At 41.7% G+C, this 72,089-nt stretch overlaps 1 gene segment (V, D, J or C); it reads left to right on the plus strand.

Annotated features, from left to right (window-relative positions):
- The first annotated feature begins 18,945 nt into the window (after positions 1–18,945).
- LOC144698571 (Ig heavy chain C region, secreted form-like) lies at positions 18,946–31,094 on the plus strand. The segment is given in 4 exon segments: positions 18,946–18,964; positions 24,549–24,890; positions 25,797–26,108; positions 29,836–31,094. Coding segments are annotated over 4 exon segments (990 nt in total).
- The last annotated feature ends 40,995 nt before the right edge of the window (positions 31,095–72,089 follow it).

Consider the following 72,089-nt stretch of genomic DNA (forward strand, 5'->3'; position numbering starts at 1 on the left):
ACTGGGACAGGATCTGTTATATTTCTTAATGATACATGGTCCAGATTAAGGTAAATAGAAACAGGGTCTCTTTCAGTGATTACCAATACAAGGTCTAGATTGATATAAATTGAGACAGGGTCTATTCCAGTCATCATCGAGACCAGGTCTGTGCTAATATAGACTTAGTCTGCATCTACCTCAGTGATTACTGATACAATGTATTGATTAATGTCAACAGAGGCAGGGTCTGTTACAGTGATTACTGTTAAAATATATGGATTCTTATAAACTGAGATAGGGTCTTTTACAGTGATTAAAGATACAAGGTCTGTATTAATATAAAATGAGACATGGTCTATTCCAATGATTACTGACACAAGGTTTGAATTAAAACAAAGTGAGCCAAGGGCTGTTAGATTTATTACTGATGCATGGGATAGGTTAAAAGAAACTGATACAGAGTCTATTACAGTGATTACCAATACAAGGCCTGTATTGATATAAACTGAGTCATGGTCTACTTCAGTGCTAACTAATACAATGCATTGATTAATATCAACAGAGACAGGGTCTGTTACAGTGATTACTGTTACAATGTTTGGATTGATATAAACCTGGAGAGGGTCTTACACAGCGACTAATGATAAAATGTCTGTATTAATTTAAACGGAGACGGGGTCTCTTTTAGTGGTTACCGATACAAGGCATGGATTATCATCAACTGAGGTAGGGTCTATTACAGTAATTACTGATACAGGGCCTAGATTAATATAAACTAAGGGAAGGCCTATTTCAATGATTACTGTTACAATGTATGAATTAATGTAGATGGATAAAGGGTCTATTTCAGTGATTACTATACATGGCCTCTATTAATATAAACTGAGGCAGGGTCCGTTACAGTGATTACTGATACAAGGCATGGGTTAATATAATATGAGAAAGAGTCTATTACAGTGTTTACTGATAAAAGGTCTGGGTTGGTGTAAATTGAGACAGGGTGTATTACAGCGACAACTGATACAGGGTCTGAATTGATATAATCTGATACTGGGTGTAGTACAGTGATTTCTCATAAAGGGCATAGGTTAGTATAAACAGAGACAGGGTCGAATACATTGAACACTGATACAAGGTCTGTGTTAATATAAGGTGAGGCAGAATCTCTTTCAGCGATTGCTGATTCAATGTGTGGATTAATATCAAGTGAGGCAAGGTCTCTTTCAGTGGTTACTGATGCAACATGTGGATTAATACCAACTGAGTCAGGGTATATTACAGTGATTACTGATACAGGGTCTAGATTAATATAAACTGAGACAAGGTCTATTACAGTGATTAGTGACATAAGGTCTGGACTGGTGTTCACTGAGACAGCATGTATCACAGTGACTACTGCTGCAGGGTCTGCATTGATATAATCTGAGACTCGGTCCAGTACAATGATCACTGATATAGGTCCTGGATTAATATAAACTGAGACTGGGTCTAGTACAATAATTCCTGACACAGGTGCTGGATTGATATAAACTGAGGCAGGGCCTATTACAGTGATTACTGATACATTGTATGGATTAAGATAAATGGGAAAGGGTCTATTAATGTGATTACTGACATGAGGCCTGCATTAATATAAACTGAGAATGGGTCAATTACATTAATTACTGACACAGGGCCTAGATTAATATCAATTAAGGCAGGCTCTATTACAATAATTACCGATACATGGTCCCAATTAATATAAACTGATACAGAGTCTATTACAATGATCACTGATACAGGGTCCAGGTTAATATAAACTGAGACAGGGCCTATTGAAGTGATTACCAATACAATATCTGCATTAATATAAACTGCAACAGGGTCTATTCAAGTGATTACCGATACAAGGCATGGATTAATATAAACTGAGACAGGCTCTATTACAGCAATTACCAATACAATATCACATCTCTGTTGGTGGGAGCTTCCTGTGCACAAATAGCCTCCTGTAGTTCCAACGTGACAGAAGGGATTATAATTCGAAATAAAGTACATCAATAAGGTTAATGAGATATGTGATTTGGGACATCCTGAGATGGTGAAATGTGCTCTATAAACAAAAAGATTTTACTAAAAGTGAACATTTCAAAACGCACCTGGTGATGTGTTAGAAAGTCTGAGATGAATGTGATTATAGTCCATTTCTCTGTTCATTATTCAGACATGTTTACCTGAAAGGGGTTAGTCCTTCCACCAATAGATATTCAGCCGAATATCAGGCTGCTCAGAAATGCTTAATTGATTTAAGCAGCAGAACTTACAGAAACATGTTTTCTTAAATTTAATGGCTTCTTTTGTTTAAAATAAATAACATCTGTACCAATTGGTTTTCTGAAAATTGTGTTCATTTCTTATACCATCTGTGAATATTCTTAAAATAAACTTGTTTTGAGCTGAACATAATCAATAAGTGACTGTTGATCTGATTCTGCTGCCGTGGACACCACTTTGAAACCAGTGAGGAGTTTATGTAAATAAACACAGAAATAGAAATCTCAGAATAGAATATTGAGCGACAGAAATACAATAGATGTTTCCCCACCAACAGAACATAGAAATAACAACAGAGAGAAATGCAAATCACACAAAGGATTCCAATAATGATTGATATTTGGAACATTTCTCTAAGTTATGGGATAACTATGTAAAGGTGATATCTGTGTTCAAAAGTGGCGAAGCCTCCTTTGATCCGGTATATAGAAGCATTGAAAATGTGTTTGCGGAGTTTCCTGCATTCTAGCCCGCTCTGTATCCCTTTCTCCCCTATCGCGGCCGTGTCTGGCCTCTCATTAATGTGGCAGCGTCTTTAACTCATAACATGAATTCAGTATCTGACCAAAGTTTAACCTCAGCCCTATTCATTGACTTTTAACCAAATAGATGGCTGTTCACATGTAGAACTTAACTCTAAAATGTGTCTGGTGCACTCAACAACATGGGAGTATTTAACGGGACAGTCTAAAGGGAGCAGTTCTCTGCAAATTAACATTCCTATGCCTTCCTGTGAATAGTGTATGGGACATTGTAGAGGGATCTTTTACTGCATCTGATACTGCTGTACCATTCTTGGGAGCATTCGATCGAATCATATAGAGGGACCTGTGTCTATCCAGCGCTATACATGTCCTTGGGAGTGTTTGGTGGGATAGTTTAGAGAGAGCTTTCCTCTGTGCCTCGCCCCGGAATTTACCAACATAGAGGCAGCTTTACTCTGCGTCTGAACTGTCCCCTGTCTATCCTTAGGAGTGTTTCATGGTGTTTCGGACTCAGTGCATGAAATGGTGTTCCAGACCGAATCCCTCATCACATATCAAAATATATTTGGATGTTCACTTGAAGTACTATAGCCTCAAGCGCCCTGGAGCAAAAGCTGGGAAGTGGGATTAGACTCGATGGGTCATTTCCGGCCATTATGGACAGGGGGTGCGGAATGGCCTATTTCTGTGCCGCACATATCTATGATTTTCAGATCCTATGAAGTAAGTTGAGGTCTCAGAAAGTGTACAGAGGAGGGTAACCAGTTTGTTAAGAAAGATAACGGTCCTTAGTAACAACAATAAATTAGACAAATTGGGAGCATTCTGCTTGTGATAAAGAAGATTAAGCAGAAACCTAATGGTTATTTCAAAGGTGATGAGAGGTTTTGAGAGAATTAGCAGAGAAAACCAATTCCTTCTGTTCATTGTGTCAATATCCAGTGATCATAGCTTAATATTGGCAGATTTGTAAACGGGCGATGAGGAGAAATATTTCGCTAGCAACTGGTGCCCTTTATATTACACCAGATCCTGCCTCAATTATTACTCTTTGAATTCAAGTCACGGTTTTAGTTTTGCTGAAACCTGTGAAATTTATGGATACATAATCTGGTATTTGTATTTTTATTACACTAGGCTCTGACACAGTTATTTCTGTGCTAATCAAGCCTCTGTTTCAGGCCAGCCCCCGAATCAATTATTACTACATTAGAACGTTTCTCTATTTATATTATATAACGCTCTGGTTCAGTTATTAGTGAAGCCTACCCCGTGTCTGTATATATCGCACTCGACCACGTCTCAGTTATTACTATACTGGAGCATGTATGTGTTAATATTACACTGGATCCTGTCTTTGTTGTTACTGCACTGGAACCTGTCTCTATTTATAATGTTTTACACTATTGTTTCTGTTAAAATTGCACTGGAAAATATATGTCGTTATATTTTACAGTGGCTCCTACTCAGTTATTACTGCCCTATACCATGTTTCTGTTCAGCTAACACTTTACCCGCGCCAGTAAACATTGAATTATGTCCAGGAAACGTATTGGAAACTGGTGAGGAAATAGTGAAGTTAACAAGACAATGGAAACAGAAACAAATTATTATTTTTAATTGAATTTCATTGAGAGTGGAAAGTGTTACATTCCATTCCAAGTGACAGAATTACAGGTTTACTATCCTCACGCCAGGTATAGGTACAGTTACATTTTCACCATCACTTGCACAGAACATCACACACCCCAGTGACGCATAAATAATCACTTGTCAACAAACAGAGAGAATGGTGGGTCGATTTCCTTTATTCTCCATGTGATTTAATCCACTTTCGAACTGAATTCTGAGGGAAGCTAAACTCACTTTGGAATCTGAATAGGCACTTTCCACACAAGAACTCGAAAAAGACGTCAGCATCATGAAATGTTAACGGTAATAGATGATCTGAAATTGCTAGATGGATGGTTCGAAATGTAGATAGATAGACTGACAGACAAAGAGACAGATACGCAGCTAGATGGGTCGACAGATAGAGAGACTGAGATACACAACATCTAGCGTAATATAGACAGTTTAATGCGAAATAACCTTTTCAGTGGCTCGTTTGATACAAACAGGGAGACGGTCTTGTCTAATGTGAATAGATGTATGCATCAGTGCACTTACTCCAACAGGGCCTAGTGTAAAACACAAATTGAGACTAGGCCTTTTGCACTATTATCTGAGGCAGAGTCATGTGTAATTTAAAGGAAAGCATGACCCAGTCATTACGTATCAACAGCCTTCATGGTCTTAAATACCTCGAACAAAGCCCCTCTTAACATCCTCTATTCTAAGGAAAACGATTCAAGATCTCCAAGGTCTTGTAACATTCGCGTCAACCTCCTGTTCATCTTCTCTGCGACGTTCAAATGCTTTATAAAACATAGTTCCCGGAATAATTATGTACAATACTCATGGAAACACAGGAGGGAGTACTTCTGGAAATGTTGTTTTTAATCATTCACTAGGCTGGAATATTTTTCTCTCTCTATTCATCCAGGAGTTGTGAGCGTCTCTGACACGGCCAGCATTCCCCCCATGCTCCGCTGTCCTGGAACTGAATAGCTTGCTAAACACTTTCAGAGTCGGAGGATAGTTAAGAGTCAACCACGAGCTGTGGGCCTGGAGTCAGATTTAGGCCTGACTGGGGAAGGATGCAGATTTACTTCACCGAATGTTCATTAGTGAACCAGATGCGTTTACAGCAATGATAATTGTAACGATCCAGTTCCATTTCCATTTTTTTTATTCAGTCATAGGATTTGGGCTTTTCCAGCTGAACCAACATTCAATAGCCAAACACAATTGCCCTTGAGAAGGTGGTAATGAGCAAACCTCTTGTACCGCTGCAGTCCACGTGCTGCAGGGACACCCACAGTGCTTCTCGGAAGGGAGTTGTATGATTTGGACCCAAGAATCGGGAAGAAAGAGGGACTTTCCAGTTGATGTTGTTCCTGTGCTTCTGCTGCCCTTGTTGCCCGGAGAATTGGGGAGTATTCCACCACACTCCTGACATCTGCCTTGTAGATTGTGGACAGGCATGTGCAGTATTCCCAGCTTCTGAACGGCTCTTGTCTCAATTGAATTTAAACTCCGCCAGCTGCTGTGGTGGGATTTGAATCCATGTCCCCAGAAGATGAACCTGGGCCTCTGGCTGGCTGGGTTAGTGATGAGCACTTGGCACGTCATAACATTCAAGGCTATGGACCAAGTGCTTGTAAATGGGATTAGGTAGGCAGGTCAGGTGTTTCTCACGTGTCAGTGCAGACTCGATGGGCCGAAGGGCCTCTTCTGCGCTGTGAATCTGTGGCAGCGCCACGGCCAGGTCGTGCCTGATTTAGGGTCCAGTGTAATGTAACCAGAGATAGGGCCTGGTATAACTTAAATGGTAAGCTGCACGAGTTCTTTAATAACTGAAACAGGGCCTGGTTTAAAATAATCTTAAACATGGCCCATTACATTAAAAACTGAGACAAGTCCTATGAAATATAAACATAAACAGTTTAGTGCAGCAATAACTGTGAAAGGGCCTTATGTAACACAGCAGATATTACATGAGCTCAACTTTTAACAAAGCTTTTGGGAATTTAAATTTAGTTAATTTTATACACCTGGATTATTAAAATACATCCAATATCAGTAATGGGAAAAGCGCATCTCTCAGACTCATCAAAACACACCTGATATATAAATGTCCGTTTCGGAAATACATTCCCCCCTTAAATGTTTCTTTTTTCCCGATAGGATTCCAGATAAACTTTTAATTTCCCTCTAAAAATTCTCCGTTTGCAGTCATTTTTATTAAACGGCTACGAGAATCAGCAACCTGAGCACAGTCAGAAAAGCCAAACGGCATCAACCGAGGCACAGGCAAAGATACAGACAGCCTATTAACTCTATAAAATTCTCCACACAATCATCTGAGGACATCTACCACAAGTTAGAAACACTGAACACAGACTAGTGGAACACCCGCCTGACATAGTCCTGCTCAATGTTAATACCTTCCAACCAATATCCTCACGCCTGATTGACCCACAAGTGATGGCGGGACATTAGTCGGGAAGGAGTGCCCCTGGCGGGTGCTCAAGATTGACTCCAGGAGTAATGAATACTCCTGGCAGCAGAGTAAGCGACGGTGGAACATTTCCTTTCTAATTCGAGTTATTTTCTAACCTCAACTAATGAATCAGCGCGTCTCCATGTTGAACACAATTGTAGTGAAACACTGAGACCAGAAAAGGGAATGGAACTTCAATGCCCATCAGCAAGAATGGCTCGATACCAATACTGACTGAACTGGCCAAGCCATGAAGGACATATCTACCAGACCGGCCCCCCCGGAAGGTGTTGAGAGAACACAAGGGGAAAACTTACTAGAGACCGCGCTCATTTCTCAGCCTGGCACAGATAGATCTCTCCACGTCAGTATTGGTGGGAGTGTCCACCGCACGTTCCTTTTGGATACAAAGACCCATCTTCAGGCTGAGAGTTCTACCCATCGCGCTGTGTGGCATAATCATTGTGCTAAATGCGATAGATTTGGAGAATATTTGGCAGTTTAAAACTGTGCATCAGTGAGGCCATTAGCTTGAGCAACATTCTTATCCCCCCACAATATGCACGTCATGGGATGTATAACCCTCACTCTACCATTAGGATGAAGCCAGGGGATCAACGATTATTCAACGATGAATTCAGAAGAGTAGGCCAGATGCAGCAACAAGAGCATCTAAAAATGGGATGTCAGCCTGATCAAGCTGTAAAATGGTGAAAGAATGCTGAATAAACTCAATGCGGCCCATTGACCCTCAATCATTCTACTCTCAGCCATCAGCAACCTGATGGAAGGTGTCATTGACAGAGCAATCAAACAGCAGCTCAACACCAACAAGCTGCTCAACAATGCTCAGTTTAGGCTTCACAAGGACCTTTCAGTTCCCGACTACATCACGGTGTTGATTTGAACAAAGGCACACAGCTGAACTTCTAATATGAGAGTGAATGCCCTTGACATCAAGGTAGCAGTTGACAGATTGTGGCACCAAGGATCCTTAGCGACATTGAAGTCAATGGGAATCAGGGGGGAAACTCATTGTGTCATACCTAGCACAAATTAAAATGATTGCTGTTCCTGGAGGCCAGAAGCCCCACGCCAGAGCATCGCTCTCGGAGTTCCTCAGGAAAGTGTCCTTGGCCCAGCCATCTTCAGTTGCTTCATCAATGACCTTATTTCCATAATCATGCCAGAAGTAGCGATGTTCACGAATGTTGGCACAATTTTCAGCACCATTCACGATTCCGCATATACTGAAGCAGTTCATGTCTCCATGCAGAGGAAAAAAAAACATTTGGACAATATTAAACCTTTGGCTGATGAGTGGAAATTGACATAACGTGTTACAAATGTCAGGCAGTGACCATCTCCATCAAGAGAGATCCTAACCATCTCCAGTTGTTATTCATTGACATTACCATCGCGGAATCCAACACCAGCAACATTGTGAGGTCACAGCATTAAATTAAGTTAACTGAACCAGCAACATATATAAATAATCTAGAAAAGGTCAGAGGCAGCACATTATATGGCCAGTGACGGCCCTCATGACTCCCCACAATCTGTCCACAATGTCCATGCAAACTTTAGGGAAGTAATTGAATATCTCAGCTTGCCTGAATCAGGGCAGTTCCAACAACACACTTCCAGAGCAGGCCCGAGGAACCACATGGTCTTCTCCTAATACTATTTCTTATATTCGGAAGAAGGAAGACACCATGTAGGAAAAATCATCGCGCCTGATTGGCAATCCCATCCGCCGTTTATAAACCCATTCTCTCCAGCACCACTGCACAAATACAGCAGTGTGCGCCATCTACGAAATGCACTGTGGCAACTCGCCAACTATCCTTTGACAGCGCCGTGCAAGCCCCTGACTGCTAGCACCTAGAGGACCAAGTGTGACAGACCCATGGACAGACCTATAAGCTCCCCTCAGGGCCAACTACCACATTGGCTTGGAAATATATCGTTATTTCTTCGCTGTCGCTGGGTCAAAACCCTGAAACTCCCTATCTAACAGCAGTGAATGATAGGGTCATAAAAATCTACAATACGGAATTCATCCCAGCGAACAAGCAGTAACCAGCCTTGTCCAACTTTCCAGCTCTTGGTCTGTACCCTTTTGGGTTGTTTCACTTCAAGTTTCTACAACCCTTTCACATCATGAGTTTCAGATTCCTATCATCCTTTGGTAAAAACATTTGCCATGACCTATTTATTCTTGGTTGAAGGGGTCGACAGTATTATATCCAGATTTGCTGATGATACCAAACTGGAAAGGGAAACAGGTTCTGAGGAGGATACAAAAAGGCCACAATGATATTTAGGTAAGTTAAGTGATTTTGCTGAAATTTGGCGCATGGAATATAAGGTTGGAAAAATAGGAGGTTGCCTAATTTTGGAGGATAAGTCGAAATTCAACATGTTATTTAAATTGAGAGGCTGCAGAATTCTTCAGTGCAGAGAGATCTGCGTGTCTTTGTACACGGATCACAGAAACCATTCGGGCACAGCAAGGAGTTAGGGAGGCAAATGGAATAATCCCTTTTATTGCAAGGAGCATGGAATTTCAAAGCAGGGAATTCTTTCTATAATTGTATTTGCCATTGGTGAGACACTACCTGTAGTATTGAGTACAGTTATGGTCCCTGTTTTCAGAAATATACGTGCATCAGAATCAATTCAGAGAATGTTCACTACGCTGATGCCTGGGAGGAAGGTGTTGCCTTATGAGAAAGATTTCAGCAGATTGCACCAGTACTTATTGAAGAGCAGAGGAATGCGAGGTAATATGATTGAAACCTCAAAGGTTCTGAGGGGATTTTACAGAGTAAATGCTGAGAACATGCTGCCACTACGCAGGGGAATCTGCAACTAGGGGGCACGGTTTCAAAATCGGTCTTCTTCCATTTAAGGCGGAGATGAGGAGGAATTTCTTCTCTCAGAGAGTCATTAGTCTTTGGACTTCACTTCTCCAGAACGCAATGGAGGCTAGTCATTAAATATATTCATGGCTGAGTTAGACAGACATTGGATCAACATGCGATTCATGGGTTATGGGAGGCAGGCAAGAAACTGGTGTTGAGGCCAAAATCAGAACAGCTTTGATGTTCCTGAATGGCAGAGCAGGCTCGAAGGGCTGAATGGACTAATCCTCCTCCTATTTCTTCTGATTCTCCTTATCATTCACTCTCAACCAAGGAGAAATGGGGCTTTGTATCCACATTCTCCAGACGCTTCATAGTTTATACACTTCAGCCTTGTCATCCCTTAGTTTCCTTTGTTCAAAAGTAAACAAACCTAACCAATCCTCCCAAATAGCAAACCTCCTGCAGCCGAGGCAATGTCATCGTAAATCTCCGCTGTAACGTTGCTAGGCCAAACAAAACTTTCCTATAGTTCCTGTACCAAGGCTGCACCGAACACTCTAACTCGGGCCTAACTGGTGTTTTGCACAGTTCCAGGAGAACGTCTCATCTCGTATATTCTATGCCTCGGAGAATAAAGACAAGAATCCCATCTGTTTCTTGATCACCTTATCTACCTGTCCAGACACCTTTAGGAATATCTGCATTCTATAGTCCCACTTTACTTCTCAGTGTCAAATCATTCGTGAATCTGTGGAATTCACTACCTCAGAGTGCAGTGGATGCCGGGATGTTGAATAAATTTAAGGAGGAGATAGATAGATTTTTACTTAGTAATGGGTTGAAAGGTTATGGGGAGAGGGTGGGAAATTGGAGTTGAGGCCGAAATGAGATCAGCAATGATCTAAATGAATGGCGGGGCAGGCTCGAGGAGCTGAATTGCCAACTGCTGCTCCTAGTTCTTATGTTCTTATGTTCCTATTTACTGTTTATTCCTTTATCTTGTTAGCCTTCCTTAAATGGTCTACCTCGCAAGCATCTTTATGCCATTCTTATGTCTACCTGACTGGTCGATATCCTGCAGTATACAGCTTTCTGGTTCATTCTTAATCACACAGCCAATTTGCGTATCATCTAAAGCCTTCTTAATCATGCTCTTTTCAAGTGCAAGTAACTGATATATGCAAGAAAAGGCAAGTGTCCTATTACTAAGGCCTGGGGGATACCACTCCCATTTAAAGAAACACCCCGTGTCATTTACCGCTTGCTTCTGCATTGAACCAATTTTGGATTTACCTCGCCGCTTTGCCTTGGATCACATTGGCTTTTAAATTCGGAACCGCTCTGCCATGTAGAACCTGGTCATTTTAAAATCCACATAGACTACATCGAATGCACTGTATCCATCGGCACTCCTTATTATCCCTTCAAACCATTTAACCACAATAGTCAGACTCGTCCTTCCTTTAACAAATTCTTGCTGTCCAGCTTTGCTTAGTCAGTGTCATTCTAAATGTAGATGCACCCTGTCTCTTAGAATGTTCTCTTCCCAATACTATTCCCGGCTCCAAGATTATATTCAATGTCCTGTAATTACTCAGGCTATACCTTTATCCGTTTGAACAAGGGTACAACGTTAGCTGTCCTCTCGCCCTGTCTCAGTGCCTGAAGTTGCCTAGGATTATAAAGTGATGGTGATTCCTATGCCGAGGATACCATTCCTGCGGGCCTTGGGATTCATGCAGTTTCAAAGGTATTAAACCGCTTGATACTTTCAAGATGGTGGCAATTCGCCATTTCTCAAGGACAATTGGGAATGGGTAGAGATGTTTGACTTAACAACTATTCCAAATCAGTCGATAAGCGCTGGTTTGGTATAATTTAGGCAAACCAACTTCCACTGTCACCTGGTGGCCAATCGTTGCCATTACTGCTATCGTGAAACTGTCGACGTTCGTACTGTTGTTGATAGAAACGTATCAACAAACAAATTTGCACTTATATTCCACTCAACGCATTTTTAATGTGTTTTCTATGGACACACTCACGGACAGAAATAGAGGCATATATATATATGTTCAGGCTCGGTCACGCAACCAGTAGCCACGGAAAACGTGAATGTAAAGGCCCTCAGGAGAAACATTAAAACACGGTGTACAATAGCCACAACAGAGATTTCCACTAGTCAGTATAAACTGCAGTGCACTCTGGCTCACCTTTCCTTCTGCCCCTCAATCCAGTTCAAATTTCCGAGATTGTCATAAGATTCGACCAGTACTTTCAACAAAACTGTTACATTACACCAGAGAAATGCGAAATTGTACACAGCTTCTGATGGCTCTGACCAAGACTAAACGTATTTTTCCAACAAAAAAAACCCCATCCTCCCACCCAGTCAAATATATGTTCTTTAATTATTATGAGACATACCTCTCCCTTCACCCATCTGTCTATTTACTTAACACAGAAGAAATTACAGTACCACAATAACTGACATTGGCAATAGATTAATTTAAACAGAGTGTCCAGTTCATTCATAACAGAAAAGGGGCCTTATTTAATATAAACAGCGATAAGGACTCCTGCACTCTGAGCAGTTTAGTGCATGAATACCTATGGCAGACCCTGTAAAATAAAAACAGGGAGATGGCCTCATGTAATTTAAACTGAGGGGCGGGGGGCATAACATAATTCATAAATAAAGGAGAAAGGGTCTAGTGTAATATAAATAAGGACATGGATGAGTGCAATATTACCAGACCCATGCTTCAGTGCAGCAATAACTGAAAAAGAGCCTAGTGTAAAGTGTGGATGGGCACAGAGTTTATTGCACTAATATCCATGGCAGGACCCAGAATAATATGGACTGAGACATGGCCAGGTTATGGCCTTGCAAAACCCTTCAGAAACTTGAACACTTCTTTCAAAACGTCCCTTAACTTCCTCTGCTCTAGGATGCTATTTCTTTCGTTTTTCCACATAACGGAAGCTTCTCACCCCCTTCTGATGAATCTTTCGACAGCATCTTCAGAACGCGAGAGCTCTGCGACATAGAAGGACAAGGACAGCAGGTGAATGGGAGCACCAACACCTACTAGTGCCGCTCCAAGTCACACACAGTATTCTGATTTGGAAATATAGATTTTTTCCTTCGTGGTTACTGAGTCAAAATCCCAGCGCTCCCTTCCCACCAACACTGTTTTTGGATTTGTGCCACACACAAGGTGGCTCACCAACACATTCTCCAGGGCAATTAGGTATGGCTATATAAATGTCGGCCTTGACAGAAATGTCAACATCTGTGAATGAAGTAGAACTAGCAATAACTGAGTGAAGGTCTGCTGTGATATAAACATAGACATGCTATGGAGCAGTAATAATTGACGCAGTGTATGTATGTTTTCATGGAAGCAATCGCGCTATCACTGCCACCTGGTGGCGAAAGATTTCCATTAATGTTACTGTAAAAATGCCTTTATCAGTTATTGTTTCTCATATTAACACATCTGAAAACAAGCTACAATGAAATACAAGATCATTACATTCTACACGGGGTGGCAAAGGATAAAAAATGTAAAGAATTCCGTATGACTGAAGCTTTGTTGTGCAAAGAAACATTAGCAAAAGGACAAAGTGGTTCAAACCCTGTTAATTTATATTAATGTACATTTATTGGCCTTAACTGAAGGGAGGAATTTTGATCAGGGAACATTTGTGTATGTGTGTGTGTGCGCGCGTGTGTGTATGTGTGTCTCTGTGTGTGTGTGTGTCTGTGTTTGTCTGACTGTATCTCTGTATTTCTGTTTGTTTACTTGTGTGCCTGTGCGTATTTATCTAAACACATCTATCTTAATATTTCTATGCGAATTCTGCGAAGGTAAATGATTATGTTTTCCAGTTATGTTCCAATATTTTATTCCCTCTGATTAAAAATATAATTTTAGGCCCTGTAATAGCTTTAATCTGCATTGATGATCCATTTATTTTGTGCTCATATTTAGATTGCATTTTCCCACCGACCATTCTGTTACCAAGGCAATGTCTGTCTGTCCTCAGAAATCATTTGTAAAGGTGATTAAATCGGAGCATGCACAACGTGTATGAACACATTGTTCTTTGTGACAGATTGTTAGTTGATCATCAACGCATCACACGGGACCTTGTATTGATTTTGGCATGTTGCAGTAAAAGTGAGAATCTCACTATATGTGAACTGAGATTAATACAACAGTAATTCTTCTGACTTATTTTTTCTTTCAGTCAGAAAGAAATCGAATTATATCCAATAACAATTTATATACCACCTTTAATGTCGTAAATCGCCCCAAGCTCACTCATAAGACCATTAACAGATCAATTTTGACACCCAGTCGCTTAAGGAGACATAATACATGGATGACCATACATTAGGTCAACCATGTAGCTTTTTGTGAAGGTAGTAAAGGAGGAGAGAGGGAGAAGTGGTTTATGCGTGAATTCCATAGCTCAGGGTCCAGGCAGTTGATAAAATTCACGGATGCATAAGATGTGAGAATTGGAGGAGTGGAGAGCTCTCGGACAACTGTAAGGCTGAAGGAGTTGACCGTGATGGAGGTGGTGGTGGTGAGGTCGGGTGGGGGGGGAGGTGGTGGAGGCCATGGAGTGAGTTGAACAACTGTGATAATTTTATTACTGATGCATTACTTAACCGAGAGCCTCCGTGCATCAGGGACAACATGGTTGATGGGCAAACGGGACTTGTGTGCATTAGGAAATGGGCAAGAGCTTTTAGCTTGAGCTCCTATTTATGGAAGGTGGGCTCCGGGAGGATGGTCAGGAAACCATTGGAATATTCAGGTCTACAGGTGACAAAGAGATGGATGGGAGTTTTAATCCACTGCCTATATTATGTCGACCCAGGAACAGGGAATAATTAATCGGATTTCTGCTCCCATGTCTGTCGGCGTCATATATGACCAGTAACAAATAATCATTCCTAGGGTTTGTGCTCGCATGACTGCCTGTGTCATATAGACCCAACATCTGGAGATAATACCCAGGGCTTGTGATTCAATGTGTGTCCGTGTGACTTGGGACCACCCCTGGGAATCATTAATATGGCTTGTGCTTCAAGGGCACGTCGTATCAGATAATCCCTGCACCTAGAAGCAATTCCAAGGTTTTGAGCAACTAAATGCTCATACATCAGAAAATCCAGGTTCTGGGGACAATTCCCAGCGTTTTTGTTCTCTGGTGAGTCTGTTGGGTCCGGGTGTTTGATACTAACCCCAGGATTTATGCTTCCTGGTGCATCTAATGTCCCCCAGTCTCTAGGAATCACATCCATGGTCTGTGATCCCTGGAGCGTCAGGTAGGCCCCAGGCTCTCGAAATCATTTCTTCGGTTTCTGCCACAATAGCCTCATGCTCTGATAATCATTCCTAGGATTCACACCCTGGTACTTCAGAGAGGATACAGGTTCTGGGAATCAATCTCAAGTTATTAATTCATTCGAAATGAAAGTCCATATACCCAATGGAGATGAGCCTGGACTGCTTGGGCATATTTTTGCTGGGCAGATCTGTGTATAAATAGGCTCCTTTGCTAACACCTGGGTTCTTGTTGCCTTCCTTTCTCTGATCAGCGGGCTGGAAGCTGAATGTTGAAGTTTCTGCACAGCAGCCAGAGATGTTTCCTGTAAATTGCAATGTGACTTATCGCTCCTTCCTGATGATGGAATGCTGGATTCCTGTCACTGCCTGTTGGGCAGAGATATGGGATGAACGTGTTGTTCAAAAAACTTGGAATAAATTTATCAGCAAATGAATCGTTAGGCAATGTCGATCTAAATTGTGTTTCTCTTGAGATGATATTAAGGAAACTGCGTTTTGTGAATGGCACGTGCAGAACAGAATAAATGCGACAACAACAATACAATGAGTTTGGGATTTTAATTAATTAAGGCCAATTTGATTCTGATAATTGCGGAGTTCTTTTACAATCCTGTAGAAGGGAATGCCAGCTGTGCTTGTATCACACAGATATAAAGAACAGATTAACTGCACTGATACCAATGTTTGATTCCTTTAACAAGTTTTTACTTTACCCAATGACCTGCATTCGGCGGAGTTACAATCCCAATCTGGAGACTGACTGACTGGGAACTCAAATTATTCACTGAAATTTTAATACAATTATAATGGCAGGCTTTGTATTTTCATATGTAACCTGTTGGTACAGTTTGTGTTGGCATCTGAAAAGCTGAACACAACTGCTTTAATATCACCATAAATTCAATGATTTCTCTTCCTTGGTGAAAAGTAACAACATCAAAAAAAAATCAAACTCGTGATGCCCCAAATCTCTGAATATAAGTTTGGTTTAGTGGTTTCAGCCTGGTCAATATTGTTTTATCTGCATTGCTAAATATATCCCCATGGTTTGTGCGATGCATTTGTCACATCAATACAAAAGGTAGGCAGAGTGATTTAATTCTCAACTAAATAGGGTTCGGCTGAACTATGCAGTCTCATCACACAAACACTCCTCGGTGTTAATCTCAACATCTCCCATTTAGAATCGTTCAGTGTGAAATGAAAGAGCAATATTCACACTGTTGAACTGAGATCCTGTGGAAAATTGATTCACCGGGAATTGTTTTAAAGTGAAGCTGTACATTTGACTATGGATTATATCTGAAATTAAGTGATAATACTCCGAAACATTCCATGTCCTTGCATAAATGTCATCGCTTTCTCTGGACAAATATCAGTAACATTTGTAACTTCTGTCCCACAGATAGGGGCCAATGGAAATAAGAAAGACTTGCAGTTACACAGTGCAGTTCACAACCATAGGATACCTTAAAGATCTTTAAAGACAATGAAGATTTTCTATTTCTAAATATATAATCACCAACTTAGTGCAAGGAAACGTGGCCGTGAATGCACGCACAGCAAGATCCAATACACTGCACTGCGATAAATCACCAGATAATCTGATTTTAGGATGTTGACTGAGTGATAAGTATTGGCCCTGGGCACAGGGGAGATCTCTCCCGATCTTCGAACTAATTCCATGGGAACGTTTAAGTCCATCTGAGAGGAATTGGACACTGAGCACATGTGAGGTGTTTATTGGGAATGTAAAGATTCGCCCTGAATCAATTTAAAACTGAACCTGCTTTGGACACATAGTATCTCATTCCAAAGGATAAGTAGACAATCTAAACAAAAGACATTTGTGGAACACGGAATATTAATTGTTAATAATTGTTTATACAGCTGGTCCCAGACAGGAAAAGAGAGGAGGAGTCAGGCTGTTAACTGGGGGAGGAGAGTGACTCCCATTCTCCAGCTCTGTCTCTCTCTCTCTCTCTTATTTGACTCTAGCCGGTATAAATAGCGGGGCGGTTCAGCTCCTGATTCACAATCCGCAGGTTTCGCTGCGACGGAGAGTCACGCTCCCAAGTCAGTTATACCCAGAGACTGAGGATGGGATTTGCGCTGTGCCTTTGCTTCTTCTTGGCTTGTTCCACCTGTGAGTATTCCTGACTTTATAATTGTAACAATAGAAGTCTGCATCTTATCTGATATCGTTTTGATATTAACATTCACTGATTTGATTTTTTTTAATGTAATTACATTTTTTCCATTCGCTAACAGATGTCCAATCCGTCATCGTGCTGACCCAGCCGGCTTCAGAGACCGCCAAGCCCGGAGAATCTCGCAAACTGTCCTGTTCAGTGAGCGGGTTCAATCTGGACAGCTACTATGTGCACTGGGTTAAACAAGTTCCTGGGAAAGGGCTGGAGTGGCTCCTTGCTTTCTACAAGGCCTCGGGAACCACGTATTACGCGCCTGGAGTCGAAGGTCGAGTCATTCCATCAAGAACTTCGTCCACAACTTACATTGAGATTAAAAATCTGAGACCTGAAGACACCGCGAGGTATTACTGTTCAAGAGACTCACAGCGACCTGAACAAGCCCAGAGCTCGTACAGAAACCGCAGAGAAATAATTGCAGTGAATCATAGGTCAGTATTAGCGCAAAATAGGTTAAGAGATGTGATTGAACCTAGATTGAAAAGTTATATTTTCCAAAGCAATAAAGTGGCGAAGAATAAAAACAAAATGTTGACTAACTCTGTGTATTAAAGAACATAGTTACCGGTTAGAATGTGCACAATTGACAAGGAGACAAATCGAAATGTTTACATGTTATTATGTGAACGGGGATAATTTTAGCCCAAAGTTCTGCTCCTGAGTAAAACTCTTGGATGAATTATAATCAAAATCTGAAAATCTTCTGTTGCATGGAATGATTTATTTCTTATAGCAACAATCGGTGAGTGAGAGCAGTATTTGTGCTGGTGCGTGTCACTGTGGTACTACAGTGTGTCACGGTGATGTGTATAGCGAACTCCTCATACAAATACCCCAGAGAGGGAGTTTGATCGAATCTGCGATCAGTATCACAGCAGGAAAGTCAAAGAAAATGAACATGACCAACAATAAGCTTATGAAGGAACACTGAACTGCGAAATATGTATAAATGCCTTCGTTTTAATTAATTTTGATTATCTTGCTAAATAGGGGCACAGATGTTAAAGGCGTATTTCGATCCGCTTTATAAACATAATGAAGAGTAATAACTGAAATATCACAATGATGTATTCATACAGTATTCAGAATCAGTTTTCTCAGTCCGCTATGGATTTGAATCTCTGTATTTCACATTTAACTGTCCGCCACAGTTTCTGACACGGTGCGTCTCACAGTGATACAACTGGTTGGCACAGCCGTTACTGTTAATGAAAAAACCTCATCGGAGCTCATTGATTGCATTTGGGTCAATGCATTTTGATTTTTTACAATATAGCTATATTAAACAAAGCCCTATCTCTGCCTGGAACTTCCCAATTGACAGGTTTCAAGAGGTGCTAGTGTGTTAATTATTAAACCATTGCTTGCTGATTTCAATGCATGATCCTGAGCTACTCTGCGAAACACAAAAAACAGTATAATTTATAAACTTTAAAAAATATTTAACAACTTTACTATTTTGATAAAGCCGATCATGATTTTACTTTGCCTCTCGGCTCGGAATTTAAACTAATATTGAATTTCTCCTCTTGTGTGCAGAAGTGGTTGTTGTGTGACCCAGACCAGCGAATGTAACACTGTGACTATATTTGGGACTGGGGACAAGGGACCATGGTGACGGTAACTGCAGGTAAGAAACATGCCTTCATTCTGTGCTGTTGGATTTGCTTCATTGTTTCATATTTCTGTTTATTTTAGTCATTAATGTGTTAACCAAAACTTTGCATTGGTGGATTCTGTGTTTACAATGTTTCATTTAATTATGCTGCAAAGGGATTGAACAATTGTTCTGCTTCTCCACAAAAAAAATGCTATTGGAATTTTATGGACTTGTTTGAGTGATTTGCCTTTTATCTGCTGATGAGGCTTTGTGCCTGGCTTACTTTAAATACCTGAGTTTTGTTAAAAAATTTGGTGTTTCTACCATGTTTAATCTCGGTGACATCTGATTGCTGCAGGTTTTGTAATCGACTGAAAACATTGTGTTTAAAAGCGTTGGAAATAAGATTGTAGACAGGAAACCGAGTGCTATCAAGGTCAAAAATGACGTTTTAAACTATGGGTTTTAAAATAAATGTTTGTCATGTTTATTTGTGTCAACTGCGCTGAAAAATATCAATATAATGTTGACGAACGTTCACCTTAAATAAGTGAAATGCTACGATAAATAGGAACAAGATGGTTAACAAATTTCCTGCCTGGATCAGGTTTAAATTAATACAACTTGACACGTTATAATGCAGTAATATCCCCCGATATTACTAAAATATACCGTGAAAATCAACATTAAACATGATCCATCGAAATACAATTATTCTGTCATTGTTTCATGTTTCTGTTTATTTTAATAAATGACTTGTTCAATGAAAGGCGATTTCGGTGCGATGTATTGAGGTTTATTTGAAATGTTGCACCTGATTCTGCTGAAAGGACTTAGGTAATTAAGCAGTTGTTGGATTCAGTCCCTCGGTGTTGTGATTTGGTGTTAAGTGCTGAGGAGAATATGTGCCTGGGTTACTTCGAACAGTTAAAGCTTGTGGACCTGTTTGGTGATTCTACAGCATGTAATGTCGATCACATCTTCAGGTTGTTGCCTATGTGTTTAAACCATTGTGAAGCAGGGCTATAGTTAAATAGCAGGCAGGCTTTTTAATCAATGTTGATCGATATTTTGATGCCTTTTTATTTCAGTGCTAATTGAATATTAACCATTAATATTTTTTTATCCGATGCTCCTATTTAATGCTTGAAGTAACACTGCAATGTTAAAGGACTTAACCAGCGAATTTGAACTGTAATGGGGAGTTAAATGAATATAACTCAAAAAATTATATTGGGGAAGTATTTCCCAAGATTACAGTAATAAAAAATAGTATTGCTCGACATTTAGTAGATAATCTGTGCTTTCCACAACTCTGCTGCAGACCGCAGAACAAGTAATATCAGCCGGACAAATGCCGAGGTTCCAACAACTTCCATTGTGTTTTTAAATACATAGATAATACACACAGAGTTTGCAGTGTTTCGTTTTAACAGAGGTTTTAAAGTAATTGATTCCTCCCTGGTTTACGCAAGTTGAAAAGTGCTAAATAGTTATCAATTAAATGCATTTTTAAAATTGCAGTTAGCTAATTTAATATATCTGCCAGGTTGCTGAATCTTTGCTGTGCAACCAAACTGCGTAGTTCCTTCAATTTGAGTTTAGACCATTATCACTAAACCAATCTTAAACAGTTTGCAAGAGGCATCGTTGACAGTTAATGAATCGCTCAAGAATTTTATTTAAACTTAGAGAAAGTTCAGAATGCATAAGGCTGGAGATTGACAAACATTGCAATTGAAGCAGGTTGGCTTAATTATAAATGTAACTTTTGAATTGAAGAACACCAACCAATCTTGCAAAGCTGTGAGATATATGCGTTGAATTAAATGGGAGCTACATTTAATTCTCATGAAAATCGTTGTTCTTTTTTCTCGTTGAGTTTCAGTGACTCTGGTGATGCAGAGGAATTGTTATCTCTGAGTTCTGCATTGATTGTTGTGGATCTTAATTTCAATAAGTAGCATTATATATCTAAACAGAAATTGCTGAAAAATTACTCAGTAGGACTGGCAGCATCTGTCCATGGAGAAGCAGAGATCTGAAGAAGAGTCATACGGATTCGAAACGTTAACTCTGTTTCTCTCTCCACTGATGCTGCCAGACGTGCTGAGTTTTGCCAGCATTTTCCGTTTTTATATAAGATTCCCAGCATTTTATTTTCATTATATATTTAAAACACATTTACGTGTATTATGTGGATTACGGGAACGGTATATCGAAGCTTGGCTGTATTATTATCTAGGGGAGGCTCCGAGAATGGCGACAAACTGCCAGGGCTACTTTAATTATTAAAATAAAACTGCTGTTGAAATGTGGGATGATATTTAAACTCCGGAGTCCTGCTTTAGTGACTAGAGGATGTTGCACTCCATTTTTTTTTTTTTACCGATTTGAGTACCCGGATAGTGTTTGAACAACTTATACATCTATCATGTGAAATACACGTTTAGAACAGAAGAGCTTTTATGTCGTGCCAACATAGTCACAAACATGAAAAGCTTACACGGGCATAGATACAGGAGCACATTATATAAATTTGTGATCATCTTAATTTATTAAAAGTATTATAATGTATTTGTCCGAAAGTGTATGGAATTATTTGCTTAATTTAATAAGTGTCACCTTAATTTAATTAAGCCTATTATTAACAAGAGACAAATCAGAAGAAGAATAAAATTATTAACTAACTTGGCATAATAAGGTAAAATATCAACAATGTCAAAATAGAATCTACGATCGGTGCAAATTCATTACAAAAAAATCTTTCAAATGTCCTGCGCTGAGTCCAGGATTAAAGCTAAAACACATGGTTGGAGAATTTTAAAAATTATTTTCAATTAACTTGGAAAGTAACATGTTTCTTACTCAGCTGCCTTCAGCTCCATTGAATGTTGGTGTACAATTTAATTAATTACCTTCGTGTTTTGCCTCAGCAGTTTCAATGGTTACACATAATTCTGAAATTATGTCAGTGAATAATCGGAGTTCAGTGTAAATATTTCCTGATTTGTTAAATTCTTGCACTGTTACAATGTCCCTTTATAGACATAAATTACCCTGAATGTAAATTATTTTGATGAACCTGTTCTCAGCCAAACTAACTCTAAGACTGTTGTGAAAACTGTACACAGACAGGGAGAAATTGAGGCCCGTCAAAAGGAGTTTTTCAATTTAGAATCAGAATAATTTCAAAAAAGTGACGTGGTCATAAATTTAAAAAAGTTTTAATCTATTCAAACGGATTAATGGACACTGGAGAAATCTATCTTTAATAGAATGTTTTTTGCATTGTTTATGTCTGTTCTGTTTCTATGTGCGTGGTCACTGTGCGAGAAGCGTGAGCCTTCTGGCTGTTTGTGAACTTTCTGGTTCATTCTCCTGTATTTCAGGGAATTAACTTCGAACCATTTATTTAAGAAGTTTGTATATCCGAGAAAGATGCGAGTCTGTTCTTAAGTTTGAGAAGGTGTCTCAGAAATAAGATCAGTATCCCAGTTTGTGGAATTCAGAAGGAATGCAAAGTGTAGAAAGATATTTTTCCTGTTCAGTGTTTGCTGTATCAGAGCCGCTGGTTTGTTGATGGTCCAGTCTAAGCGTAAGTTTTAACTAACAATGCGGAATAGGGGGCTTTTTAGAATGCATCCCACCATTACTATCCCTGAAATACATCGCTTTACAGGACTGTGCAAAGAGAGTTTTAGTATAACTCACCTGTTCTGTATCTGACATGAGCGTGTAGGCACTGTCAATGTTCTAGGAACTTTAACGAGTATCAAACACATTGGGCGCGAGTGCTCCGAATTAGATATGTAAAATTAAATGCTTCAATTCCTCCAATGAAGTAGCAGATCGTTAATTTAACGTACATTTCATTCTAAAAAAAAGCTAATTTTCTGATGAAGGGTTGATGATTAAACATTTTCAATAACAGATAATATTTCAATCAGATTGACCTGATCTAAAGTTCAATTTCAGGACAGTTGAAGGAAGTGACTGTAACGTTACCTTCTGCGATAAGATCGAATCTGGAAATAAATTGTGCAACTTAAATGGACAGTATGGTGCCTTACTCCTTATCTAATGCAAACTACGGTGGGAATGAAAGCTGGAAAACATGAATTTAACTTAACTCAATGCACAACCTGATTCCAACTACCCTAAGAACATTTGATGAACTATCATAGAAGCAGTTTTACTCTTGTTCTAAGGGCTTTACTAGGGTTTGATGTGGAACTTCAATGTTCTTCTCTCTTGTACCTAATCAGTACAGTCTGTGAACTGTGAACATTTGATAGTGCAGTGTAGATGAAACGCCTTTTTCTGAACAAGTATGCATTCATGCATCCATTTTTCCATCTATCGATGCAAAGATCGATATATTAATCGGTCTATCTGTCTATCTATCTATCTATCTATCTATCTATCTATCTATCTATCTATCTATCTATCTATCTATCTATCTATCTATCTATCTATCTATCTATCTATCTATCTATCTATCTATCTATCTATCTATCTATCTATCTATCTATCTATCTATCTGTCTGTCTGTCTGTCTGTCTGTCTGTCTGTCTGTCTGTCTGTCTGTCTATCTATCTGCCTATCTTGTCTTTCTGCCTGTCTCTCTCTCTCTCTCTCTCTATTTTCTATCACTCTCTATCTCTTTCTCTATCTATTTCTCTCTCTATCTATCTATCCATCTGTTTATCTGCCTGTTTCTCTCTCCCCTTCTATACCTCTATCGATCTATATATCTATCTATCTGTTTGTCTATTTATCTATATACCGATCTCTTTAACTCTCTATCTATCTATCTGTTTATCTAACCAAGATAGCTGATAATAATGGATTATTTGTAAACATCATTGAGCATTGGCAGCTTTGGAGAGTTAATTCAGAATTGTGATTGGCCGAAATCCAACCGTCCATGCTATCAAATAGTCTCATTGAACAACTCTGGGTCATGCTTTATAAAAGTGCTAAAAGTGTGTCTGTAAGTAATGAAGCTAGTCGATCCACCGGTCGGAGTTACAGAATCTTTAGAGAAAATGCTGCCAAGCATCATCTAAGTTTATCCCCTGAAAACAACAACATGTTGATCATGAAACTAGAATAGATTAGTGTAAAAACCCCTCTGGCCCACTGATGTCCTTCATGGAAGATAATCGGCCATCCTGGCCCAGAGATAGCTAAATGTTGCTGCATTAACAGTCATTTGCTGCTGATAAGAGGTTGATAGTAAAATAATTTAAGCGAAAGCTCAGTGGAAATAATGTGGAAGGATGTAAAGTAGAAGTGTTTGAGGAATGATTGATGTTTTCCTCAACAGAGGAGCAAGGGCTGGAGGAAGCCCAGCTTACATTATGCCTTATTTAACTCGCCATAATGTGGTCTCATGGGCAATATTTCCCTTTTCCGACTTGTGCCTCATCTTGTGCACAAGACTGGCCATCATGGCGGCGTGTCCCGTCGGGCACATCAACTCCTAAATGCAGTTTATGACGAGGATATTTTGGAAATAAATGATACTAATATTAAACTTCGAACAATTTGCTTATTTCATAAGCCCGAATCAAATTTTTAACTTGTTCAATTGACTCTTCATTCCCAGCAACACCGTCTGCCCCCACCCTCTACGCTCTGCTCTCCTCCTGTGAACAAGCAAACACTGCCGGCTCCGTGACCTACTGCTGTTTGGCTGCGGACTACTCCCCCGAAATCACCAGCGTTTCCTGGAAGAAAGATCAAGAGACGATCACAGCTGGATTGAAGACTTACCCATCAGTGCTGAACAAGAAGGGAACCCACACCCTGAGCAGCCAGTTAACCATCACCGAATCAGAGGTGGGAAGCAGCACATTCTACTGCGAGGTTCGACGGAGCGGGTCGGTCTGGGTGAAGGAAATGCCAGGCTCGTGTTGTGGGATGCTCAGGGCGGCAGTGCCGGGGCTGGGTGAAGGGGAAACGTGGTCAACAAATGAGTTATGTTCAAATTCTGCATCACATGGGTTAGAATGTAGTGAGAGTATTGTGTGTAGTTCAGGTGCCCATATCACACTTAGTGTATTGTGGATACCTGTATTCTCCACATCACACTTAGTGGATTGTGTAGAGTTCTGGCCTCCACATCACACTTAGTGTGATATGTACAACTCTGGTCTCCGCATCACAGTTATTGTACTGTGGACAGTTTTGTTCTCCACATCACAATGTAGAGTACTGTGTATAATTAAGGTCTCCACATCACAATAGGTGTACTGTGTGCAGTTATCCCCTCCAAATCACACCGAGTATACTGTATGTAGTTCTGGTTTCCACGTAAGGAGAATGCTACAGGGGCGTTGCAACAAGAGCTAAACTACTTAAAAGGACAATACCAGAGCTGATAGATTACATCTGTCAAGTAACAGCGAATAGGCTGGTGGTCTATTCTCTACAAAATAAAAAATTGTGGTGTGACCGAATAAAGGTCCTCAGACTTCTGAAATAATTTGATAGATTAGACAAGAATTAGAGCTCATGTTTACAACAGAATGTTAAAAAAAATCAATTGGCAAATCAGAATCTTCTTTACACCAAGGATGAGCAGAATGTGGGAATTTCTGTAGGTGAGACGTTACTGAGACCCTGTTCAGGGGAATCTTAATAGATACATGAGGGAGATTGTAAAGAAGGTGGTTTTTATACTGCAAGATGAAGTAGAGCGAGAGGATATTCGTGTGGAGCCTAAAGTCCAGCATTGAACTATGGGGCCGGCTGGCCTGGTTCTGTCCTGTGGATTTTATGTAAATAGTTTTACAGTTTTTAATTGTTTGGTTTGAAGCAAAATTATTTCCAAATAATATGTATTTTCTTGCAGACCTTGTGGTGCTTCATCCAACTGTTCTCCTCACCGTGAGCCCCAGTGACGAAATCACAAGCAGCAGATTTGCAACCATCGTCTGTTCAATCGTTGATTTCCGTCCAAATTCAATCAATGTGAAGTGGCTGAAGAATGGACAGGCCATGGTCTCGGGCTTCGTCACCTCTCCCGGCTTTGAAGTGAACGGGGACTTCTCGGCGACCAGTCGGCTGACAGTCCCCGCTGGGGACTGGTTCAGTCACACGCTCTATACCTGCCAGGTCACTCATAAAGGGGTCACTCAAAGCAGAAACATCACCAGACCTGAGGGTAAGAGACACAACCCGAGAAAGTTCAAGGCCATTCTTGGTGCCAATCTCTGTCCAAGCCAAGAAATATTTTGGAATGACTAAAAGCCAGAGAATGTGCCCCATTTGCCAATTTTCCCGTTTGTGTTTCCTTCCAAAGGAAACAAAAACACACTGAAGAAATCCTTTCATTTATACAGCGTCTTCAACAGCATCAGATTGTCCCAAAACACTTAGCAGCCAAGGAATGATCGTGGAAATGTGCTCATTGTCGTAAAGTAGAATATTCAGCAGCGATTTGCGGCACAACAGTCTCTTAGAAACTGGGACATGATGTTGACAGGATTTATTTATTTATTGGTTTCATTCTGTTTGTTGAGGGATACATGTTGCCCAGGAAGCAGACACCTTTCAGCTCAGCATTTCGAACGTTTTCTTTTCATTTTTATTTCAGATTTCCAGCAATATTTGGCTTTTAGAACTAAATAACATTATTGGTTTTGCTGCTGGGGAGGGTTCAAAGTAACTCAGGAGGGGCGTGGGAACAAGGAGAGAATGTCAGCGAGTAATACCAGGGTGCCTGGAATTCTGTGAGAGGCAGCTAACACTAAAAGAGGGAATAGTCAGTTAATAGATGGAGTCGGGGTAAGGGAGCATGCAATGAAGCCTAAATCAGCGTTGCACTGCATGTATGTGCATGCACGGAGTATAGTTGATAAAATTTCGGAGTTACTGTCATAGATTGTCTTGTGGGATTATGATGCTAGGGTGATAACGGAGACCTAGCTTAAGGAGGGGCAGAATTGGGTGTTAAATATTCCTAGTTACAAGATGTTCAGAAAAGAGAGGAAAGGGCATAGAGAGGGGGCGTGGTGGTCGTGGCGTTTTTGGTTAAGGAAAGTATTGCAGTACTGGAGAAAAATAATGTGTCAGGCTATTCAAGGACATAACCAATTTGGCTGGAACAAAGGAAAAAGAAGGGTGCAATTACATTGCTGGTTGTAATGTATAGACCGCAATAGCTGGTGGGAAGATAGAGAGGAGCAAGGAAATAACAGAGAGGAGTAAACATCATCGGGTAGTTATAATGGAGGGGGGTGGGGTTCATTACCCGAATATATACTTTGATAGTGGTACCGTAAGGGGCAGTGAGGGAGCAGCATTCCTAGATCATACTCTGGAGAATTTCCTACAGCAGTGTGTGTCCAGTGCAAGAAGAAAGGAGGCACTGCCAACCTGGCTCTTAGGAATGAGGTGGACCAAGTAAATAAATTGACAGGAGGGGAGCATTTAGGGGACAGTGATCATTGTATCATAAGGTTCAGGATGACGGTGGAAAATTACATTGACTAATCCAGGGTAAGAATAGACAACTGGCAGAGAGCGGACTTCAATGGGGCAAGAATGGGGCTGGGCCTAATAGAATGGAACCAAAGGTTGGTGGGAAAAACAGTGGCTGAACAATCGGCTAACTTCAAAGAGAAGATGGTTTCGGCACAGCCAATGTATGTTCCCTCAAAAGGGAAGGGCAGGAGAAACAAATTCGGAGCTCCTTGGATGGCAAAGGAGATAGAAATGAAGTTAAGGAAGGAAAAATGTGCTTACAACAGGTGTCGGGTAGCAAATACATTTGAGAACCAAGCTGAATACAGAAGGTTCAGAAGGGATGTGTAAAAGCAAATAAGAGAAGCAAAGAGGGATTATGAAAAAAGACTGGCAGCTAACATAAAAGGAAATCCCAAAGTATTCTATGAGCATATCAATCGTAAAAAGTTTGTAAAAGGAGAATTAGGACCGATTAGGGAACAAAAAGGGGATTTACACATTGAGGCAAGAGGCATGGCTGAGGTGTTAAATGAATATTTTGCTTCTGTCTTTACCTTTAGTTAGATGCTGCCCAGGCCATGGTGACAGAGAAGGAAACTCCGTCACTAGAAGGGTTTAAAATTGATAAGGAGGAGGTATTGCATCAGCTGGCGGCACTTAAAGCTGATAAGGCACCGGGACCGGGTGGGATGCGTCCAAGAGTATTGAAGGAAGTGAGAGTGGAATTGCAGAGGCACTGACAAAACCTTTTCAGCGTTCCCTGCATTTGGGGAGGTGCTGGAGGACTGGAGATTTGCAAATATTACGCCCGTGTTCAAAAACGTTTGCAAAAGTCTGCCCTGCAATTGCAGACGAGTCAGTTTAACTTCGGTGGTGGGGAAAATTCTAGAAACAATCATTCCGGATGGAATTAATATCATATGGGATAATTTAGATTGATTAAGAAGAGTCATCATGGATTTATTAAAGGAAAACCCCGTATAACTAACTTGCTGGAGTTTTGTCAAGAGGTAACAGAGATGGTTAATGAGGGCAAGGCCGTTGATGTGGTCTATATGGACTTCCAAAAGGCGTTCGATACAATGCCACACAACAGACCTGTGAGGAAAGTTATAGATCATGGAATTAAAGGGACAATAGCTAAGTGGATAAATATTTATATATGTAAATGATCTAGATGTGGTTTGCAGGGGACAGTTTAAAGGTTTGTGGACGACGCAAAAGTTGGGAGAATTTGGGGAAATGTGATGTCACACTGAGAAAGCAGGCAGTCCCGGGCCTTAACAGTTGATGTTGAAGTCGGTACCTCTCACAATGCAATACTGACCCAGTGCTACATTGCTGGTATGAGCTACACTTGTGTTCAAACATCTGCAGTGGGGATTGAACCCATGTTCTTTCTGAATCAGAATCCCCCGGTGTTCAGGATTTCATCAACTCACAAAACACAGTGACATTTTGTTCAAAAGTTGGACGGTGAGTGAGGAGTCATTGGTTTTAGTTTTATCCGAAATTGATTGTTCATATTGTGAGTAGGATCGGTGTCTGCAGGCCTTTACTGGTAATTGCCCACGATTTCAATTCTGACAAAGATGTGCACTTTATTTCTGCTGCTGTTTTCAGATTGAGCAGCGCTGATAGCAGTTTGCATAATCTCGGCTGCATTCCTTTGAGTACAAGAGCCTAATGAGTGATCGATTTGCGGTGTTTTGGTTAATTAATGAAATTGGAAGTTGGGAGAAAATGCTTAGTCCTCCAAATTAGAGATAGGAAAATTCTGACGGAGGCCATTTTGGCAACATTTTCCTCACGCTGTGAAATATTATCACTTTCATTTCCCCAAGAATTTCTGAGGCTAGGAATCAATAGACATTTCAAAAGAAGAGATTAACATTTTTTTTTGAAAATGTTTCCCCCGAGTGCCCTCTCTCTCCATGTGCCCTCTCCCTCTCTCAGTCTGCCGCCTTTCCCCCTGTCCGCCCAGTCTCTTACATTTTTTTTTTGAAAATGTTATCGCACGTGACAGAACGGGGAGGATAAATGGGGTTAAGGGACACATTATCCTTACAGAGAGACATAGAGAGCTGAATGGTTTCCTCCTGTGCTGTTAGCGTTCTATCATTCTCTCATTCCTTGATTTCGGGACGAGTGATAATCTGTCGATAAAACGATTGTTCCTGAATTAATTCACATTGTTGCACCGGCATTTGGTTTAGTCATTCCTTTGGTTCAGGGTGGAAATACACAGGGAATGTTATGGAGTCTTCCAGAATTATTGCAAGTCACTGACCTTCAAATAATCAAAGCGTTTACACGGCAGGGTGAGATCAAATAAATATTCCCGTCGTGAGAGTGAAAGCTGAATACTGGGTTTCTGATTCTTTAAGATGATGTTTTCGTTGACATTCATTTTTGCTTCACAGTTTCCGACTGCACCGATCCCATAATTACTCTACAGCCGCCGCCAATAGAACAGGTCTTACTGGAGGCGACAGTGACCTTAACCTGCATCGTGAGTAACGCCCCTTATGGAGTCCTCGTGTCTTGGACACAAGAGCAGAAGCCTTTGAAATCAGAGATTGCTGTCCAGCCGGGAGAGGATCCAAACAGCGTGGTCAGTAACCTGAACATCTCAACACAAGCCTGGCTGAGTGGGGCTGAGTTCTACTGCGTAGTGAGCCATCAGGATCTGCCGACTCCTTTAAGAAATTTCATCCACAAGGAAGAACGTGAGTTTTGAGAATGAATCAATAAGTGAGCCAGTGTGCAAATTCCCAGTGTAAGTTTAAGAACCAATAATTAGTGTATATTGCATTAATGAGCTAGTCTGATTGGTAATTCCACTAACTAAAACCCCTAGGCCCGTAAATGAAGCATTTAAGCAGTAAATTCATAAGTAGGTGAATGAACAAGAAACTGTACTGCAGGGTTTGATGAGAATGGTGGGAAGAGCTTTGTATGGAGCTAACACACCAGCACAGAACTGTTCGACCGAATGGCCTGTTACTGTTACTGATGCAACTTTCCAATCCAATCCCGCATATTCTCAGAGTAAATGATTGCATCCACATCTGCTCCGAGCTAGAAAGCCGGTCAGACCCCAAAGTGGAAAATGGAGATCTTGAAAAGTCAAAACAAAACACATTTCTCTCATATCTAACCACCGGTGTCATTGTCCCTGGAATTCTCCTTTTTTTGACATTGATTGTAAATTTTTTGCAGCTAAATATCCGCGGGAACCGTCCGTCTCTGTCCTCCTGCCCCCGGCAGAAGATGTCTCCGCTCAGAAATTCATCTCCCTCAGCTGCTTAGTGAGAGGTTTCTCCCCCCGAGAGATCTTCGTCAAGTGGACCGTCAATGACAAGCCGGTGAATCCGGTGAACTACAAGAACACCGAGGTGATGGCGGAGAATGGCAATAACTCCTTCTTCATGTACAGCCTGTTATCCATTGCAGCGGAGGAGTGGGCCAGCGGCGCTTTTTACTCCTGTGTGGTGGGACATGAAGCGATTCCCTTGAAGATCATCAACAGAACGGTTGATAAATCCAGCGGTAAACCGAGTTTTGTGAACATTTCCCTTGCACTGATGGACACCGTTAATTCTTGTCAATGAGAATCTATCGCTTACATTTCGAACTTTAGTAGAAATAATAAAGTATATTCCTCAAATTGTGAATTAAATACACTGCCACTTAATTCATTGTGTTTTCTAGTTTTGCTAATGTTAGCCCTGTTTAGTTGATGTCGGGAATTTACAGGTCTCAGACCCGAGTCTTGCACAATCAGTGCCCCAGCTCAGATACACCCTGGGTTAGAGACAGAATAATGCTCATTCATTACAGAATTCTGCAAAGTTACTTCACCAACTTGCCCCTCGCTGAGGTGAATTCTGACAATGTCCCATTTCCCACAAGCACACACAGCAGCAGCATTTAGATCCCATTGTTCCTGCTTCACTTTTCGTCCATCCATTCAAACTTCTACCAGCTGGAAGTTGCCGCATCGCACCCACTGGGAACTGAAGTGAGGGTCACACGGGAAGGCGAATTTTATCTCCACTTAGCCAACATAGAAAGGGGGGAGGGCATTAGTTAACGCAATGTACCTGCACATCCCCAACAGAGACATCCGGAGAGGAAATTGTTTAGCCAACGAAAGAGAGTGGAGAGGGGAACATTAACTCACTAAACTCCCAGTCCCAGAGCAGAGGGTTTAGAAGTGAACAACTGTCTATGATATGGATTCAGATACAAGGCGGCTTCTAGCTTCCTGCACTCAAATGGTAAACTTCAATCATGGTGCAACATGATATCTTTGAAAGTATTTTCAATCTCTTGTTCTTGTAAATCACAAGTTGCCGATGATTTTTTATAATCCAAATCTAAACTGCTGATTCCATCCTTCCTGTTTTTCCGGTTCTGTTTCTAATGTGTCTGGCGTACTTCTGTTCAATTGTTGCATTCTATCGCTTGATGTCACATTGAACGCCACAGAAAACACATTCATACACAGAATGGCGAATAGTGTTCTCCATCGATCATACCTTCACGGTCACGCCCCGTTATTCATTCAGGAATACGTGGAATAACAATAAAAAAGCACACACACTGACACAAGCTCATAAACACACACACAAACACACATACACACACACAGAGAAAAAGATACACACACACACCCTGGCACAAGATCACACCCACACAGACAGACTCACACGTACACGCAAACACCCAAACACGCACACACACATACACGCACACACAAACGCCCAAACACAAACACACATACACACATACACACACACACACAGACACGCCCGCACGCATACAAAGACGCATTCAGCCACACCCTGGCACAAGATCGCACACACACACACACACACACACATACAGACTCAAACACGCACATACACAAACACACACACACACAAAACAAAGATACACACGCATTCTGACACAAAATGTCTCCCTCTGAGAGAAACACACACACAGATACACAGACACAAACACACGCACACACAGAAACTGACAGAAAAAATCTCACATTAGTAGATAAAGATACATACACACACACACACTCAAACAAACGCAAGCACACACACAGCCATATACTGACACAAGCTCATAAGCACACACAAAGGCAAAGAATCACACACACATTCTGAGAAACGTTCTCTCTCTCACACAAACACACACAGACACAGACACTGAAACAAATTTGCATACACACACGTACACAAGGGTAGACTAGCACACAAACACACACTGGATCATACACAGATGCCCGATCACATAAACACAGACAAACATACATACAGACTGGCAAAAGCACACAGACAAACACAGAGGCACACACACACACACACACACACGCACACACACACAGACCACAAACATGCATAAACAAACACAGACACACACACAGGATCATGCACACATGCCCGTACACATAAACACAGGCTGCCATACACACAGCCAGACAAAAACACAAAGACAGACACAGAGGCACACACACACACACACTCACACACCCACACACAAACATACATAAACAAGCACACACGTCCACACACACACACACACACACACGGGTAGACACAAAGACACACAGACATTGGCACAGGCACGCGGACACACATGCTCTTACAGACACACAGACACATGCATAAACGAGCACACATACAGGCACACACAGACATACACACATTCTGGCACACAGGCAGGCAGACAGAGAGACAGACAGACAAACACACACACATGCATAGAGACAAAGACACACACACACATCCTGACACGAAATCACACACACACATACACATAAACACACAGATTCATACGCACACATATACAAAAAGAGTCACATGATCAAAACACACAAACACACGCGCAAACACACACCTCCACAAACTGATAAATATACGCACACAAAGACTCACAGGCAGAGAATCACATACACACACACACATACTGACACACACACAAACACACAGGCACACAGAAACACACACACACACATGCGTTTAGACACGCATCCACACACACAAACACACACACACACACACATATACAGGTTCATACACACGCATGTAAAAAGGGACACACATGCACAAACACGCACAAGCATACATACACAGACAAACATACAAATAGACACACACACACACACTCACGCACACACATGCACATACATACACAAGTGTACATACACACACAAACATACACACAGACAAATATACACGGAGCCACTCACATAAGCACACACAGAAGATGCACATGCAAACATTCACCTACACACTGATAAACATACACCGGCAAACGCACACAAACAAACCCACACAAACACGCACACACACACTCACAAGAGCTCACATATACAGAGAAAACATGCACAAATGCACACTCACAGTAACAGACCAGAAACATGCACATATGCAAACACACATGCATAAATATACACTCATTCTCGACAAACAGGCACACACACACTCATACACATACAAACACACACACAAACACAGGTACATGCACACACATACACACAGGCACATGCTATTGCACCTGCACACGCACACACAAACACACACGTGTACACACCTAAAAATGCATACTCTCTCAAACACATGGACTCACAGGCACACACATGCAAACGTGTGTGTGTATACACACACAAACAAACATACACACAACAGAAACAAATACAGATATACACAACCCCATACGCAGACTCATACAAGACATGTAAACATATACATGAACTTGTTCATTACTATGCTTCAACGAACACAACAATATAGATCTAAAGACACACTATCATGCACAATAATGCAAATACATAGGCATTTCTACACACACATTAACAGATTGACAAAACGGGCACAAAGACACATAGATGAACAGGCAGTAGCATTTTCACAAACAAAGAACAAGAAACAAATATGAACATATTCACACACTCACAATAACACAAACACATATAAACACACGTTTTAGTACACATGGACAAATAAACGGACATGAACACATAGTTATAAACATCCATCAACATATAAAGTTAAGCCTTAACGTACTCACACGCTCATGGGGGTAAAATCATTAACATAGCAAACATAGAACATAAAACGTCATAATGTCAGATACATTAACAGGCATGGACGTAAACAAAAGCAACAATAGCTGGAATAACTCAGCAGGTCTGACAGCATCTGCGGAGAGAAATGCAGTTAACGTTTCGAGTCCGCATGACTCTTCATCAGAATTAAGGAAAAATAGAAATGAGGTGAAATATAAACTGGTTGAGGGGGGTGGGACAGGAGAGCTAGATAGAGGGCCAGTGATAGGTGGAGGCAAAGAAGAGATTGCCAAAGATGTCATAGGGAAAAGGACAAATGAGTGTTGACGGTAGTGATGTTAGCTAAGGAACATGCTAATTGTGACATTAAGGGTAGAAAGCATGACGAGCAAGTGACAGATAGCCCTCGTGGGGGTGTGGTGGGAGGAAGGGATCGAAATAGGCTAAAAGGTGGAGGTAAAACAATGGGTGGAAATTGAATTAAAAATATAAGAAATCGGTGGGAAAAGAAAAATATATTAAAAAATATATTTTTTTAAATTATAAATTATTTCAAATATTGGATCATACGCAGACTGGGTGACCGCTTTGCGGAACACCTCCAGTCTGTCCACAAGCATTACCCAGACCTCCCTGTCGCTTGCCATTTCAACACACCACCCTGCTCTCATGCCCACATGTCTGGCCTTGGCCTGCTGCATTGTTCCAGTGAAGCTCAAAGCAAACTGGAGGAATAGCACCTCATCTTCTGATTAGGCACTTTACAGACTTCCAGACTTAACATTGATTTCAACAACTTCAGATCATGAACTTTCTCCTCCATCCCCACCCACTTTCCGATCCCCCTGTTTCCAAAAAATTATAATTTTTAAAATATTTTTTTAAAATATATTTTCCTTTTCCCACTTATTTCAATTATTTTAAAATTTATTTCCATTCATTTTTTATCTCCAACTTTTGGCCTATTTCGCTCCCTTTCCCCTACCCCACCTCCGTCACATTTCCACCGTCAACACCCCTTTGTCCTTTTGTCTATGACATCTTTGGAAATCTCTTCCTCGCCTCCACCTATCACTGGCCCTCTATCCAGCTCTACCTGTCCCACACCCCTCAACCAGCTTATATTTCACTTCATTTCTATTTTTCCTCAGTTCTGATGAAGAGTCATCCGGACTCGAAACTTTAACTGTATTCCCGTCCACAGATGAAATCAGACCTGCTGAGTTTTTCCAGCTATTCATGTTTTTGTTTCAGATTTGCAGCATCCACAGTATTTTGCTTTTATAGACGTAAACAAACTCTTTGATACAGGCATTACTAAGTGAACATAAACATCAACGCATAAATAGACACACTCATACACACACATTTACAAATGAACAAACATACATACACTGGCGGGCCACACGTAAATAAGCATATCAACATTCATGTCACATGAACACACACATCAGCACTCATACAGCATGGCAGACAAACACAGTTAAATGCAGAGCATGAGACACTCGTGCACACGTACGCAAATATTTTTTAGAAAGGCGAATGCCAGGCTATAGACGGAAGCCTATTTCAAAAGTACTTTTTTAGTGGACACATCTTCCAAAAATTTCTGGGAGCACATAAAGACCCAGGAAACACACTGAAGCAACGTTCTTAATTATAAACTGATTTAAGTAAATTATGTGCCAAAAATTACCACCACAAATAAACAAACAAGATCAAAATTCACAATGAGTTCAGAGTCTCAGAATTAGTAGCTATCAGTACCTATCATTAAAATAATTGTTGTCAATTAGTAAACCTCCTGCAATTTACTGCATAATATAATCCAATGATAGGCCGTACGAAATTGATCCAAAATGAACTGGTACCGAAGGGGGAAAAAACACATTTTCCAATATGGGCAGGATGAGGAATGTAAAGTGAGAACAGCTGTGGAGTTAGCTACAGGCAGAGATTGCTGAGAGTCGCCAATTTATTACCAGATATGCACTGAAAATTTATTGAGAAGACAAATCAATAGCTTAAGGAAGAAACAATAGATTTAATATATATTTTAAAAAGTAAGATGCCCTCGGTTTCTGACAATGTAATTAAATTTCCTCGCTCATATCCCTGTAGATTCCACAGACCGCATGTGGATTGAAAACAATGAGGATGATAACGGGAACATCTGGACAACAGCTTCCACATTCATCGCCCTGTTCGTCCTGAGCATTTTCTACAGCACTGCCATCACTCTGGTGAAGGTGAGAAGATTAAATTTACTAACACTACAATCTGACAGAAGCGGTTTGAAAACTTTCTAAATACTTGAACAATTAAAAACTATAACATAAATGCACCAGATCACAAACGTCTGCTTCATTATTTTCTCTCTCTTTTACAGATCAAGTGATCGGTTGAATTTCGGACCCCGTAGCCTTTCCTCAGCCGTTTATTAAGATCCTTGAATTTCAATTTAAAATATGTTCTCTTGGTCACTGTAAAAGTGAAATGTTCTCAGTTTGTGATTCCCGATCTGTAACCAAACCTGTAACAGAATTTCCGTTTTTTCTGTTTGAAATGTGCGAGATGTTAATGGTTGTAATGAAATTGGAGTATCTAATTTCCTTGGACTTAGAATTCCATTTGTAATTAATTAACTTTTCTTGTTCCTTATTCACCTTTGTTCCCTTCCCTTTCCGTTGAGCCGCTGTTTTCTCTTTCTGATCTATGTTTCAGTGGTACATACAGTTTACCAACTCAGATCGCATGTGTTCTGTTCCCAACGTGACGTCAGGCATTATATTCACCTCTGTTAACTTTAAAATAAACTTTCCTGTAAAATATTCTCTGAAATTGCTAATAAATGTGGAATGAAATGTGAACTAACTATGGCTTTGCTGAATTCCTCTTTCCGAGGTCCATCGACATTGCTCCATTTCACCTATTACAAATTTCTCCCGATTTCACCAGTCCTGTCTCGGATCTATTTGCCCAGAAGGCCCCCCTGGGCCACCCATCGCCCCCTCCGTGCAAAGGGATCTTTACCTCTGCCTGTTTCTGGCAATTGCCCGAGGTGGAACGATTGAACAGGGAGGGCCACCTCGGTGATTTGACTCATACTCTAGGCGGTCACAGTCACATGTCAGGTAATTTTAAACAGTAGAGTTCGGCTTCATCGGAGGCTGACATACGGCAGGATGTTGGAGCAGAAAACTTCGTTTACAATGCCCCAGCCAACACTCCCACGGTTGGTACAGCCAGGGTCATAACAGGGTAAAGATCCCTCTGCATTGCCCGATTAAACACTTTGAAGGCAGGGGTGCCACTGGCTTGATATATAACACAGGTATAACAGGGAGCACTAACCAAGGGGCGATTCCAGAGACTGGAACGTGACTGGCACTGATATATGATCGAGTGAATATCCTGTAAATTATTACAGAGCTTTAGGTCTATTGGACATACCAGGGGGACAAAACTGCGAAAATGCCAAAGACGGGGTTACACGTGATGCAACAAGTAAACATAAACATGGGGCTTGTTCCTTTATCCTGCGGCCTATCGGATACTGAGACACTGGCTTCGAATTATCTCTTAAATACACAAACAGACATTATTCGCACCCCACGTAAACCAACGCCTTTCTGTTAAGCATATACACGGTCCACATTCCAGTAGACACACACTGACTCTCCACTTCCACCTTTTCTTTTAAATCCATTAGCCCTGTCATTCTCCCTTTTGCTTCGAGAATGAACTGTATTCCTGGTCAGCTCATTCCCACTGATATCATCTCCCTGAACTCACTGAACATCCCCCCAGGAATCCTCTCTCCCTGCTCCATTCCCTCTGAAACCATCTCCCTGTTCTCACTGAACATCACCCCAGGGATCCTCTCTCCCTGCTCCATTCCTTCTGATACAATCTCCCTGAACTAACTGAACATCACCCCACGGTTATGTAAACACAGAACATGCTGCAAAAACTCAGCAGGCGCGACAGCACCTGTGGAAGAAGGAATAGAGTTGACGTTTCGAGTCCGTTTGATGAAACGTTATAACGGATCGAAATGTCAACTTCGTTTCTATCTCCACACATGCTGTCAGACCTGCTGAGTTTTTGCAGCGCTTTCTGTGTTTCTTTCAGGTTTCCAGCATCGGCAGTTTTATTCTTTTATCACCCTCGGGTTTTAGTTCCATCTGCTTCATTGTTTTTTCACAGGTTTCTTCAGAGCCTCCCGATCACGGGAATATCAGGAGAAGTTTCTTTCCACAACCTACTATCTTCCAACATTTTCTCTAAAATCCCAGAGTTCACGGGCGAGGTTCCTTGTTGTTGAATGTAGGAAGGGTGAGGCAGGGGAAAATTACCGACGCGTCTTAAAAACTCGGAATGTTGTTTGTGAATCGATGAAGTTAATGCTTAAACCCTTTATCTCTCCCAATCTGTCTCCCATCCTCTCCCACAATACCGTTCAGGATATTTTAAACAACAACAGAAAATGCTGTAAAAGCTCAGCAGGTCTGACAGCATCTACGAAGAAAAAGACAGAGTTAATGTTTCTTCTTCAGAGTCTTCTTCTTCTCTGAAGAAAAGTCATACGGATTCGAAACGTTAATTCTGTCTTTCTGTCCACAGATGCTGTTAGACCTGCTGAGTTTTTCTAGCATTTTCTGTTTGTGTTCCAGATTTCCAGCATCCGCAGTATTTTGCTCTTACCTTTCAGGATATCCCTCCACTATTAGCTGCATTTATTTTTAGCCACCACCGTTGTGCTCCCCAGTTTCTCTGTCCTTTCCCAGGCTCGGAAAGACTCAATGGACGTACGACCCCTTTAAGTTGCCAAGAACTCACTCCCTCGGGGCCACAGTCCTCAGTCAGGGGTCACAGGCGAAACAAACCTCCCCGCTGAGCGGAGGCTGTGAATGGCCCGTGATCAGTCGCTGCTGAATCAATGTGGGAAACAACCAATCACGGTCGATATATGTTATGGTCCAATGAGTGTTGAAATTGAGTTGCTATTTTAATGAGAACCGAAGTCATTTTTTCTTTCAATCGAAACGCTCTTTTCAATAAACAGCAGGCACAAGCAGGGTATGACTTCACAATAACATGGACTTCGCCGATTGGTCCTGCAGCGAATGACGTCACGATGCAATCAACACGTCACTGTATCGTGTTGTTTCTTGTTTCATTAAAGTCGGCTGTCCACCAGTTCATTAATCTTACTCTGGATTTCCAATATCCTTTTCGACCACCATCCTAAACCTTATGAGACAATGATCGCTGTCTCCTTGATGTTTCCCACTAACACTTGATCAACTTAGCCAACCTCATTTTCAAGAGCCAGGTCTCGCAGTGCCTCCTTTCTTCTTGGACACACACTGCTGTAGAAAATTCTCCTGAACACAACCTAGGAGCTTTTGTCCTCCTCTGCCCTTTACACTGCGACTATCCCAGTCTATATTCTGGTAATTAAAGTCCCCCATTATAACTATTCTTTCATGTTTGCACCTCTGTGATTACCCTGCAGAGTTGTTCCATTACATCCTTCCCACTGGCAGGTGGACGGCAGACAACACCTAGCACTTAATGGCCCTTTGTTTCCCCTTAGCTCTCGCCAAATTGATTCTGTCCTTCAACCTTCTGAGACATCCTCTTTCTGCAGCACTGCAATGCTCTCCTTAACCAATACCGTCACCCCCGTCATTTTCTTCCTGCACAATCTTTCCTGCACACCTTGTACACAGGAATATTTAGCATCCAGTCCTGCACTTCCTTGAACCTGTTGAAAACGGAAGGCTATGAAACGGAAAGCCAGAGGCAGCGTGGCCGAATTTATGGGAGAACTGCAGTAAGGTGATGCAGTGCATACTTTCCACAGCAGTAAGTGCACAATTATAAGTTGCAACTTATAACATTAAACAAACATATTAATATCGAATATCACATGACAGTCCTGCAGCCTATATGCACATTTCCTGTCCTGTTTGAAAATTCTTGCCTCGGGGCATTTTCTACCTCAGCGTACATTCACTTGTGCATCACTTAGTGTTTAAAGGGCTTTTCAAGTATATGAAAGTGTTAGAAAAATTTGAAAAGTTTTAAAGTCCGTAGAAGTGTTTTAAATCATAACAAAACACTCATCTGCCTTTGGCCTGAAAAGGGACCCCAGGGAACTTGTATCGGGCTCGTGACGTCAGGAGAGGCGCGCCGTCGCTAGAAGTCACCCCTATGTTACTATTCACAGATCAGTTTGTCCATGGGCCATGCATCAGCCAAAGGCTTAAATTCTGGCGGCAGCCAGTGAACCAGTCAAATGGGGATTCTTCAGAGCAATCAGGGCCAAATGCCTCTCATTCACCCCTGACTACAAAATCCAGGTCGGTATCTTTTTATGAGAAAATAAATTGTGATCATGCTGCAATCTCTGGGTGTCAACTCCATTGAAAAAGTACTTATTATTCCCCCGAAACATAAACGTCAGTCCTGAAGCAGCTGGGCTAAACTGTTTTTATTTTAGATTAATGTAATTAATGCAAGAGATCAAACCACCTAATTAACTCCCTGGAGCTTCACATCAGTTATAAAAGTGACAATCTTTCAGTGCAGTGCAGAAGGCGTTCAGAACATTTGTTGAAAATGCACGGATCACCAAAAGATCTTCTGTCTGCCATTTATTATCCAGTCCTTGCAGCTATCGGGGTTCCAGTTAAAATATTGTAATTAGTAATTCGATACGGAAATCGGTTACCTGTAGGAATTCTACCATTTAAAAGCATTGTATATCCATAATGTTATACCCATTCTCCCATTTCGCCATTTATCTGTATAATTCTCCCCATTAATTGGGCAATTTTCCTCTTTTAACAAGTATATTTTCCCCTCTAAAAGCACTATTTTCCCCCACTTTATAGGTATAATGTTTCAATTTTGACAATATAGTTTGTTCTCTTTGCCTAAAATTCTCGCTGCTGATGGCCTAATAATATGCCATTAAAGGTGCAATTATTCGCTGTTAGTGGCATCAAATAACCTTGTTAAAAACAAAATTTCACAAATTAAGTGCTATCATATCACCCTGCTAAGTATGCAATTTCTCGCTGTTAATGGTAAAATATTACCCTGTTCAGGGTGAAATTTCTCGCTGTTAGCGTTATAATATCACACTTATAAGGGTGTAATTTTTCGTTGTAAGTGGTATTATATTACTCTGTTCAACGGTGTTTTGCACCATTTCGTGCTGGTGTATTTTCACACTGTTATCACAGTGCAAATGCCTTTCTATTCTTTTACTGGCATCGTTGCTGAAGGACAATTATCACATTGTCATCATGGTGCAAGTGTGATCATCTTCTATTACTGCAGGTGCATTTTAACACTGACATTGCAGTCTAAATGTCTCTACATTTTGTTTCCGGTATCGTTACTGAAGGTGAATTATCACTTTGTAATCACGGTGTGAAGGTGATCACCTTCCGTTACTGACAGTCTAACTGTGGTTGAGCTATCACACTGTTTTCACGGTGCAAATGTAAATCTGTTGTGTTGTTCATATTGACAATAATCGAATAATTCCCACGAATGATTCATTGATAGAGAGCATTGTAACATTCAATATTCCCCCAATGAATTTGTTGGAAGGACATCATGAGCACCCAGTTTTTGACAGATGTGTAAACAATGTAACAGTAGCCGTTTGATGAATATTCTATATTAGCACCACAATCACAGAGGTGTGTTTCTGCTCTCAGTCTCCAACACTCATTGGTTCAGCCCGCCTCACATCTTCTGCATGAGCTGCAGCCGACGCTTCTACATTGACCACTGTTGACGCCGGAATTTCGTTCTGCTGATAGCACCGGGCAATATCCCACATTTTCCCGTCTCCGCTGTTTGTCCATATTGAGTGAGGCTGTCCATTTGGTTGCGTCTGTCGCATCTGAGACGCAAAGCTTTGATTTGAAATATCCACTGCAGGACAACGTTGATAGTTGAATCCGACAGTGCAGTGCAGTATGGAGTCAGTGCTGCATTGCAAGAGGGACCTCACTCTGAAGGAGACCTCGTTTCCCGCCATTTCCAAACGTTCAGATCGACACCGATCTTCCAGTTGACTACTATGTGAGGAGCTAGGATCTATCTTCACATGCAGGCAAACGTTCTGTCTGGAAGATCAGAAATCACTCTTTGCCCCTTTACCCCTCGCTGTATGTGGATATTTTTGAGATAATTTAATTCCCAAAGTCCCCAACAACGAATAATTTACAATAATTAATTGGAAGGGAACTATATTGATCTTCAGTGAGATATAATCCACGCCCTTGTTAGTTTCCACACTTCTTGTTGCTTGTTTTTTTCATTTAACTTCGTCATTATTTCCTGCAATGCTTTGCAGATGAGTACAATTTCTTCTTGCTTATTCAAAAATCCTATGTTAGTTTCTCTGTGTTAACAATGCCTTTTGTTCTCCATTAGTTTTCGTTAAACTATCTGACATTCGTATAACTTTGACCTGCCCTAAATTGAGTTAAGATTTCAATTTTCAAAGCTGAATCACTTGCCCATTGCAATTGCGCAACTGGGGACCACATCTGAAAGGTACAAATTCATGCAGACTCCTATAAAATTGTTTATTTGTTTATAGTTTGAGCAGTAACCTTCCTGTATTCGTTCTCTCCCAAACTCACACACACAAACTCAGTCTCTTTCCACCTTCTCTCTTTCTATCTCTCTCTCTTTATTGCAGCTAACTTGGCGGTGATTGTGATCCTTTCCCGAGGGAAATGCGGTCTCTCCACGTGTATAACCTACTATTTACAATCCATGGCGGTGACGGATCTGCTGCTTATTATAACCGCTGTGATATTGAACCGGATTGCTGGCATTTATTTCCCACTGAGTTTCCTGTCAATCACACCAGTCTGCAGTCTCCGTGAAGCCCTGATATATGCAGCCATAGACAGCTCTGCCTGGTTAACTACAGCTTTGACGTTTGATCGATTTGTGGCCATTTGTTGCCAGAAGCTGAAAATAAAATGTTGTTCCAAAAAAACGGCGGCACGGATTATAGGGACAATCTGCACAATCAGCTGTGTCAAAAACACCTTCCAGTATTTTATATACGAACCTTTGTACATAATTGACGATGTACCCTGGTTCTGCGATGTAAAATTGATATTTTATACCTCACTTGCATGGATCGCCTATGACTGCATTCATCACATTTTAACCCCTTGTCTCCCATTAATTCTGATTTTACTGCTCAATGTTCTGACAGTCAGACACATTGTCGCAGCCAATAGAGCTCGCAGGAGACTCCAGACCCGGAGAAATGGACAGAATCAGCGTGACCCTGAGATGGAGAAGCGGAGAAAGTCCATAATTTTACTCTTCTGTGTATCGGGAAGTTTCATCCTGTTATATTTGTTACTTTTTATAACTTTCCTCTATGTTCAAATTGGAAATGTTACTTATTTTTCAAGCTCTGAAATCAATCTTTCAACATTCATTCTTGAGGAAAAAGCATATATGCTTCAGTTTTTGAGTTCCTGCGTCAACCCGTTTATTTATGCAGGGACACAGAGCAAATTCAGAGAGGAGTTAAAGAATGGAGTGAAACATCCACTACTTGTAATTGTTAAATTATTTGGACGATAAGGACAGTAAAATCCAACTTCAACTGTACACAAGATTCCATCCTTCCCCCTTCTTGTCGATACCACGCAAGGTTTTCCATCCTAGTTAACAGTCACTCAGTTTGAATTTAAGACTGTTTAAGGCGCAATGCATCCGAGCACAATTAAGTGTCGGTATCTGTTCTCAGTTAGTTAAAAGTTCTCTTCCCCATATTTTCTGTGGTCTGTCTTATTCCCATCAGAATCAAGGGTCCTTGTAATCCGCGTAGTATCTCTACGTTCATGTGGACGGCAAAGTGTTGTAACTCTGATTTGTTACCACATTCCAAGATGAACTGTTGATAAAGCAACTTCAATCTCCCCGCTTCCCGCCCCAGTAATGATTCTGATCTTGATGGTTGGATACGCTTTGAAATGGACGCACATACTATCCTCAGGAACTGTTCTCCACTGACCAAGCACCGCTTTACAGCAAACACCTGAGCCCCTAAATATACAAACAGCGGACTGGGGGATTGAGATGGCAAAAAAACCATCAATTCATCATCTGCGCTTTCCGTTGGCTAATTGGGAAGAGTCCCATCTCTCAAGGGGCCCCAAAAATGCCCAACAAAATCATTAAAAAAACAAGTTATAAAACTGCAAGAGACCATTATCTTCATTTATCATTTATAAATCTTCAGCCGATTTCGTTTCCTGCTATCCTGTTAGCCACGTTGATAAAGGTAGAAAGGATTTTTTTATTCGTTCAATCGCTAGCTGCTCTTGTTCAGAGAGCATTTAAGAGTCACGTAGAGGACAGACAGCAGATGTTCTTTCCTGAAGGAAATAATTAAACCAAATGGGCTTTTACAGCAATTAACAATGGTTTTATAACATCATCGGACACTTAATTGCAGATTTTTATTGAACTCAAATTTCCCCACATCCCGCGGTGGGATGTGAACTTAGGTCCCCAGAGAATTAGGTTGGGATTTATGCAATGTTAACCTGGTCATAATACTGCTATGCCACCACCTCCCGGTCAATAGTTCGCTGGTCCTACCAATTTATCTTTAACAGTTATTCGACAACAATCCCAGACGTGAAGCAACTAAAATGTTAGTGGATAGCTTTAATATTCGGAGCGCGAAATTACTTGCATCAGTGGCACTGACGTTTAGCTGTGGTTTGCTGGGGCACCCTCTACCATGACCCAGAATTCCATTTGTGAAAGTTGACCTGTGGGAGTATCCCCCGTATGTGCCTGGAGGAGGTGAATCGTTGTTAGACTGAAGTCACACATCCCGACCGCTGAAGTGATGGTAGTATACCGAATGTGGACTAGACAACGCATTAATACATCATTCAGCAAACAGAAGCTCCAATTCTGCAAAGTTGACACTCCACCAGGGTTTCTCGATAGGCTTGGCACCTTAATATCATGGAATTTAATTTGGATGAATTCTCCTTTCACAAACTATATGGTGGTATTAAGGCTTGTTTTTGGAGGCCTTGTGGTTGGTTTTTGGATTTCCCAGATGACTCTTCTGCATCCTGTAAGGAGAGGCAGCAGATCTGATGACGTGTCCACGGAAAGGCTGTAGCGGGGCCAGCGGTTGCGATGCCTCTGGACCAGCAACCTTACAGCTGAAATGCAGTGTCGGCTATGAAGAGGCGAAGCTCTGCCGAATGCATTCTGTGGAATCGGAGCCAGACTCTTTAATGCTCCTTCACAGCGGCAGGAGTTGCCTTTACATTGTATGAACCAATATTAACAACCTCAATCGTACCATTTATCATTGATCTGATGAGCAGGATTTTGGGGTGTGCATAGCGTGGAATGCAGGCGAGATCAGTTGACACTTAATGGATTCCAGAAAATTACAAGGCTTTGGTGCTGCAGTGTTGCTTTGTAATGCAGCAGGGAGCTATAATTCAGCAATTGGGGCTGATTGGCGAGACGTTCCATTCGTTTTCATTTAGGGCTGATGCTGGATGACACTGATACTGCTCAGGAGCACATTCGTCTTTAGAAAGGCAGATACAGAAAGAATTCGACGAATTTATTAGTCGAGTTGTTTCGTTTTTTACGTTAAATTAATTACATTTTTCCATTGCAATCCCCAATAAACCCAGTCGTTATTTTTTTCATGTTCTCCTTTGAAATCTAGATTTTTAAAAAACTTATTCAACAGGAAACATTTCCCCCCATAATATATAACAATATCTTTAAAAGTTGCAGGCTTTTTACGTTATGATGTTTAATGTTAATGAAGCATGTTGACATAGAATGTCACATGACAATCTACAAGCCCCCATACAAATTCACCATAGAGACATTTCCTGTCCGTGTGAAAATCATTGTTGCATTAGAGTCAGTCAGCCTAACATTGCCGCCAGGTGAACGTCCAGTGAGCAGAATCGGGGCAATGCTAATGGTGAATTGGAAGATCGTCGGTTAATAAACGACAGCTAACATGGATTTGTAATAAGGCAAAATAGACAAACTTGATTGAACTTTTCTCTGAAGTAATAGAGGGGATGTTATTCGTGGGTCCCGATGGTTTTTCATCGTGAAGGAAGTTTACATAGTGTCCCACAAGTATCGGTGTTCAATCAATTGTCATTTGTGATATCTGTTAATCACATGGACACGGGAACAAGGGGTAAAAATTTAAGGTTTGCCGATAGCACAAGACGTGATGATGGAGAAAACTGTGTGCAGGCTAGTTGGCATAATTCAGGACAGGAATGCCAGGCGCATGAGATATGGAATTTAATGCAAAAAACATGATTTTGAATGCTATGATTGGAAAGAAAAATAGTGGTGGGAAACAATATAAACCAACAGGCTAGAACCCTCAGTGGTGCCAATACAGTGGTGTATATTCAGGAAGGAGAGGGCCTTGGGAGTTCTCAACATCTTCTGCGGAATCCATCAGAGAACATCAAATCAAACATGGATAAGGAAACCTACTGCTATTAGTTATCAGACATCCAGAATCCAATTTTCCGGGGTTGGGGATGGAGGTGATGGGGGGTAGGGGGTGGGGGGCGTTGTTGGAATCATCCGGTGTGTCCAGGGTTGTTACAGTTGGATACCAGGAGAGAATTCGTGGTGGTTGGAATGGTGCTCGGGGTGTTAGAGGGATACCCTGGGTTTTACAAGCGGTTGAAAGGCTTATGGTGTAATCAGGGGTCTGGAGGGTGTTTGGGGAATCGGGGGAGATTGTCGATGTCCTGCTTGGCGAGTATTCGATGTGTTGGGAGGGTGGCCGGCAGGTTGGCGGGGCTATTCGTGAGGTCGGTTGGGTCCTCAGTGGGTGGGAGTGCAGCCGGGTGCTTGTGATTCGTCGAGGGTCGGGAGGGCAGCCTGGGGGCCGGAGGGTAGTCGGAGGTTGGGGAAGGTAATGGGGCATAGTCGGGGGCGGGTTGAGAAGGTAGGCAGGGGAGCTTGGGCAGTCGGGTGTCGGGTGGTGGGGGACATAGTTGAGGTTCCCAGAGGGGGGACGGTGGTGTCATTTCTATAGTGACCCAGGAGTTAGAAGCAATTTTAGTTCTTCTCACTTCTCCTGGGAAACTATTCTTCCGGGACAGGCGTAACGATCTGAAGTCTCCGATTGAAATCCACGTGTCGGATGGTTTGGTTGGTTCCTGATGTTCTTCGGAAGTTTGAACATTCTGGTCAATAGACGTGCAGTCCTCATATGGGGGCTTCCGGGCCGGGGGCGGGGGGTTGATGTTGTGCTTCTCCCACAGCATCTTTGGGGTGCCTCATGGATTCGGCCCTACGGAGATCAGAATGTATGGTCAAAATGTCCCAGATCTTCTGACCAGTGGATGGCCTGACCCCGAGGTACCAGAGAGATGCGGTGTTCGATCCCATGTAACTCCCCACTTCAGGACTACACGGCAACTTCCCGCGGATTTTCAACATCCGTTGGGCAATTATCCTGCATCTGGAACACTCCAGAACCCTGAGTTAGATTTGGAGGAGTTGGATTGCCCTGACTTACTTAGCAGAATAGGTGCCCAGGAAACATGAAAAGGATTAAAACAAGTTGCAGCTCCTGGGCAACCAGAATTCAGATCTCAAACTCCGAAATGGACACCAGGACCACTGTCCAGACACCCCAAGTGTGCCCCAGACCCCTGGCTACCATCCAAATCCCAAATACCCCTACCCTAACTAATACATCGAAACATCAATTGCCGCCGAAACCCCGGGGTAACCCCCTATCCCCAAACTAATCCCCCACATTCCCATAGCACCCAACCCCCGAGACCCTCCCGAACCCCCGAATCTCCCCCTCCCCCCTCCCCACCTCGACAACCCTCCGCATATCCCATACGCTACCCACACTCCCACCCCAGGCAGCCTACTCTCTGTCTCAACGCCCACCCTCTAACCACTCCCCCTCCAATCGTCTAGCCCCCTTCCCCGACGAAATGTCGACAACCCCGAACTCCCCGATATCCCCCGGCCTACCCTATTCCCTCGCCCCTTTAGCTGCCACCCGACCATCTGACCCTGCTACCTTGCACACTGACCTTCTCTCCACACTGTTTCAATCTGGTTTTGAAATCATTAATGTTACTGCTACACAGCAGCAAAACTACCGAAAGGCTCTGGTTCGGCTTTCCCCAACATTCCTGCACAACGAAGGAGGACCCTACACCCCACTGTTCCCAGGAATTCCTGTTCTGAAGTGCAGGTGAGAAATGTGGAGCTGCGGGGCAAGGGACGTTAAAAATGGCAGAATGGCCATCCAAAACTTCCGGTCCATTGTGTTTCACATTTAGCAGCTGATGAAAGCTTTCTTTATAGCCTTCAAACCATCAACTTGAATTTGGTTAGCTTTTGGTGAGAAGGGATCCACCCTGTCTGCCCAGAATCTCAACGTGTACCCACTCTGCCCTCGAAAGAGCTGCGGTCAGAGAAATCATCGTCTACCTCTTTCCGGAATGTGCCTTTGGGAGAAAGTCTGGAAAATGATGGAGCGGCCTTGGTCCAGCTTCATCCCGATCAGCTCCATAAAACAGGACCCTGTTCTCTCCAGGCCGAAATTTTCATCCTTGGTTTGTAATTAACAGTCGTATCTTCCAATAATACTTCCGAACACATGCAGGCCCTGCAATTACATTGAAACAACGCTCTCACTTAGAAACTGAGTTAAGTGAATGACCTTCCAAGCATTTCCATCACAAATTATGAAAGAAGATGAGAATCCCCAACTGATCACATAAAAGTTAACATTCAGAGCCTGCAATTTAGTAGCCATAAGCAAAATAACCATTTTGAAGTAGTAATTTTCCCGCGATATCCAGTAACAGGTCATTCGAAATTGATCCAAAACACATTGGCACTGAATCTTTAAAAATACAATTTTCCGATAGGAACAGTATGAGTAATCTAAAGCAAGAACGGCTGCCGTGTTAGTAACAGACAAAGATTACTGAGAGCCACTAATGTAATAACAGGCATGCATGAAAATTTAATTCGAAATGAAGCCCAAAGCCTGAGGAAGATACAACAGAATGTATATGCAAAAGATAATGGGACGTCCTGGATTAATATACATAATAAAGGCATTTCCCCGGCTACATCCCCGTTGATTCCACGGGCCGCATCTGTATTAAAGACTATGAGGACGATAGCGGGAACATCTGGACCACCGCTTCCACATTCATCGCCCTGTTCTTCTTGAGCATTTTCTATGGCGCTGCCGCCGGTCTGGTGATGGCGAGAAGATTTAATCCACTCACACATCAATATGACAGGAGCGGTTTGAAAAATCTCCAAATATTTCATTGATTGAAAACTCCAACATAAATGTCCCAGGTCATTAACATCTGCTTCATTATTTGCTCCCTCTTTTACAGTTTAAGTGATCGGTTGATTTTCGGACCTCCTTGGATTTTCCTCAGTTATTTATTGAGATGTCTGTATTCCGACTTTAAAATATGTTCTCCTGGTAACTCTAACAGTGAAATGTCTTCATTTTATGAATCTGAATCTGTAACTGAGACATTCGTGGAGAGTATTTCCGCCTTTCTGTCTGAAATGTGCGAGATAATTATTATTGTAATATAACCGTAGTTTATAATTTCACTATAGCTTGAATTGCATTTGTAAATATGTCGTTCCTTATTCGCTGTTGTCCCCTTCCCTTTATGCTGATCCGCTGTTTTCTCTTTCTGGCCTATGCTACACTTGTACTTACAGTTGGCAGCTCTGAGCGCATGGGGTCGTCTCAATGTGACGCTCAAACTATAAATTCAATTCTGTGACCTTTAAATTAAACATTTCTACAAAATGTGCCCTGAAATTGTTAATAAATCTTGAATGATAATTGCACCAAGTATGACTTTGCTGAATTCCTTACTCCTCGATTCATCGACACCGCTGCATTTTCCCGATTTCGCGTTTTCCTCCATTCCCGACTGGTATTTATCACGAATCCTGTCTGCGATGTGTTTGAACTCGAGGCACTTCAGTGAAAGAACGATTCGCCACACAACGCCCCATTCGTGTAAAGAGATGTTTACCTCTTCCCTTTTAAGGCAAAAGCCAGAAGCAGAATGATGGAACGGCGAGGAGCAACTCAGTGACTTCTCTAATCTGTGACACTCAGCGTCGGGTCGTTCTAAATAATAAAGACACTGTTCCTTCAGAGGTTAATGCAGGACAATGTTTCAGGAAGAATACTTTCTTTACATCTCCCATAAAATATTCCCAGGCCTCTATAGCACTGGTTAGGCACGGAGTAAAGTTCCCTCCGCACTGTCCGACTAAACACTTACAAAGCAGAGCAGTCGCAGAGCCGATATTTAACACTGACATTGCCGTTGGCACAACCAGAGGCTAATTCCCAGAGGCCAGGAAATATATGGCACACAAACAGCATCGAGACAAAATCCTGTGGGCCTTCTTACGCTGAACCGAGCAAAAAACCTGAGAATGATTCCGAGAGATTGGGATCGATGCTGATCTGATATAGACATATTATTGAACTGAAATTCGACTAGCTTTGGCTAGAATTTGTGTTCTCTCAGGCGCGAGAGGGAGCAGGACCCTGTTGGACATTGGGTCCTCTATGACGCAACAAGGAAATCAGCCAAAACAAAGTGATCTGGTCCAAGAACCTCGGCCTGTCTAATGCACAGACCCTAATGCCTTAACTGGCACTTTCAGCTTCTTTGATCTGGGAGTTGCATGACTAGTTGAACCCCTTATGAAGACAACTGCAGGTAACTCGTCCCCACCATGAAAAGCTGCCTATTTTTTAAGGATTTCAGACTGGCAGATCTGGCCTCTTTACGTAGACAAGGACTATCCATTGAATTGTAATTATTGTAAGGTTGTTTACCAACTTCACAAATCTATGCTTCCCCACATGAATTACTAAATCTAAAAAAAAACCTCGAAAAAACACGAATTACCAGATTGGCTAATCACAACACTTGATATCATGCGAATTGTCAAAACTAGCATGAATTACTTATTGATTGAAAGCAGGAAACGAGGACTGAGAGCTAAAATTTCGCATCAGGTTTTGGAAAATTCACGTGTCCACTGGTCGAGAACAGCTATAGAGGCGGAGATTGGAAGTGAAGGAAAGGGGTGGGATGGGCTGTGATAATACGCAGCGCACAAAAAGTTACCTGATTAAAGATGGTGGTGTAAGGCTGAATATGGGTTGCAATGGGACCGATTTTTCTGTTCGCTATTTACACAGATACACACATTACTCCTGATCAACCGATCACAACTGACCTTTGAAAGCAGCACCCCAGGCCGGAGTTCTTTCTTCGCTGTAACCAATGGTGCAACTCCGCCAGGTTTACAATTCGTTTGGTGTTGGAGAGTGGAGAGTGCCTAATTTCAAAATGAGAATACAAATATTACAGCTTTGATTTTAAACATTGAATCATGGAACAAATAGTGAGTATAGTTGTTTGAATTTGCATGGTGTTATTAATGATTGAGTAAAAGTAATTATACATTTGGACATTTGCTCGGCATAGACTCTAACATCCGGAAATTCATTACAAGCTGAGGCACCAGGTGGAAACCAACAGTTGTCCTCCTGTAATAACTGGCATGGCGCCTTAGTCTAACTATTAAAACCTTCCAAGCATTCTGGTAGATCAGTGCCGGCCTGTTTCCAGACCAATGTTTATCATTTCTAATGTTCCATTCCCAGAACTATACAAGTAATCCAGCATGTAATCGAACCATGGATTTGTACAGCTGTAGCAAAGCTTTTCTCCTTTTCTGTTACAGCCTCAGTTCACAGGATGTAAAGTAAATGGAATTACAATGCACATATCAATTCAGAGTAATGAGAACCCTATTGATCAGAAAAACCGACTTTTGACTATTTGGTATGAAATCAGTTGCAGGAGTAAACACTGCATCTGTCGAAAACTGAATAAGAATCACGAGCCCAACTCTTCGTGTCTTTACATCAGGAAAGTTTGTTTATTCAGTCAATCCGTGCGAGCACTCTGCAGAAAATCCTTCAAAAGAGAATTGGTCAATTACTTGCAAGAGGATATGGAGCCCAACACATGTGGTCATTCAACGTAATTCACCAAAGCCGCAGTTAACTCCGTCAATGTTAGAGTCGGATATCAATACTTGGTCACGATTAGACACGATATCGGTTACAAAGTCAAAGGGTAAAGTGAGGCTTCTGTTACAGTTTTTTATTCATTCATGGATGTGGGCGTCCCAGGTCCAGTCAGCATTTAATGCCCATCCGTAATTGTTCTTGAGAACATCGTGTTAATGAGCTGCCTTCTTGAACTGCTGCGGTCCATGTGGTGTAGGTACACCTATGTTTCTGTTAGGGAGGGAGTTCCAGGATATTGACCCAGGGACAATGAAGGAACGGCGATATATTTCCAAGTCAGTATGGTGAGTGATTTGGAGGGGAAATTCCAGTTGGTGGAGTTCCCATATATCTGCTGCCCTTGTCATTCGAGATGGTAGTGGCCGTGAGTTGGGAAGGTGCAGTCTAAGGTGAATTCCTGAAGTGCATCGTGTAGATGGTAAACAGTGTTGCCACTGTGCGTCGGTGGTGGAGGGAGTGAATATTTGTGAATGGGGGGTCAATCCCACGGGCTGCTTTGTCCTGGATGGTGTCAAGCTTTGTGAGCGTTGTTGGAGCAGCTCTCATCCAGGCAACTGGGGAATATTCAATCACATTCTTGACTTGCACCTTGTAGGTGGTGGGCAGGCTTTGGGGAATCAGGAGGTGAGTTAATCGACGCAGGATTCCTAGCCTCTTATCTACTCTTGTAGCCACAGTGTTTATATGGCTAGCCCAGTTCACTTTCTGGTCAATGGATGTGTCACGGGAAGAGTAGATCGGGATTAGGAAAGCCCGGGTGAGGTAGGATGCTTTGAACTGACGGATTGGGTAAGGTGTTTCGAATAGTTGACGTAGCGTAAGTTGTGTCAGGAGCAGGTTTCGCTGGCGGTTGAGGAGTGGTCAGGCTTGTAATCTAGTTCAAGTGGGGCAGGATTGTTCGGGGCAGAAATTGTCAGACGGGTTGGCTGGTTCAGGGTGTCTTTTGGGTCGGGGAGGTAGAGTGGTAGGATAGGTGAAGTGGGTTAGAATAGGTAGACCGGGCTAGAATGGTCCAGATTGTATGATAGGTCTTGAGGGCAGGATGGGTTGAGAGGAGTAGAATGGGCTAGGAGCATAGGGTGCTTCGGGGGTAGGATAGTTGGAGTGCTGTATGATGGGTTGGAGGTAGGACGGGGCGAGTGGGGTTGGGTGTGTCAGACCGGATGGATGGATCAGGGGTGGAATGGTGGTGCGTGGTAGGATGGTTCAGTGATGTAAAATGTGGCTGGCTGGTTGGATGAGTTGAATGGGGTAGGATGGGTCGGGGGCATAGGATGGTCCCGGGCTTAGGGTAGGTGGATTGGGATAGGATGGGTCGGGTGGTAGCATGGTTCAGGGGAATAGGATGCGTCGGGAGTAGGATAGGTGGAGTGGGGTATGATGGGTCGGAGGGGGTAGAATTAGTCCAGGGGTATTTTGTGTCTGCGGGTGTCTAGTGGTCAGTCGAGGCGTGGGTGAGACTATTTGTGGAGGGAGGAATAATCGGGTGGTGGTTTTTTAGTCGGGTTATTCAGGGGGATGGGGTTATAGTCAGGGGCAGGAAGGTAGTCGGGCTGTCAGGAGGATAGTCAGGGTTGGCGGAGTGAGGAATGTTGGAGGGCAATATTGGGGGTCAAGTGGGGAATCGGGAAGTTGGAAATGATTTCAATCCCCCTAACTTTTCCTGGATACCTATTCTGCTAAGAGTGGTGGAGCTACCTATGTTCTCCAATTTAAACTTGATTTCCAGATGATTCCAAAACATCCACTATCCCTCCCACCCCCACCTACCGAATTCGGAAGTTCGGTGCGAATGATAACTGTTCCCTTAATATAGTCTGCTCTGTCCCCTATATACAATGCTCTCTGCCCTGTAAATGGAATGATCTCTCTCCCCTAATGCAATTTTCACTGTCCCCTAAGACAATGATCACTGTCCCATAACCGTAATGATCACTGTCTGCTAAATACAATGTTCAAATGTCCCCTAACTACAATGATCACCTTCTCCTAAATTCAATCATTAATCCCTGAATGAAATGTTCACTGTCCCCTAAAAATAATGATGATTCCCCCGTAAATGGAACAATGCGCTCTCTGCAGGGAACATTTGTTAGAGCTCCGCAAGGGATTATTTAGAAGTTTACTAGAAAAGCATCATATTACCGCTGCTTTAAATGTTATTGATGGATAATTATTTTAAAATGGACTCGGCACAGTCACGGGCCCCTGTGTATTGTACTCAGTTCGGTGAGTCTGCTTTTGCCAGGGAGCTGCTGATGCTGTTGGTAACTTCCAGAGTTTTTTCTTTTTGTTTCTTTATGAGATTTTCAGATTTCTTTCCATGTTACATTGCTGCCTTTGAATTAATTTCATCTTTTTCAGATTGTGATTCCTGGCTCTAATGGCTTAATTACAGTATCACTTTTTACAACCAACGCTTTGTTCAAATACCTTAAGTGGGAAAATTAAAGTAATCAGCGATTCAAGCACATCATTAAACCGAGATGAGATATGGGCCAAGGTGTGGCCTAAAACAGAGCAATTCTATTTCATTCATTTATTAACCTGTGTTTGCTTTTCTACATATAATTTCCAATCCCTGTTTTGTAGACTCCAGCCGATCATAGAAAACACACTAATTTAAATCATGAAGACTTCTTAATTTCACAAAGTTCAAATGAACATGTAATTAAGAAAATACTTTGAAATGGAAGTCGATCTGTAAACTAACTGAGCTAAATATCGGGCATTGTTGCTTACATGTCACCTCAGAAGTGAAACACAATTGTTACATTTAACTGCTAAGCAGACCTCCACTTTAATAGCAATTTCCCAAAATGCACAAATCCAACGAAGAAGATAATTAATTTTTATTTTAAATTTCAGCTTCTTGTTCCGTCACCATAACTCTCCTTTTTTAAACATTCCTATATATTTTTAACAAAGTGTCACACGTGTTTTGTAATGTGTGGCCTGTAACATAAGTGCATCGGCTCCAAGACTAACTGCAAATATGCAAACGTAAATGATAGGTTGTTTGACAGTGACAAGAGATACTAACCAATCAATATAGACATTCATTTTGAGTGGAATGGTTCGGCTCTTTTTAAGATAACAAGTTTTTTTGAGGTCAGGAGATCTAATTGTTCTAAATAAACATCAAAGACGTATTTGAACTTAATCTTTATTTAATTGTCATTCGGCCAGTTTGGTGCAGGTCACTTTCTAGTTGTGGACAAAACCGCCCAACACTCCAAGATTTTTTTTTTTCGCGGTATGGCAAAACCTAACTGGGAGTGGTGATAGAAACCTGGAATATTGGCTGAACGGTACGCTTCGGAACTACGACTATGTCAGGATGTTGCCTGACTGCTCTCTGGGGCAGCTCTCATGTATCCACATGTGTGTGAAGAAGACTTTGCAGGATCGACAGAGCTGGCTGTGTTTTTGTTGTTTCCGGTGCTTAACTCGTTGTCGGGTGTTCCATCTCTTCTATTTTCAAACATTTTCTCCCGCTTGATAGACCAGTTAAGGAGGCAGTTGTCACTCCACTGCATCTCCCTGGGTGTAGCGTCATATAGAGGCCAAACTTGGTAAAGACAACAGAATTCCTTCACGAAAGTACATGAATGAAACGGATTGTACTATTTCTTGACAATGCTGTAGTTTCATGGTCATTATTCATGATTGCTGTTTTATAATTTTCAGATTAATTTCGTGAACTCAATTTATTTTCATCAGCTGACGTGGTGGGATGTGAATTTTCGTCCCTGAATCACTAACCTTGCCTTCAGACTTACTAGTCCATGAACATGACCACTCTTCCAGTATACACCGAGGCAATTGTCTACGAACGAGATATAGAGACTCGGGGTCAATTGAAAATATCAAAACTGAGATTGATAGCATTTGGCACCAACTGCTTTAAAGGCTACCAAACTAAGGTGACCAAATGAAGACATTATGCATTTTATCCATACACTAATTGAAGGACAGGGAAGATTCCGGGACAGAATACCCTCCTCCATTTGCTATGGGTCAACATCGTCGGGATAGTATCGAAAATTGCACTGCTCAATGCAGAACTGAAACCAGAAACCAGCCATAGTCAGCAATTTCTTGAAAGCAGCGAGAAGGGAACAAGGGAGCGTAGAACAGAACCAAGCAGATTGGAAAAGTGGTCGCCAGAATGGTAATCGTGACAAAATTTCAAACGTCAGTGTGACAGCAAAAAGAATGTGATGCACACTGGACCGACAGTGTTTTAATGCAATGGATGTGGAAAAAGTTTTAACTAGTTAGCACAGCATTAATAAATAAACACATCGCACCATTCACAGTGGGGAGAGGTCTGGCACAGTTTCGATGACTGGACGAAGTTTCAACTAATCATCCAACCTCAGAAACAAAAGGATGCGGTATACTGCGAAACATTGCAAATGAGGACACTGTAGGACGGGTCTCGCTTCTTCAGACAGACTGCAAAGTTATCGATATATTCCCACTGAGAAGAAGTCGTTCACATGCTGCATGGATGAGGGACGATGTTAACAGTTGTCTCTTCTTCTCGCAGTACGGTATGTTCAAGAGGTAGACGGAGGAAAAACCTTTCAAATGATATGTAGTTGAGGAGCGAGACATTCGTGCGTTTCAATTGCTGACAGATGGGTGAATTTACAAGTAGCAGCAGAGTTTCAATTCTGTCCTTGCGAATGATGTTAATCACATCTGGGGTTATTTAATAATCTGGACAAAGGGCAAATAAAGCGAAGGCTAATGGATCAGTTTTCCGCCTCGACATTGAAAGACCTTTCGAGGTATAACATATAATTACTTCCTTACTCATGATCTTCCGCTGGCAACAGTGACAAATATTGAGACGTTTGCCACATTTGCAGTTGGGGAGCAGGAGAACTGCCATACCCCAAGCACATGTGCAGTACTCACCCGAGATTGGGATAATGATTTGTTGCTATGAGTAGCCCATAATTTCTCTGGTGTGACATCTTGTGGCTATCAGGATGGCAAAAACTGTGTTTGTGCATAGTCAGTGGGGAGCGGCAGTGCCGTAAAATGTGGCGAGCCAATCAAAAGCTCATTGGCTCTGGCAGAACCAAAAAATCTTGCCGCCGAGAGGGGCCGTAAAATTCTGACTTTGCCATTAAATTTGACGAGTTCTTTTTAATGATTCTGTTGTTTATGATTGATGCCCCTTGAAAATGAGACATTGTTGTTAGATTCGATTTATACTGTTTGATAACACTGGAGATGTCATCATAATTGTCCGATTGAAAGTGTAGAAGGCGAATTAGGTGTTGTCCATTTTTTCCTGCCCCTTATTCATATGTTCAATGACAAGGGAGTGCGAGTATGAAGCGGTGACTAGTGAGTTGAGAACAATGCATGGGGGCAGCATTTGTTACCATTTCAGAACGCCTTTTACCTCCAAGGTGCAAACTACACAAAGCAATAACATTGAGGTTCCTACCTAAAGTTATTAAATTTTGATATCCAATATCAGATCGAAGTCGGACTCCCTGTCTCTCACGTGAATTTGCAAGGCCCGGGGGGCTGATAGGGATGTACCAGATCCCTGCCAGCACGAGGAAGACAACTAAAAACTAACCTGGAGCAGGCAACGTTCTATATACATTGTTAAATTCACGCAGAGGAAAATTGACTCAAAGAAAATGACGCTGCTTCCGGGAGACAAAACTTTGTGTGAGATAAACAAAAGCAGCAATGGATGGAATACAATGTATGACTCATGTTGGATTTTATTGTTATCATCTTTTAAATATTTTAACAAGCAGATTCAATGGGAATTTCACGCCATTCTTTAACTCTTCTCTGAATTTACTCTGGGTCACTGCATAAATAAACGGATTGACACAGGAACCCAGAAGCTGAAGCATACGTGCGCTTTCCTCCAGAAGAAAATTTGATTTATTGAAATTGGAAGCGTCTAAATAGCTAAGATTCGCAATTCGGACATAGAGGAAGTTTATAAGTCTTAACAAATATAACAGGATGAAACTGCCCGAGATACAGAAGAGCAAAACGATGGACTTCCTTCTCTTCTGCATCTCTGAGTCACTTTGATTCTCTCCATTGCTCTGGATCCGGAGTCTCCTGCGGGCTCGACTGGCCGTTACAATGTGTCTGATGGTCAGAGCATTGAGCATTAAAATAAGGACGAATGAGAGGCAAAGGGTTAAAACGGCGATTATGCTTTCATAAGCGACCCATGCAGGTGACGTATAAAATATTGATTTTGTGTTGCATTGCCAGGGTATATTGTCAATGATAAAGGCAGGCTCACAAATAAAATACAAGGGGATGCTTTTAACACAGTTCAGTACACAGATAGTTCCTATCACCGCAGCCGCCATTTTCTCAGTGCAATATTTAATTTTCAGCTTCTGGCAGCAAATGGCTACAAATCGGTCAAAGGTGAAAGCAACTGTTACCCAGACAGAAGAATCGATGACACCATAATTTAGCACAAGTCTGAGGCTGAAGACCGGAGTGATGGACAGGAGGCTGAACGGGAAATAAATACCTATAATCCGGTTTAATATCACAACTGTGATCCCGACAAGGAGGTCCGTCACGGCCATGGACATCAGGTAGTAAGTGATGCATTTGGAGAGACCGCATCTTCCTCTAGTCAGTATCACAATCACTGCCAGATTAGCTGTGACAGCGAAACGCAGACAGCGAATAACCAATGTTGAGAAAGAAATTTAGAACATATAATGTTGGAAATTCTCACAGACAGGTAGCAGTTGAAAAGAGAGGAATGAGTTAGCATGTCAGAGAGATGAACTGGAGGTAAATAACCTAAAGCACAGCAATCTGTTCTTTACTGTCAGCAACACTAAGGGCTAAACCAAGGTGAACATTAAACGTCCTGCATTGTGACTCTGAAATGCAATCAATGTTGTTCTCATTCAATGTTTAGAGATGGGAAAATATAAGAATACTCTGAAACATTGGAAAATCGAAGGTTAACTAATACTGTATAGAGCATGAAATTGGGGAGAAAGCTATCAGATGACATTTAATGTAGAGAAATATAAAGCTCTTCAAATGAGGACAAATGTTCAGCAAAAGGAAAGCTATTACTTAACTGAAAAGAAGATGAAGGAGATCTGAAGCATCTGAACTGTAACAATTCGAAGTTAAAGGAACAAGGCTTCACAGCCACGAGTAAAGCTAATCATGATTACTATGTTTCAGGTGTGGCTCAGTTTGCGGCAATCTGACTTTTGAGTCAAAAGGTTTAGCGTTCAAATACAACTGTAGGACTTCAGCAAAGTTGCACTGCCCGATATGCTATGTTTCAGCTATAGCAAACGACTGAGGATTCATCCAATAACTCGTGAATACAAAATCTAACTTACGAGATAGATGTTATTCACATGCCAGCGCAAGGAGCAATATATGCACACGATAAAGTGAGGTAATTCAATAGCTGGGTCAATAACACAATAGAGCTACATTTACAGCGTGATAAATCATTCATGGTGACAGTGCCAATAATACAACTGATCTACATTGCACTGTGATACTAGTGTGCTAAATACTTTGCCCACATTAATAATGACAATAACAACATATAATTACATTTAGACTGAGAGGCGGCACTGCTAAGTGGGAGAAAAATTACAGTTAAAGAGATGAAACGGCATTGGTGAAGCAAAGATAGTAAACCTTGAAATGGAAGTAATTATACTGGCAATGGGAAGAAACTGTTCTCGTGAAAGGGAGAAATGATACCCTTAAAGTGGAGAAAATAGACCAGTAATGACCAGTAATATTGCTAGGAAAGGGAAGGTTTAATATCATTTAAAAGAAGAATACACTAAACGTGGAGATAAGGATACTGCAAAAAAGGGAAAACATTATAATGGACAAATTATCCTGTTAATGGGGTGAATCATAGAGAAGCAGTACAGCTAAATTAAAGAAGTGATAGAGTCAAAAATGATTCTCGTAACTAGTAACTAACCCTAATACTTTACCTGGAACACCGATAGCTGCAAGAACGGGATAGTAAATGGCAAACACCAGACCTTCTGGTATCCCATGCATTTCTCTTGTAAGCTCCGAGTGCCCTCTGTGCTACACCGAAAGATTTTCACATTTATACATGATGTCGGCCTCGAGGGAGACAACGAGAAGGTTTGGCCTTTTACATTAATTACACTAACTGAAAAAAACATTTTAGTGCAGCTGCTGCCGCGCTCGCGCTTATGTTTTTGATGAAATGGAATCTATTTTCAAGGACATTGGCGCGTCTCCAAATTGAAATAATCAGACAGGAGAGTACGGTCCAAGTTTCTTTTTTGCCTAAAATTTAACTAACAAGCCAAATAAGCCATTGTAATTGTGAAAGTGAGCACTGTGCACGAGCATCCCTGGCATTAACCTCCGCAGGAAAACATTACAAAGTTCTCACTCTTGATCATTTTTCAGCCAGTGTGAACACGGATCACGTGTAATGTGGCTCCCTTTTCCTTACTGAATGAGGAACCAATCAGTCGCCATCCATCATCAGCCTCTCTGCCTGGTTGGACGTCAACTCACTACGAAAAGTGTCTCAATTAATTCTGTCAATGAAACGCCAATGCTATGGCTGTTTGCATGTGTCCTATTTCTGTTTGACTTTTAGATGGATTTGTAGCAGAATCATTGTTCCAGTCCCACTCAGGCACCTCCATCACACTTCTTCCTGGTATATTCATGACCAGATTAGTATTGATCTCGTTCAACCCCTGAACTGGAAAATGAGGTTATGTTTGCTTCGGAATGTAACCCTCCCCATGCTCTTACTTGCTTCATGTTTGACATTTATATTTCCTTCTGCGGCTTTGGTGTGGACATATCGGGGAATTGGCTATGGCCCAATATTCAAGAGAAGCTCACCAACACCCAGTTATCTTTTATACACATCCACGCACCTCGCTTACTGGAACAGTTCTTTTCCGTTATCTCGGCATCTCAGTTTCTGCTGAATATGTTCGATTATCCCTTCTAGCTTTGTCTAATATAGCTTCAAATTACTTCAGCCGAGTATTTCTACCTCACCGTGGTTGACAGAACCCAGCGCCGTGCGTGTAACATATCTCACACTCCTGCTTTCACCCCTTCTCCCCCTCCAAGATCCACAATAAGCTTCTACTTGCCCTCGCCTACCATTCCACACATCTCTAGTATCAGTGGGTCCTCCTCTGCATTTTCAAGCACATCCGGCATGTTGTCACCGCCCAATATGTCCAACTCGCCTCTACTCTTTAGCATTGAGAATGGGCCATTTGCTCCTCTCTGCACTCGTCTCCTCCTCAATCAATCCAACCCTTCCTTTCGCGAAGAACCTTCCCATGCACGCAATGAACATGCAACGCCAGCCCCTGTCTCTCTGCCCTTCTCTCTGTCCTACGTCCCAAACACTGCTGCCAAATGGAAAATCGATTTGATTGCACTTCTATCCATTGAGTATACCCTGTTCGCTGCTCAATATGCAGCCCGCTCTACATTCTGGAGGCTAAATGTAGATTGGTGATTATTTTTCAGATACATCCATTCAGTCCACAAGTGTGATCTTCTGGTCCCTTGTCACCCTAATTATCCGTTCCGCTCTCAGTTTGACATGTCTGTGATTGAACCCTCCTACTGCTCCAAGGAAATGGAACCTTTGCTCCAGGAGTAAAATCTCATATTTCCTTAAGGCTCTTTCTAGGCTTTTGGAATTACCATAAATTTCATCAATCTGATCACACCCACTGCATTTTTCTTCCTTCTTTGCTCTTTTGTTGTTGCGTTGGGAAAGCATTTGTTGGTTTCGATTCTGTTATATACAATTTGCCCTCTTTTAGACATTCCCCTTCTGCTTTTCCTTGTTCCACTTTGACTTCCGCCATCACTGCTTTTGTCATTTGATTTCTCCTGTTTTCCCCTTTACCAGAAGCATCTCCTTTTGATCCTTTCCCCCCACACCCGTTTTTTGCCTCTATACTTGCATGAAAACTGTTCCGTCTGTAACTTTTACCAGCGCTGATAAAAGGTCACGACCCTGAAACGGTTTCTGTTTCTCTCTCTTCGTACATGCTGCCGGATATCTTGAGTATTTCCATCGTTTCCTGGTTAATTCCATTCAGCGTGTTTACATTCAGTGTAGAAATGTGCAGCTCGGCACGGTTATATTCGCATTGCGCACGCCTAGTTCTGCACGGTTACTTCCATTGTGGTCTAGTTTATTTCAGTTATACTCAGTGCAGCCATGTTAATCCCAGCAATAACGAATGTGCACACGTGTGTGAATTTACATTTTGCGTGGCAAGATCCAGTTCAGGACGTATGCGCTTGGTGCTTTCAGGCTAAGCTCAGTGCACTCACATTCAGAGAAGACAGCCTCCTGTTCAGCACGATTAAATTAATGGTGGAGAGCTCCAGGTCGACATGGCTATATGCCATGTAAAAAGTCCCGTTCAGCCTGCTTTCAATCACTATTTAGTGGAAAACCAATTTAGTGGTAAATCATGCTGATGAGACTGTCCAGTTCAGTAAATTGCATTCACTGCATTCAGGTTAAATTGCACACAGCTGCACTCAGTACGAACAGGCCAATTTCTATCCTGTGACACTGAATGTATTTAGACGACTTTTTGCCTGGTTATTGTCAACTTTGTCCTGTGGAATACAACTACGTACTATGTGCACAGCACCGGCTGTGAACACTTTCTTTCTTGCTGTGGAAAATTTCACTTCAGCGTGATTACATTCCATGTAGAATACTCAATTTCATTACTGCTGCATTCGACGGAGACAGGGCCGGCTGAGCATGGTTGTTTCGTTTAGACTTATCGAAGTCTGCTCGGTGCTAATAAATGTGTACAAGAACAATTGCATTCAGACTGGATTTGTTTAGTTATGCATTCTTACTTTTAATGTGAGCCTCTGTAGTTCACTGTGGTGGACAGTCCCAATTGATCACTGTTACTGCCAGCGTGAACCTTTTAACGTCCCAGCGGCTATGCTTCGTGTGCAGATAGCTTCATCAATGAGCTTACATTCAATTTGCGCAGTTACAGCTCTGCAGCATGATTTTCAGTGTAGACTCATCTCGGCCGGAGAGATTTTATTTATTGTGATTGTCCACGACAAAACCCAGGTCTATTGTTAATGATAAAGGAAGGCTCATAGGCAAAGTACCAGGGGATGAGGAGGTTCTGGAGAATTTTGTATTCTCTTCCCCAGAAAAAAAGAGGCGGCAGGGGCACTGAATGAATTCAAGGCAGAGTTGGAGAAATTATTGATCGACAAGAGATCCAATGGTTATTCAGTCTGCGAGGAAAACGGAGTTAAGGCCAGGATCACATCAGTCATGATCTTACTGAATGGTGGAGCAGGACTGATAGGCCGAAAACTCACACCGGCTCTAATCTCTTGTGATCTTAATGACTTCAAATAAATATCCAGCCATTGTCACTGTTTATGCCATTTGGTAATAGATTGAAAGAGTATTTAAACGCATTTTTCCACTCCGCATTGAGTTTAGTCTGTGCCCCTGCATATATAAACGTATTGGTGCAGGAACTAAGGAGTTAAAACATCTATCAACTTTCCTGCAGATTACATTTTGGGTCATTGGAAATGGAACTGATAGAACGGCTATTTCCTGTAATTTATTCAAACAGGAAACGTACAATATGCGTCAACGCCAGAAGAGGGAAGCTGCCTGAGATGGAGAAGAGTACAACAATAGACTTGCTGTAGCTCTCCATCTCTGGGTCACTCCGATTCTCTCTATTTCTGTGGGATCATAGTCCGCCGCAGGATGTATTGCCAGTAGAATATTTCTGAATGTCTCAGTATCGAGCAGCAAAATCAGGAGGGACAAGAGACATGGGGTTAGAATACAGTCCAGCCAGTCAAGCATTCTCCGTGGAGCTGAAATTTAAAATGTTTCCTCTATGATAGAGCACCGAGCTACGTTATCAACGATATCAACAGGTTCACATATAAAATAAAAAGGGGTGTTTATCAAAGAGAACAGCACATAGATCATTCAAAATTTTACAGCTGCTGTTTTCTAATTGCAGTATTTCATTTTCAGCTCCTGGTGACAAATGGCTAGGAAGCTGTAAAAGGTGAAAGTGAAGGTTGACCAGAGAGTACAACCTCTGGAACTAAAGTTTAAAGCAACAAAGACGACATACAGGAATGGTAGGCAGAAAACTGACTGGAAAATAAACAGCTGGAAATGGGCTTAATATCACGGTAATGCTAATGACAAGGAAATCTGTCACCGCCATGGATACCAGATACTGCGTGATAAATCAGGAGAGACCACAACTTCCTCGGGAAAAGATCACAAACATTAGAATCTAAGCTGTAAGGCAGAGAGAGAGAGAGAGAGGACAGAGAGATGGACAGAATTAGTGCAGAAAATCTCAGCTACACCAACAGTTTGGTGGGAGAATATTATGGAATTTGCATCATGAATATTTGATTCAACGCTGCACCTGAGTAATTTACAAATGTAGTACGGATGTTTTTTTATTAATATTGTCCTAATTAAATTGGATGTTGGAACATGAAATAACACAAAACACTTATTTTCTGATTATTTTAAATTTTATGCAATCTAGAAGTAGAAGGAATTGAACAAGACCAACGTATTAAATTGACAAAAGGGCAGCCTGAAAATGACATAATGTACAGATGATAACTCAATGCATTTACTCGTTTAAAAATGCGGTAAACAATAACATTATGAAACGTTAAACCGCTATAATTCTTAAAAGAATCGAATGACAGGAAATAACATATGGGTAATAACTCATTCCTAATAAATACCTGAAGGAACCAAGGGACGATGGAAAATAAAGTTGAGCGAACGCCATTGATTCAATTCGGGTTTAGATCCTGTGGAAACAGGTCAAAGAGCATCAGCGGTTTGTTTGCAGCTCAATGATTGCTGTAGTGGGAGATTAGGTCTCGCAGCAGTAGTGAGGATTTTCAATTGAAGAAGCAGAAAGATCTCGGTTTACAGTCTCATCAAAAGAGCGACAGAGCAGATAGTGCTCTACTTCCTCAGGAGTATGCAGCTAGGTTAGGGAATCGATATCGGGAGTAGGGCTCAAACCCAGGGCTTGAACACTGACATTTCAAAATGTAATTCCCTGAAATAAAGTGGCTATGAGCATAATAAATGCCAGCTCAGAAGAGTATCAAACAGCCTTGACAACAAAATGCATTTTAGGAATGAAGCAGTTACCAGTAGCAACAGAGTTAAAAATGGTCTTCATAACAGTTCATCGATTGCAATTATTTGATATATTTACGAATAAGCATGTGGAGGGTAAACGAAAATATGGATAATACATATGACGATCATTTATAGTCTCGCGCCAACTAGAAAATATGGTGTTCTGTAATGGTTAAGCTCAAAGCGCCACAAAAAACACCCTTCCGCAAATTATATTCCTTCTCCCGCAGTTTGCCCATTCAGTTATCCAACAACAACCCTTCGCAATGCTCTGTTCTTCTCTAAACTATTTATTGTGCCACTTGACTTGTTGTTGGTAGCAATTTGGATATGAAGCTTTCTGTTGCTTCATTTTGATCCTTCTAAATGCGGTGAAAATCTGAAGCCCAAATACAAGTCCTGCGAATCAGCTGTCACCCCTGTCAATTGAACCGTATTCACATTATCCATCAACAACTTAGATGAGCTTTGTCCATACCGCAGCCAAAGCGATTTCAATTTACGTCGATATCAAAGTAAATTAACATCTGTGCATGCAAAATAAATGACCTGTTTAACTAAGAAGTTCAGTTTTTAATGACATTATTGAAGTAACCATTAAGCTACATTGTGCAGCATTTGTATCATTGCCAAAAAGTCCGTCAACACAAGACACAGAAATCGCGGGAGCACATAAAGCAATCTTGAATGCCTTGCTGTTGGAGGGCAGCCAAATACCCGTAGAAGCTAAATAGTAAACATCTGACCCTCAAGGCTTCACAGTTAAACAATGATTGATAAGACCTAATTCCGGAAAAATAGGTAGAATACAATGAATTCAGATTCAGAATGTTTCCGTTTTGCATTTTGAATGGTTCAGAAAACTGGCTGGAAAATAAACAGCCGTAAACCGGCTTAATACCCGTGTAATGATAATAACAAGGAGATATGTCACCGCCATGGATACCAGATAATGTGGATCTGGAGAGATGACATCTTCCTCAGGAAAGGATCACGATAGTCAGAAAGTTAGCTCTAAGGCAGCGAGAGAGAGAGAGAGAGAGAAAGAGAGGAGAGAGAAGGGAAGAATTAGTGCTGAAACTCCCAGCTACAACAACAGTTTGGCGGGAGAATGGTTTGGAATATGGACCATCAATACTTCATTCAACGCTGGAACTGATTAGTTTACCAATGTATTAATGCTGGTCCGTTATTTATTTATATTGTCCCAAATAAAGCGGAAGCCGGAATATAAAATGACACAAAACACTTATTTTCTGATATACGTCGCCGTCTTCTCTGTGCAATATTTTATTTTCAGTTTCTGGCAGCAAATGGCCACAAATCGATCAAAGGTAAAAGCGATCATTAACCAGGCAGAAGTGCCGAACGCTACAGTGTTTAGCACGACACGAAGGCTGCATAAAGGTGTGATGGACAATAAAATGGCTAAGAAATAGATGCCAACAATCCTGTTCAAGATCATGCCGGCAATAATGACCAGGAGATCCGCCATTTCCATGGCCACCAGGTAGCGAGTGATACCCCTAGAAAGACCACACCTTCCTCGGGAAAGAATAGCAATGGCCATCAAGTTAGCTGGAACACAGACAAAGAGGGAGAGAGAGAATTAGGAAATAGGGAAAATATATGTGTGTGATACAGCGAGAAAGGAAACGTAATTAACCCGACACTAAACAAAACCTTCGGCTTTGAAGCAATTTCAGTGATACCTGCAGCTTTATCCGCGATCCTGAGTTCGAAACCATGGCTCCCTCTAAAGGTACTGTTTCTGCAAAACAAATTATCGTTCCAATTCGCTATAAGACAAGCTGAGGACATCGGAATGTGCAATAATACAATGGAACATAATGGAAAACAAGGAGGCATCAGGAGTACTTCCTGTCGCACACAACTAGGAATTGGCCGACTCCCCCAACTTCCAGTCCTTATGAAAAGGTCTGAGTCCCAGATTCCGCCATTGCTGCCATGCGAACCAGTTGAGCCCCAGAGTTCAGGACTTTGTGACTTGTGCTAAAATGTCGCCTATCTCGTTGTGAAGTGCCCTCTTGTTACAGGATTGTGATTTTAACTTAATTCCATTCTCCGTTCGTGTGTTCAGTGACACTAGTTTAAACCTTCATGAATGAAAAAATACAATGTTACAGAAGTGAAAAATATGATTCCATTTTTAAACCTCGCCCTGAAGATTCTAGATGGCTGCTGCCAAATCTGGAATTCTTCTCTGAAGTTGATATGCCATCAAACAACTGGCCCAAAGACGAGTCGCTTGGCAGTAAGCACCTTGTCGGCTACATAACTTTTAATTTCTAACGTTAACCAACTACCTTCAGAATTATCCATGGGTTACAAGGAATATAAAACCACAACTGTACAGAACTATTGAGTGGGATTATCCCAGTGCAGCAATTCACCAAGGCTCCTTGGGAAGCTCCTTCCAAATCCACGACCACAATCACCTAGAAGGACAAGGACAGCAGATAGGTGGGAACACCACCACCTGGAGGTTCCCCTCCAGGTCACTCACCATCCTGGCTTGGAAATATATCGCCGTTCCTTCACTGTCACTGGGTCAAAATCCTTGAACAGCACTGTGGGTGTACCTACACCACATGCACTGCAGCAGTTCAAGAAAGCAGCTCACAACCACCTTCTCAGAGGCAACTAGGGTTGGGCAATAACTGCTGGCCCAGCCAGCGAAACCCACATCACATGAATGAATAAAAAAAAAACTGTCCAATAAGAGAGAGCATTGAACGGTACTTCAGCGTGCGCAGCCGACAAAGCTGGTGAAGTAGGACTTCAGGTTTTATGCTCATGAGAAGAATGTTGCATTCCTCTGTAGACAATGTGAGTGGAAGCAGTTGTATCCAATGTAGCAAACAATACAGGAAGAATTCCAGCCTGCTGACCACAGGCCGTTGCACACTGGGGCGAGCTTAAACGCCTGTTCATACTCCGTCAAGGTAGTCACCCAGTCCTCTAACCTGCTGAGGCATCAGAAGGTCCAGGCTGACGAGTTAATGATGGAACCACTCGTGAGGCCCAGTATGGGCGGGTGACATTCACACCTTCAATCGGTGGAATCATAATGCTGCATGACACTTCACGATCACCAAGTTCAGGAAGAGCTGAAACAGCACCTCCCACATACTGACTACCCCCACCCGCCACCCCCCACCCCCATTTCACAGAATCACAGAACAGAAGAGGCAATCAGCCCACCCAGTCTGCACCGACACGTGAGAAACACCTGACCTACCTACCTAATCCCATTTACCAGGACTTGACCCAAAGCCTTGAATCTTAAGCGTGCCAAGTGCTCCTCCAGGTGCTTTTTAAAGGATGTGAGGCAACCCGCCACCACCACCCTCCTCGGCAGTGCATTCCAGACCGTCACTACCCTCTGGGTGAAAAACTTTTTCCTCACATCCCCCTAAACCTACTTCACCTCACTTTAAACTTGTGTCCCCTTGTGAGTGACCCTTCATTTAAGGTCAACTGCTGCTCCCTATCCACCCTGTCCATGCCCCTCAATCTTGTACACCTTGATCAGGTCGCCCCTCAATCTTCTCTGCTCCAACGAAAACAACCCGAGTCTATCCAACTTCTCTTCAAATCTTAAAGGTTTCAATACATGCAACATCCTGGTGACTCTCCTCTGCACTCCCTCCAGTGCAATCACATCCTTCCGATAATGTGGCGACAAGAACTGCACACAGTACTCCAGCTGTGGCCTCACCAAGTTTCTATACAATTCCAACATGACCTCCCTAATTTTGTAATCTGTGCCTCAATTGATAAAGGCATGTATCCCATAAGCGTTTTTCACCACCCAACTAACGTCCCCCTTTACCTTCAGAGATCTATGGACACTCACGCTAAGGTCCCTTTGTTCCTCAGAACTTCCTTGAGTCATGCCGTTCATTGAATACTTCGTTATCAAATTACTCCTTCCAAAGTGTATCACCTCACACTTTTCAGGGTTAAATTCCATCTGCTACTTATCTGACCATTTGACCAGCCCGTCTATTTCTTCTTGTAGCCCAAGACACTCAACCTCACTGTTAACCATCCGGCCAATCTGTGTGTCATCCGCAAATTTATTAATCCTACCCCCCACAACGTCATCTATGTCATTTATGTAAACGCCGAATAATAGGGTACCAAGCACAGATCCCTGTGGTACGGCACTGGACACTGGCTTCCAGTCACTAAAGCAGCGTTATCTCATCATCCTCTGTCTCCTACAACTAAGCCAATTTTTAATCCACTATATCAAATTACCCTGTATCCCATGTGCATTTGCCTTCTCTATCAGCCTCCCATGGGGGACCTTGTCAAAGGCTTTGCTGAAATCCAAATAAACGACATCAACTAAACTACACTCATCTACACACCTGGTCACATCCTCTAAAAATGTATTCAAATTTGGTAGGCATATGTATGCGTATCTGGAAAGACCACATCTTCCTCGGGAACGGATCAGGATAGTCAGAAAGTTAGCTGTAAGGCAGAGAGAGAGAGAAAAAGAGGAGAGAGAATGGAAGAATTAGTGCTGAAACTCCCAGCTACAACATCAGTTTGGCGGGAGAATGGTTTGGAATATGGACCATCAATACTTCATTCAACGCTGGAACTGATTAGTTTACCAATGTATTAATGCTGGTCCGTTTTTTATTTATATTGTCCCAAATAAAGCGGAAGTCGGAATATAAAATAACACAAAACTCTTATTTTCCGATTCATGTAAATTTGATGTAATCTGGAAGTAGAAGGAGTTGAACTTCACTAACGTCTTAAATTGAAGAAAGGACAACCTGAAAATGGCATAAAAATACAGCTATAAACCAATATATTTATTCATTTAAAATACAGTAAATAATAAAGTTATGAAACGTTAAACCGCTGTAATAGTGAAACCAATCGAATGGCCGGAAATTAGATATGGGTAATAAGGAATTCTTAACAAATATCAGAAGGAACCAAGGAACGATGAAAAAGAAAAGTTGAGCGAACGCCATTGATTCAATTTGGGTTTTGCCCTTGTGGAAACAGGTCAAAGCACATCAAAGGCTTTTTTGCAGTTCAGTGATTGCTGTAGTGGGAGATTAGGTCTCGCAGCAGTAGTGAGGATTTTCAACTGATAAAGCAGAAAGGCCTCGGTTTAGAGCCTTATCAGAAGGACGACAGAATAGATAGTGCTGTACTTCCTCAGGGGCATGGAGCTAGGCTACAATGTGCACAAGATCGGAAGTAGGGCTCAAACCCCGGGCTTTCCGAACGAACACTGAGATTTCAAAATTTACTTCAGCTCAATAAAGTGGCTATGAGTATAATGAAATCCGGTTCCGAAGGTGATCACACGGCCTTGACAACAAAGCGCATTTCTTAGGAGAATTGAATGCAGCTGTTAACAGCAGCAACTGAGTTAAAAATGGTCTTCATCACAGTTCATCGACTGCAATGATTTGTTAACGTTACGCATTGCAAAACGAACAACAATGAACATGTGGAGGGTAAACAAAAACATGGAAAATACTTACCACTATCATTTATAGTTTCACACTAACTACAAAATATGGTGACCTGCAATGGTTAAGCTTAAAGCGCCAGAGAAAAACACCCTTCCACAAATTGTATTCCTTCTCCCACATTTTGCTCATTCAGTTATCCAACAACAACCCTTCGCAATGTCCTGTTCTTCTCTAAACTATTTACTGTACCACATGGCTTATTTTCGGCAGCAATTTGGATACGAAACTTACTGTTGCTTCATTTTGATCCTTCTAAATGCGGTGAAAAGCTGAGGCCCAAATACAAATCCTGCGAATCAGCTGTCACCCCCTGTCAATTGAAATGTACTCACATTATCCATCAGCAAATTAGATGAGATTTATACACACCGCAGCCATCGCGAGTTAAGTTTACATCCATATCAATGTAAATTAACATCTAGGCATGTAAAATAAATGACCCGTTTAATGAAGAAATTGAGGTGTAAATTACGATATTGAAGTAACAATTAAACTACATTTTGCAGCATTTGTATCATTGCCCTAAATCCCGTCAACACAAGACACAGAAAGAGCGGGAACACATA

This window comes from Cetorhinus maximus, chromosome 23 (assembly GCF_964194155.1).
Source record: "Cetorhinus maximus chromosome 23, sCetMax3.hap1.1, whole genome shotgun sequence".
NCBI classification, from domain to species: Eukaryota; Metazoa; Chordata; class Chondrichthyes; order Lamniformes; family Cetorhinidae; genus Cetorhinus; species Cetorhinus maximus.